This window comes from Crocuta crocuta, unplaced genomic scaffold, assembly GCF_008692635.1.
Source record: "Crocuta crocuta isolate KB4526 unplaced genomic scaffold, BGI_CrCroc_1.0 scaffold337, whole genome shotgun sequence".
NCBI classification, from domain to species: Eukaryota; Metazoa; Chordata; class Mammalia; order Carnivora; family Hyaenidae; genus Crocuta; species Crocuta crocuta.
In genome coordinates, this window is record NW_027528873.1 from 3,457,756 (window position 1) to 3,518,703 (window position 60,948).

Consider the following 60,948-nt stretch of genomic DNA (forward strand, 5'->3'; position numbering starts at 1 on the left):
GATATTTGCCAGTGACGTGCGGTCTGCACATTTCGTAGGAATGTAGGAACACATAAAGAGCATAGAGAGCTGAGGCAATCAAGGAAGACGTCATGAAGAAAGTGGCCATGGAAGGAAAGATGGGCCCTGGATAATCCCACATGACTGGGAAAGGTGAGGGCCCTGCAGGTAGAATGGAAATTTCCCAACAAAGCTGTGGAAAATATTATTTGTACCACGTGGGTGATGAGTACAGATTTTGCATTATTTTTCGTACCTTTGTGCACCTTAGAAATAATTAGTAATTAACAAAAATGAAAAATATTTAATTGCTGTGTTCTAGAGAAAGAACACATTTTCTTTCTCTAAGTCTTTGAGATGTACATGTTAGTGATAATTTTCTTTATTCTTTCTAAAATAAACCTTGGTTCTATTCTATTTGCCTGTTAAGCTACTACGCCTTGGAGTTTATTTTTTCCTAGGGATCTCTCTTACTCCTTGTTACAACTGCATATTCCACAGTAGGAATGTTTCATAATTTATTTCTCCCTTCCCTACAGATCCTAATTTCCTGTTACAAGCATTATTTGTAAACACTGTACCCCTGTAAAAGCCTTTCCTATGCACTGAGGTAGATACCAGGAAGAGAAAATGCCATAAATCCAACTCTCAAAAAGCGAATCAAACAAGGGGTGAATGGAAAATTTCTGTACTTCCCTCCCGATTGTGCTGTAAACCTAAAACTGCTATTTAAGAAAGAAATAGTCTTTAAAAAAAAAACAAACAAGTCAGAGACGGACACGGGGGCGAACCGGGAATCTAGGCAGTTTTTCGCGTGGTCGGGGCCGGAGTGGGGGTCCCATCAGCCCGCCTCCTGACGGGCCCAGGCGGCATCTGGTGGAGCCTCCGAGCCCCTGGATTACGTGCAAAAGCACGGTGACCTACTACCCTCGGTACACGCTCTCTGCCCCACCTCGAGGCCCTTNTGAAACCGGTGTGCCGGCCAGATGACGTCACGCGGCGCAGACCAATGGGAGCTTCTGTTTATGTCAGGGGGTCATCAGAATATCTGAGCCTCGGCGCGCAGCCTCGCCCCGCCGCCGCCGCCGCCGCGCCGCTCTCCGGCTCTGGTGGAGAGCGCCCAGCTGGAGCGGGAGGCGGTGCGGCTGTAGCGCCGCGGGGAGGGCCGCGCCGGTTGCCTTGTGCAGCCGCGTCTCCGCTAGCGGCCCCGTGCCGTCCCTGGGGCACTGTGCAGTGTTAGCCCGGGACTAAAGCTGCCGGCCTTCGCGGGTGGCTGGATCCGCGTCCCGCCTCAGCGCCCGGAGGACATGCGGGAGAGAGAATGAGCCAGAGGGACACGCTTGTGCATCTGTTTGCCGGGGGGTACGGTCCACTCTGGGAGTGCGGGCTGGGGCTGAGGGTGTTGGTCTGAAGGCCGTGGCCTGACACGCGGGCGAGAGGGGTGAGGGGGCTCCAGCCAGCGGGGCCAAGAGGGTGAGGCCCGGGCGGGGAGGGGTGAGGGCCTTGAGCCACGGTTGCTGAGGGGGCCGAGGCCGGGAGGGTTGGGGGTTGAAGGGGGGGCGGGGCTCGGNAAACGTTCCTAGGCCTGGGGGGGTACTGGGCGGAGGTGCGGAGGCCGAGGACAAAATGGGCGCCGGGGCCGCCTCCTCCCTCCCCCCGGTGCCGCGCGTGCTGCGAGGCCTCCTCACGTCGCTCACGCCGCACCTCGGACCTCGGGGAGCCGATTTCCCGGCCCGCTCGGCCGGGGTGGGCCCTTCGGGGGGCTTCCGGCACCCGCGGGGCGGCTTTGGTGTTCGCTTGCCCGCTGGAACTGTAGCTTTATCGCTCTCGGAAAATTTTCAGGTTTCGAGATGCGGTGCGAAGCGGCAGTGCCTTTGGGTCAGATTCTTTTCGTGAAAACCAACCCTCTTGCACGCCCGGTGCATTTCGTCGGCTTAAAGGAGAAAGTCGGGGGTAGGGAGAGGTCAGATGCTTTGGCCATAGTTACTGTGTATGAGATTAGGGCTAAGCCTAAAGTCTCAGTTCCCTGATCGCCACCCTAAAGCCTGTAGATATTTTGTTGAGCCAGTTTACTCTCTTTTTTAGGTTTATTCCTTCCAAATTACTTGGGAGCATCCTAGAATTTTTAAGTTTAAGAGTTTCTTATCCGTAGGATCATGTTAATAAAAAAAATGGCTTTGATGAATTCTGCTGAGGCTCTTTTCTGTCTACATGACTATATAAAGTCTCATCCTTTTAAAGCGTACAGTTTGCTTTAAAATCGACCACTTTAAGACTTTATTGCCAATGATGGTAATACTTTCCTTTGGTATGGGAAACATGGACCAGTCACTGTTCTCGCATAAAAAAATTTTTTTCTTTTAATCCATGAGGGCAAGTTTAGGTGATGTACTCTCCACCTTTCTGATAGATAATTTTACCAATGATCCATATTTCTAATATGTTAAACAATAATCTTGGCAAATGAAATCATTTTTCTTTTAAAAAGACATTAGCTATGTAGGTGTTCTTGTAAAGGTGTCTTGTTATGCAAATAATTGGGCTTCCTTTTGTAATTCTATCGCAAGGTAATATCTGAAAGTTAGGAGACCGGGCATCACTTCTGGCTGCTATTTTGAATGAAAAATGGACAAGACCTTTTGTTTTAATTGCTTCATTTGTAAAGTGAGGAAGGTATACTATATGATCTCTAAGGCCCTTCCTAGGTCCTATCATTTCTATTACTCTGCATTCAAGATTCATATATCAAGTTTTGTTAAAAGTGGGGCACGCTAACTTGAAGTGTTAGCTTGATTGCATTGACTTCCCAGTTTGAATTAAGGTCATCAGTCACTTTTTTGTCATTAATACGTGTAAAGGCTCTCCTTGTTAGATTTTTCCTTAACGGCAGGAATGGAGAGTGTTTGCAGCATCTAAAAACCAATAAGATTTAGGAGCCTCCCCTCCCCCAAAGAACCCGCATTTACAGGTTACTTGGAGAATTAGGAGGTGCTGGAATGTAGGGCCTGATACAACAACATAGGTGATCAGCCTTGTAAATTCCCTTTCTTTGCATCTCTTGATTTTACATTTATATGTGGTTGCATACTTTGTTGCAGTAAAACCTGGTTTATCTTCCTCCCCCCCCCCCATCACTTTGAGAAACAGCAGAACTAGGAAGGATGGTCGAGATTATTTGGCTCAGCCACTTAAAAATGTGGAAAAATACTGAGGTGTATTGATTTTCCCAAGGTCAGATAGTTTTCCATTCATGTAAAATGAGAGAAAAATAATCTCTAACAGATCCTTCCGTCTCTATATTATATAAAGTCAATTTTGAGGAATATCCTGGAAGTTGTATGCTAAGCATTGTGGAAGTGCACACTGGGTTGTGTTGGTCACATTGTTCTCATTTGGATTGGAGATGTTGAATTTTTTTTTGAATATTAAAGTTGCTTACTTAGGCATTGTTTTCAGGACATTCTTCATAGAAAACTAGAAACTAAATAATCTTTCACAATGGCATTTAACCTTAGGCAAAAATTGTCTGAGTATGGGACATTTGGATCATTTCCTGATAATTATAATTATATTCAAGTAAGAGTTTATCAGGATTTCAGAGAGATTTCTAATAGTCTAGTAGCTGTGTTATTAAATCAGAAACATTTGCAACAGACCAATGCTGGACCTTGGGTCTGAGTGACATACTCCTATATGTAACTTATGCTTTCTTTAGGGCACTCTTTGGTCTCAACTGTATTTGCCAGAGTTCATATTCAGAGTTTATAAGGTCATTGGTTACATCAGTGAAGTTATAGAAGCAACTCGTGGCAATCTACGAAAAGGATGTAGATAAGATTTATTTAAGCTGTACTTAAAAAATTTTTTTAATGTTTATTTTTGAGAGAGACAGACAGACATGAGTGGGGGAGGGTCAGAGACAGAGGAAGACATAGAATCTGAAGCAGTCTCCAATATCTGAGCCAGACGTGGTTCTCAAACTCACCAACCGTGAGATCATGACCTGAGCCCAAGTTGGATGCTTAACTGACTGCCCAAGCCCCCTAAGCTGTACTTTCAATAACACTGTATGTATGTGAAGATATAAGCAGTATGAAATTTATTTTTAAATTCTTTAATAGAACTATATATTGTCTGTTATAGTATCAGCACCAGAGGCAGTTTTCTTTTTTCTTTGAGAGATTGTCTCCAAAAGGAGGAATAAACCTTGGAAACTGTCATTTCTAGATTTTTTGATGTTGTAGAATAATGAACCTGTATGCTCTTCCAACTATCAAACTTGGCTATTCTTTCCTTGCTGATCAATGCAGTTAAAGCAAATGAGCAAGCGACTTTGAATTGTAACTTTTTCCTTTAACAGAAAAGCATCCAGTCTAGTAGTTTATTATTAGTAGTAGCAAATTACGTTGGTGATACCTTGCAAGTGATCTTAAGTCATTGGTCACATCACTGGATCAGAGGGACTCAGGACCAGTTGGAAGGCAAAAAGAAAGTGAAAGCCTGCTTTAAGGCACTTGGATTGGGGATAGTAAGGGGAAGTGTGAGAGGCAGTTTGGAATGTAGAACCAGAGAGACCTGAAGATGTCAGAAAGCCTCTGTATGACTTATCAACCCTTCCAACTGATGATTGTTAGCCATCAGTACCAAGGAGCTTCTTCACATGGTTTTTTTTTTTTTAAATAGTGTATATTTAAGGTGTATACAACATGATGATTTGATGTAAATATGCATAGTGAAATGATTATAACATAACATCTGATGTAGTTAACATTTTTTTTGTATGTGAGAGCATCTGAAATCTACTCTTTGCAAATTTCCAGTATTCAATACAGTAATATTAGTTTTAATCATTATGTTGTACATTAGAACTTTAGACTTCTTCATCCTACGTAACTATAGTTGTGTACTGTTTAACTAGTACCTTCCCATTTCTCACAGCGTCTTGCCTCTGTTAACCACCCTTCCATGGTTTTTGACTTCTATGTTGTTTGACTTTTTTAGATTTTACATATAAATGAGATCATGCAGTGTTTTTCTTTCTGTGCCTAGCTGATTTCGCCTAGTATGTCTTCCACATTCATCCATGTTGTTGGAGCTAGATGGCAGGATCTTATGCATTGCCTTCTTGATCTTGGATTTTTCCAGCCTTGCTATGTTATACATTTCTAGTTTGCAAACTTTTTCTTTACTTAATTTTTAAATGCTTATTTTGAGAGAAAGTGTATGTGTGTGAGCAGGTGAGGGATAGAGAGAAGAGAGAATCCCAAACAGACTTTGCACTGTCAGCACAGAGCCCGATGCGGGGGTGCAGGGCTCGAACTCAGGAACTGTAATCAGGACCTGAGCCAGAATCAAGAGTTGGATGCTTACTGACTGAGATACCCTGGTAACCCTATCTTGCTAAATTTTTTAAACATTATATTGGTTGTACAAATTAATGTTCATGAGGAGTTTGCTCACTATAAATAGTGAGCAAACTATTTAAATCAGTATTCATTGCTAAGAAACTTTCTTTGTGGGAGGCTAGAATAAAACAATTTTAAATGTTATGATTTTTATATAGAATATTTTTAAAATATTTTTTAATTTTTTTAGTCGTTTTTTAAACTGTTTTATAACTTGGTTGGCTTAATAAAATAATTGTGCTGTCCAAATCTTACAGATTAATAAATGAGAAAATAGTATATATTTAATATATCTTAGTTGTACTCACATCCATTTATTTATGAAGGTGAGTATGCATCATTCCTACTCTCCAGCTGTTAAGTTAGCATGCTGCTTTAATCTTGCACTAAATTGACCAGTGTGTAAAAAAATACATGTACCCCCAAGCTACTTAAGGTATGTAATAGTACCAATACAGAAGAACAAAATTCTTCTTATATCCTTCCTGGTTAAATCGCATGTAATTTAGTATAGACAGCATGCTTCAAATTGTATAGCAACCCATTAGTGGATTATTAAATCAATTTGGTTTATAACCAACATTTTAAAAATAATAAGATAAATATTCTGCAAAATTTTTGTGCCTGGGGATATGCTGCACCTTGATGTAAAATATTCCTTGTGGATTGAAGTCAAAGATTTGAAAGGAAAAGAGCTGGACTAAGAATCAGGAGATTTGGTTTGTTCTTTAATTGACTATGAATGTGAAGCAACTAATTTTCCCTTGCAGGATTTTTGTTTCCTCATCTGAAGAATAAGGAAGTTGGGCCAAATACATGGTCTCTTAACTCTTAAATCCGGAGTTATCAAACGCTACAGTGTCCACTTACTCAATCAACATGAGTGCTTGCTGTGTCACAGGCATTATCAGAGATGTTGGGGTTATAGTAGTGTATGTAAATTGCTGATATCCTGATGCTAACATTGTAGCATCAGGGAACACAGAAGATAAAGTAAAGTAAATAAAATATTTAGAGTATTTAGTATGTTAAGTGATAGAATGCATTGGCTGTAGAAAAGAGTATTGCAGGGGAGGTGGATAGAGTGAGTGTAGAGCTTTTTTTTTTTTTTTTAAGTGTTTATTTTTGAGAGATGGACAGAGAGTACAAGCAGAGAAGGAGCAGAGAGAGGTACAGAGAATCCCAAGCAGGTTCTGTACCGACCTCAAGAGAGCCCAGTACAGGGCTCGAACTCCTGAACCGAGCCATGAGATCATGACCTGAGCTGAAGTTGGATGCTCAACCGACTGAGACACCCAGTGTGAGGGATTTTTTCTATGGTGATCAGAGAGGTCATCACTGAGAAATGACAAGTAAGCAAAGGTAAGAGGTGAGGTAGTAACCCATTCTCATATTTGAGGCAAGAATATGAAGACGAAACAGCTAGAATGGATATCCTAAGACAGGAGCATGGTTCATGTATTAAACTCTAATTAGACTTAGACCAGAGGCCAGTTGCTTAGCCAGGATGGACATGATGAGAAGTGGTCAAGATTCCAGATTTATTTTAGGGTACTCAGTCCAAGACGCTTGCACACCATATACTCATTTGTCCAGTGAGTGGGTCCCAGAAACCTCAGCCACGTGCTGTAAAAAAAAAAAACGAAAACCCTGCTGTTCAAAAAAACAAATACTGTTGGAGTTTTGACTAAAATTACTTCAAAAATATATGCATATTTTTAAGCTGCCTTAATATTTTTATTAATCAGCATTCCCAATTTCTCCCCCCACCCCATACACACATTTCCTTCCTAGTGGGAACTTAGTATATGTCTTAGCTATGTGGAATTTTCTTCATACTTTCTGTTCTGATAGATGAGGATTTAGTTAAACCATTCCCTAATTCCTGTATCTTTCCATCCTCTCATTATATAGTTAGTTACATCACAATTTTTTGGGTAAATCAGTGATGAGTGCTTACTTTATTGTGACAGTATAAATATTATTGACAGTAGGGCTCAGTTGTTGACCTTTTCTTTCTTGAATAACTTTATTTTTCCTCCCTTGGAGTTAATAATTGGTGCACATTTAAAAATGCTTATTGGGGCACCTGGGTGGGGTTAAATGCCTGATTTTGACTTAGGTCATGATCTCATGGTTTGTGGGTTTGAGCCCTGCATTGGGCTCTGTGCTGACAGCTCAGAACCTGGAGCCTGCTTCGCATTCTGTGTCTCCCTCTCTCTGCCCCACCCCCGCTTGCATTCTGACTCTCTTTCTCAAAAATGAATAAATGTTAATTTTTTTTAAATAAAAGTGCTTAGTAATGTGAGTACTTGAATATTTAGTTTCATATCTTCAAATATATTCATCTGTCAGTCTTTTTCCTGAAGTTCTTCATTCCTCTGAACTTTTCTGTTACCCGAATCCTTTCTGGACTGGTTATTTTCTAATCCTGACATTTCTTGGGATTCCTTTCTCCCTCTCCTGTGTTATTCATTCTATTCCTAAATTCAATCCCCCTGCTCCCATTTTATTGAGATATCATTTGACATATAACATTGTATTAGTCTTAGGTATAATCCCTCCTTTTTAGATTAATCCCTTAACTCACAGAACACATTCTTTAGTAGCTGTATAAGAAAAGGTACAAGGTAGGAAATTTCTTAAATATTTCTTTGTATGCAAGTGTATTCTTTCTGCTTGACAGTTAGGTTTGGTACAGAATTTTAGAATAAGTAATCTGCAGTTGGGAATTCTGATGCTATTTTTTTTAATGTATGTGACCTTTTATTCTTTGTGGAAGTTGATGAGATCTTTGTTTTTGCACCTTATTTTTTTGTTCTTTTTAAGTTTATTTATTTGTTTTATTTTGAGAGACATAGAGAGCAAGTGAGGAAGGGGCAGAGAGAGAGACAGAATCCCAAGCAGTGTCCAAGCTGTCAGCACAGAGCCCAACGCAGGGCTCGAACTCATTAATTGTGAGATTTTGACCTGAACTGAAGTTAGACGCTTAACTTAACTGAGCTACCCAGGCGCCCTTTTGTTCCAATATTTTAAAAGATATAGTAGTGCAACTTGGTGTAGGGTTTTCTAGTATCTATTGATTCTACCTGTGAAACCTGACCTCAGAGATTCTTTTACACTTTTTTTTAAGTTTATTATTTATTTTGAGAGAGAGAGAGTGAGAGAGAGACAGAGACTGTCAGCAGGGAAGGGGCAGTGAGAGAGGGAAAGAGAGAATCTCTAACAGGATCCACACTGTCATCTCAAGCTGAACCTGGGACTCTCGTCCATGAACCTTGAGATCATGACTTGAGCCAAAACTAAGAGTTGGACTCTTAACTGACTGAGTCACTCAGCCACCCTGACCTCAGAGATTCCTAAATTCATGTTCTTTGGAGATTTAAGCTTCTACCCGGGAGCATAGTTTTACTCATTGTGTGTGGGGGTGGGGGTGGGGAGGGGTAGGTCCCACCCAGTATCCCACCTTCACTATATAGCCTATCAGCCAGCCCTTCTATTTCCAGTTCTTTGCTTTACTCCATCTTGACTACTTCATGCCCTTAATCTTTAGGTGTTTCAGATTCTGCAGGGCAAAACCGTTGCTTTCCTTTAGTGTTTCCGCCTGCAAGCCTTTTTTTCTCTTTGTTAAGTCAGTTACCCCTTCCTTTTTGCTTCATTGCTTGAAATCTTACATTTTGTTCATTTCCTTTTTTTTATTTTTACAAATAGTTTATTGTCAAATTAGTTTTCCACATAACACCCAGTGCTCATCCCCACAAGTGCCCTCNTTAATGGTTCTCTGTCCGTGTGGTATGTTTCTTTACACAGTTGAGATATTTGACATGGACTAGAAATAGTCTGTAGTTAATCCCTGTTTTCTTAAAGTAGAGATTTTAAATATTTATTGACTCCAGTACTTTTTTTCTCTGCATCAATTTTAATGATTTCAACTTGCATAATAATTTTAAATGACTTTAAGATAAAAGCAGCATGAGAGATACTGGAGTGTCACCCCTGTGCTTGCATACTTACTGCATTTTGTACCATAAAACTGCTTCAGAACAGCCTGAGTGCTTGTTTGAACACCTACTTACATCACCCCCCACCTGTGTACAATTTAGATCCTCATTACTTGTTGAATTATGTTTTTAGGAATCATAATATATATATCTTGTCTGTGGTATGGCCTTAAAGTAGTTGTAATAGTTATAGTATATTAGGTATTGCTATTGGTAATAGATGATGATAACTTCAGAAGGTAATAATTTTTAAGTATTTTCTGTGTGCTATGTCATAAAATACTGTACATGGGTTATATCATGTATCATCTTTACAAGAAGACTGTTTTCCCCCAGTAGGTTGTTTTCTTTGTATAATAGGTTTATTTTCTTGGAACTGGGAGTAGGGCAGGAATCGTGGCCTACGTGCTACCTTGGCTTTTTGTTTTTATTTATTTATTTTAATTTTTTAATATTCTATTTCTAAGTCATCTTTACACTCAATGTGGGGCTTGAACCCATAGCCTCAAGATCAAGAGTAGCACGCTCCACCGACTGAGCCAGCTAGGTGCACCTATATTTATTTATTTTAATTATAGAAGTAATTCATGTTCATTGGGAAACCCAACAATACATTTTTTTAATATTTTACAGAATATAAAACCAAAACAAATAGGCATGGTTATTAAAATTTTGGGCCTATTTGGTTTTTATGTTCAATAAATACACAAAGTAAATATACTAAGTAGTTAAAAAAGCCAGGTAACTTCACATTAAAAACAGCTATAATTTGCTGTAAGTAAACCACTATTGTAGTGTGAATACAATGTGTTTTTACCACATAGGCTGTCTTCAGTTCTGCAACATATACTACAGCCTGTACTGTGATAATTCACATTTCTTGCCACTTAGCCCTCAACAGTGAACAGAACCAAACTTGTGGCTTCTGTTTAAGATTTTGCTTCTGGTCTTTTATATAAAGTTGACCTTTGACCAACATGGATATGAACTGCATAGGGTCCACTTACAAGCAGATTTTTGGGGGGATGAATACAGTACAGTACTGCAAATGTATTTTTCTTATGATTTTCTTAATAACATTTTCTTTAGTTTTATTGTAAGAATACAGTATATAACACATATACAAAATATGTATTAACCAACTTTATGCTATTTAGGCTTCCAGTCAACAGTAGGTTATTTAGTAGTTAAGTTTTTGGGGAGTCAAAAGTTATGTGTGGATATTTGACTGCATGGGGTGGGGGGAATTGATGCCCCTAACCCACATGGTATTTTAAGAGTCAACTGTAATGAGGTTTTAAGCCTATTTCTAGCTTTTTAAAAATAATATCTGTTCCTTGTTTATTGAGAATAGTCTTCCTTGAGCTAGTTAATTTTGTTTCAGATCTCTTACAGCCCTATTATTTATCTAGTTGATATGTTGATTTCTGACAATATAATTATGGTTTTGATCTTTTCTTTTTTGGAGTTTAATTTTTTTAATTTCCTATTTAAAGCTATAAGTGGAATTTTTAGGAAACATTAAGTTCATTGTGATTAAGATTTTAACATAATGTAATTATATTCAATTTCAGGTAGTTCATATAACTATTAACATTTTTCATATAATAGTTCATTAACATTTTTTTACTAGTTTTCACATACTCAGTTTTTTCATCCGATTTACCAAGGTACATATAATACAACTCACCCTTTGTTAATTGTATAATTCAGTGAGTTTTAGCAATTATATAAGGTACTGTAACTACTACTATAATCAAGCTATAGAACATTTCTTTTATCCAAAGAGTTCTTCTGTGCCCTTTGCAGTCAGTTCCTCCCCACTCTACTACCTCTTGGTAATCACTAATCTATTTCTGTTCTTCTAGTTTTGCCTTTTTCAAAAAGTTATAAAAAAGAAATGTCATAAAATAAAAGCCTTTTTGTCCCTGACTTTTTAAAGTTAGCATAATGCTTTTGAGGTTGATCCAGGTCGGTGCTTTTTATTGCAGGATAGTAATAATTCATTATACTGATATACCATAACTTGTTTATCCTTCATGAGTTGATAGACATTTTGGTTGTTTCCAGTTTGGGGCTATTAAGAGTACAGGTGCTGTGGGACACCTGGATGGCTCAGTCAGGTAACCATCTGACTCTTGATTTCCGCTCAGGTCATGATCTCATGGTTCCGAGATTGAGCCCTATATCTGGCTGCAGCACACTGACAGCACAGGGCTGACTCCTAGTAATTTAGCCATTAATAGACCTACATCTATTAATGTAGATCTACATTACATGTAGATCTGTTGTATGTCAGTTGTATTTCATTGTGATTTTAATTTACATTTCCCTAATAAATGATTTTGAAAAACCTTTGTGTGTTTATTTGCATTCATCTAGTGAAGTGTCTGTTCCAGGCCTTTTTGAGTTGTGTTTATCATTGAGTTCTATTTCTGAATATAAGCACTTTATCAGATATGTGTTTTGCGAGTATTTTCTCTCAGACTGTGGCTTGTCTTTCCATTTTTTTAATGTTTATTTTTCAGAGAGAGCAAGAGCAAGTGGGGATGGGCAAAGAGAGAGAAGGAAACAGAATCCCAAGCAGGCTCTGCCCTGCCAGCACAGAGCCCAACTCAGAGCTCAAACTCAAACCCATGAACTCACAAACCGTGAGACATGACTTGAGTCAAAATCAAGAGTCAGATGTTTAACTGACGGAGCCAACCAGGCATCCCTTGGCTGTTCATTTTCTTAACAATTTCTTTCAAAGTGTGGAAGTTTTTAATTTTGGTCAAGTCCAGTTTATCAATTTTTTTCTTTTATGATTCATGCTTTTTTTGGTTGTTATCTAAGAAATATACCTAGCCCAAAGTGAAAAAGATTTTTCTCCAAATGTTTTCTTCTAGAAGCTTTACAGTTCCATGTTTTACATCTAGGTCTATGATTCATTCCGAGTTAATATTTTAAATATAGTACGAGGTAAGAGTCAAGTTTTATTTTACATATGGATGTTCTCTTTTTAAGTTGTACTTTTCACTTTATCTCATAAATTTTTTTTTTTAATTTTTAAATGTTTTATTTATTTCTGAGAGAGCGAGAGAGGGAGAGAGAGAGAGAGAGCGTGAGCAGGGGAGGGTCAGAGAGAGAGATACAGAACTGGAAGTAGGCTCCAGGCTCCGAGCTAGCTGTCAGCACAGAGCCTGACGCGGGGCTTGAACCCACGAACCATGAGATCATGACCTGAGCCGAAGTCGGATGATTAACCAACTGAGCCACCCAGGTGCCCCTGGTTTTATTTTCTTGATGGCATGTACTGTTACATCAATATAAAATACCTTATTTGAGAATTTGTCCTAAATTTTGTTTGGAGTGATATTGTGGCCATGCCTCCTTTTTTTTAATTATGTGTTTTTTATGTGTGTTATAGCTATCTATCTATATACATATATATGTATAAATTTTTTTTTTTTTTAATTCCAGCGGTAGAATTGTTTAGTGTATTTCTCTGGTGGGCTTCTTTTCTTTTTCTTCCTTTAATGGCCATCTTGGAGGCCCAGGTTACCTCTGATTTGGCCTGCTTTGACTGGGAAGAGCACTCCTCAGTGATTTTCCTGTGGTTAGAAAGCAGTTCTATTAATGCTTTAATTATGTCCTCTTCCATTTAAAACGAATAATTATTCAGCCTATCTCTTAAGTTGCTTTAAAAAGTTTAAATGATGTCATTTGTTAAGAGCATTATTTTATTGGTTATCCAGTTTTTTTATTTAAATGGGATTCTTCTAGCTAAGCCTGCCTATGTCATTTTTTTGTAGGTAAAACACTTCTGAGTATTTGAATACTTAAAATAGGAAATGTATGATTAACCATGAGTGGTTCATTTTTATTGCTCTGAAGACCATTTCTTGAGTTTTGAAAGATAGGATAGGAATTTGAGAGAGAGGATATAGCTCAAACAGTGGTCTAGGCTTCAAGAAAGCCACAGGTAATATCTGGGCAAGGAGCACCAAAGAAACACTTAGAACAGTATTTCAAACTATGTGACTGATAGTAAATTTTAGTAACAATACCCACCATTGGGAGTCTTCTTTAGTTATTCTTGCTAGGTAAAACCTAAGCTCAGTTCTTTTTCTTTTTCTTTTTTTTTTTTTTTTTAAGTTTATTTTTGAGAGAGAGCATGCACATGCTTGTGAGTAAGAGAAGGGCAAAGAGAGGGAGAAAGAAAATTGCAAGCAGGCTACATTCTGTCATTGCAGAGTCCCATGTGGGGACTCAGTCCATGAGAGGCTTGAACTTATAAACCATAAGATCATTGACCTGAGCCAAAATCAGAAGTTGAACACTTAACTCACTGAGCCTCAGACACACCTGGCTCTGTTCTTTTTAGCTACTAAGGGTGTTTGTATGCAGACAAATAAACATTAAAATTGTTTAGTCTTCTAAAATAAAAAAAAAATCTTACATTTTTGTGCCTTGGTGAAGCCCCCAGTTGCTCACTTATTTTACAGTCTAAATGTGTATACTAAGTAGACTTGTTCATTTTTTCCTAGATGTGGTGGTACAGTAGGCGCTATTCTGACATGTCCACTGGAAGTTGTAAAAACACGGCTGCAGTCATCTTCTGTGACACTTTATATCTCTGAAGTTCAGTTAAACACCATGGCTGGAGCCAGTGTCAACCGAGTAGTGTCTCCTGGACCTCTCCATTGCCTAAAGTGAGAGCACAGTATTCGTGAATTTGTTTTTGTTTTGTTTTGTTTTGTTTTTTTAGTCTGTTTACCTTAGTGATGCCTGTGTGTTTTGTTCATTTATATTCTGCCACGTTTAAAAAGGTTTTTTACAAACTTAATAATAGTTTTTACTCCATTATATTCATCAGAAACGATTATCCCTAATGGAGAAGAGTAGTAGTTGGATAATATAAAATGTAAGATTATTTCCAAATCATGTGTATTTGTAATATTTTTCTACGTTTAGCCAATGGATTTATTTTCTAACAGTATAATAAAGGTATTCTGTTTAGATTATTTATTTATCTTTGAAATGTGATATTGTTAAATGCTAACTCTTTTTGTGTGTGCTTTTAATTTTCAAGTACTGATGTACTGGCACAAGTAAGTACATCCAATTAGTGGCAGTTTGTGGTTTTAATATAACTGAAACATAACTGGGATTTAAAGCAGAGATCTACTGATTTTAAAAGACATTTCAGTGTTTGCTTGACATCTCTTGGTGGTTTGAAAAAGATTTGTTTTTATATTTTACCATACTTCATTATGTTGCAAATTGGATTTCAAATTTCAAAACTACTGAAATTAGGTTTTACATGTTCAAACTTAGGTATGTAACTTGTATTTGCCTTATCAGGTCACTCGGGACATGATCTGTTTGAACTTAGTTCAATAGTGTTTATTTTGTGGTAGTAAATAAACTCATACTGTGTGTTTACCATAGTTACCAAAAGATTTCATCAGTCTTTTATTTTTTTAAACTAAGCGTAGAGGTAGAGTAAAATTGTTACCAATTAATGAATGCTATAAATATCTGATGAATAAGAGTATAATCAATCCTGATTAGTAATAATATTTTGATTAAAAATACAATATTTTATCTATTAATAGGTTATTTAAATATTATTTTCCCTTGATTACCATTAATTATCTCTCATTAAACTTCTTCCTTTGACCTTTGTGACAATACTATATTTTTTATTCTGTTTTTCAATGATTTGCTTTCTCTGATTTTCCTCAGCAGTAGGAGGACCCTCTCTGCTTAGTTTTAATTTCTCAGTTTTTCAGGTCCTCTTATTATTTTTTTTTTTTTTAATATTTTTTATTTATTTCTAGGAGAGAGAGAGAGACAGCATGATCAGGGGAGGGTCAGAGAGAGAGGAGTCACAGACTGAAACAGGCTCCAGGCTCTGAGCTGGCAGTCAGCACAGAGCCCGACGCGGGGCTCGAACCCACGAACCGCGAGATCATGACCTAAGCGAAAGTCGGACGCTTAACCGACTAAGCCACCCAGGCGCCCCTCAGGTCCTCTTATAAGAGCTAATTTAACATGTTTCACCTATCTTCAGTATTAAGGTGACTTCCAAGTCTGCATTCTTTGCCTTAACGTCTCTTTACTCTCATTCTAATTGTTTCCCTATTCGGGCTCTGTCCCAGTCAGTCTGATTCATGGCATGTTTTTTAAATTTTTCTTAACATCTTTATTTGAGGTAGAATTCACATACCATAAAATTCACCAATGCAAAGTATACGATTTGTTGTTTTTAATATATTGACATAATTGTGCAACTATTATCACTTTCTAAATTTTGAAACATTTTCAGCAGCAGCAGCAAAAGAAAGCCTTATCTGTTAGCAGTCACTTCTCATTTTTCCCCGTTTCTCTCCCCCATCCTCCATTCCTAAGCACCTCCTGTCTACTTTCTGTCACTATAGATTTGCTTTTTCTGGACATTTTATGTAAATGGGATTATATACAATTCTTTTATGACTGGTTTTTCATTTGGCATAATATTTTCAAGGTTCATCAATGTTGTAACAAGTATCTTTATTGCCAAGTGTTCCATTTTATGGGTATATGCCACATTTTCTTTATCTCCTCATTAGTTGATAGACATTAGGAGTATTATGAATAGAGCTATTATAGAGATATGCATTTTCATTTTGGGGGGATATACTAGGAGTGGAATTGCTGAGTCGTATGATGACTTTATGTTTCACATTTTGAGGAACTGTCACACTGTTATTCAGAGTGGCTGTATCATTTTACATTCCCACCACCAGTGAATGAGATTTTCAGTTTCTGCACAACCTTACCAACCTTTGTTTTACTATGTCTGTCTTTTTTATTAAAACCATCCTAGTGAGTGACGTGTTTCATGGTTTCTTAACCAGCAACTTTAGGGAACCCCTGCTGAGCTCCCTTAGTTTCCTTAGGTAGCTCATGGATGAACTTCAGGAGCTCTCTCAGTTACATGAAAATATATGCAAAATTCTGAGTGTTGGCAAATGTGTATTCTTTAAAAAAACACTAACTCCCTCAATTTCTCAAAGGGATTTATGATACAGAAAAGACTAACTAGTACTGAATCTTCAAAACGTGTTCTGTAATTTGTTATTTTTAACTCTGCTTCTGTCTAGTTTTATCAAAAGTGGTTCCATATCACTTGTTTCAGTCATCTGGAAGCATGGTAAAAATGCAAATTGCTGAGCATTATCCAATACCTATTGATTCAGAATACTTAGAGAGTGAGATCAGAGAAATTTGTGTGTTTGGGGTCGGGGGACGGGGGAAGAGTTTTTTTTTTTTTTTTTTTTTTTAAATCCAAGTTAATTGACATATAATGTAATAATGATTTCAGGAATAGAGTTTAGTGATTCATCACTTACATATAACACCCATGCTGAAATTGCGTTTTAAAAAAATACTCCGCCAGTAATCAATATTAAGATTTGTCAAGTACTTACTGGAAGCCAGGTGCTCTTTTAAGCTCTTTATGTATTTATTTACTTATTCCTCACAGTAACCCAAAAAAAGAGTAGTGTTTTTCCCTGCTTATTACTGCTGTAAATAAAGATAAAAGTCATTACTGTATGTTCTTATAACTAGTCATTTACCAAAATTGGGCTTCATGTTAAGAAGTCTGGCCCCATAACTCAGGCCCTTATTGAACCATTATGCTCAACTGACTTTTAAGAAATTATTCTCAAGTGTATAGGTGGTTGAGAACCACTGCCCTAGCCTATTAACTCTAAGTTAAAAACAGCTAGTCTCTTTCAGTCTGTTTCTTCTCGCCTTCGAAACTTAGTAACTCACCCTCAGAAAGCCTTCTTCATGCTTTCCCTGCTGGGCATGTTTATCTATCTTATATAGTACTTGCTTATTAATAGAGTCTATTGAATCATTTGTTTCAATATAATTCCTTTTTCCACAACTGGTTATCAAATTTCTCAGTGGCAGGTGTCTTACCTTCTTTTTTATCTCCTTAGTCTGCTCAGTTTTTATATAGTAAATATTCAATATAGTAAATGTTAACTGAATAGAGAAATGGTAACAGACTAACCATTTTAGTAGCCTAAAGGAGGTTAGGGTGACAGATTTTGACAGTATTTCACAGGAATGGTTGAATGAGATAATTCTGCAGTACTGAGAATTATACCAAGAAAGGACCCCAAATACTACCCCTTAGTTTCCTCAGGTAGCTCATGGATGAACTAATTGGGAATTGAATTTGATGGCAAAGATTATAACATGGAGGATATTGAAGATAAGAGTAGCATGAACATATGAAAATAAATGTAGAAATTATATTGTAGTCCTTAAACGTTTTAGGAAAGAATCAGATTGGAGTTCTTTTTTTTATTATCATTTATCAGTCTATGTTGTGTCAAGAAAAAAAGATGTTCACAAGTAAGAAAAACGAGAAAAGCACATTATAGTAGAAACATACAGGTTTAAAACTCTAAGTTTGCTATACAGATAAAGTACTAGACTTTGAAAGACATTTCCTTTCTAAATAATATTTTTCTCTTTCAGGGTGATATTGGAAAAAGAAGGGCCTCGTTCCTTGTTCAGAGGCTTAGGCCCCAATTTAGTGGGGGTGGCCCCTTCCAGGTAAAAATAATTTTTTTAAGTTAAGCAAAATCGTGGCAGTCTTTTCTTGTTTCAAGCTTAATGACAGAAGATGCTGAAGAGAAGTTAAGGTGGTAGGTAAGGATAAAGCACTAGGGTGTAAAGAACAGACCTCTGTAACCATCTAAAAGGATGGGCAGTTTGCACCATGTGGAGGTCATTGTAAAGCAGTTTTTGTACCAAGTTTCAAAAGGCAGAGACCAAACTAAAGGAACCAGCAGTGAGAAAGAGGAATACCTAGAACTGTAGAACTAACCCTATTTTTTGGATTCTAGGACAAGCTAAATAGATAGAATGGTTTCATTGCCTATTAAAGAAGCCAAAAAGACCTTAATACATTAGTCATTTTTCTCTGAGATCCTTTCATCTTAGACTTCTTCCATGATCCAGTCCTATAGAGTTCACATTCAGAATGAAAATGGAGAAAATCTAGGTCTGTATCCCAGGTACTAAGTCTATGTCTTATTATTTATTGGGTTTCAGCTTTTTATGAGCTCTTTACTCTCTTAAAAAGCTATCTTAAAAATTTTTTCCTTACTGTAGAAATTTTTAAAAATGTATGGCATAAAGCTTGCTTGACATTCCATCTTAAACACATCACCTGTCATGCTATATGCCTTCCTGGAGATGTTTACACTTCTCTTTACAGATAACATTAAAACACTTTAGTATATAGTCTTCCATTAATTTTTCTGACTTACTGTGTATGTAAAATGTATAATATATATACCTAACATTATTTACATTAATTTTTTTATTTTATAAATTTACTTATTTAAATTCAAGTTGGTTAACATACAGTGTAGTATTGATTTCAGGAGTAGAACCCAGTGAGTGATTCATCACTTACATATACCACTCAGTGCTCACCCCAACAAATGCCCTTCTCCCGTCTAGCTCATCCCCTCCACACACCTCCCCTCTGGCTACCCTGTTTGTCCTCTGTATTTAAGAGTCTCTTATAGTTTGCCTCTCTCTCTGTTTTTATCTTATTATTCCTTCCCTTTGTCTGTGTTCTTCTATATTAATTTAATCATATTTAATATAGTTCACCAAATTTGTGTTGAAGGTTTTCCCATTGAAAATATGTAGGGTTTTTTTTTTTATTGCATAGTATGGCTACTCTGTCATTAATAAGCATTCCCTTACTGATAAACCTTTAGATTTATCTGATTTCCACATTTTTTCTGTTGAAAACAGTGGTTTTGTCAACATAGCTATACTTTTATCTTTGAGTACTTAAGCAAGTGTATTTCTTCATGATAGTTACTTAAAAGTAAAATTTCTGTAAAAAAGAACACATGCATATTTGAAATCAATGAATATTGTTCAATTGCCCTCTAAAAAGGCATCCCATATTTTTATTCTCAAGTAGTGAATTAGTTGCTTTTTATCCACGTATTACTCATGTTGGCTACTATTCATGTTTGGAGTTGTTTTTTGTTTTTAATTTTTTTATGTTTATTTATTACTGAGACAGAAAGAAACAGAGCATGAATGGGGGAGGGACAGAGAGAGAGGAAGACAGAATCTGAAGCAGGTTCCAGGCTCTGAGCTGTCAGCATAGAGCCCGACACAGGGCTTGAACTCACAAAACCATGAGATCATGACCCAGTCCGAAGTCAGACGGTTAACCGACTGAACCACCCAGGCACCCCATTCATGTTTTTTAATACTTGCCAAAGAGAATAAACATGATTTTCACTGTTTTAATATACATTTGTTTAATTTTTGGTTCAGTTACACCATCATTCCTGTAACTATTTGCCATACGTGTATGTCTTCCATGAATTACCTGTATATATTCTTTGCCTCTCTTCTCATTAAGAGGTCTTTTTTCTTATTCATTGCTAGGAATGCATTGTTTATACCTCTTCATACTTCATCATCTTTAAATATGTTTTTTTTTCTTGCTCATAAAGTAGAATGTTTTTGTTTTGTTTTTGAGAGAGAGCATGAGTGGAGGAGAGAGGGAATCTTAGACAAGCTCGATCCCATGACCCTGGGATCATGACCTGAGCAGAAATCAGGAGTCAGACTCTTAAATGACAGAGCCACCCAGGCACCTCAGAATGTTTCATTTTAAATTATATTAACTTCCATTTTTCTTCAGCACACTAAAAAAGGCACAACAGTGAGACTCTGGCTATTTGTATTTGTTTGCCTATTATGTGGACAGATAATTAGGATTATTGGGAAATAACAGGATATTTGATGCAGCAAGCAGGTAATTCAGAGCCTAGAAACCAAAAAAATGAGGAAGTAGTTGGGATGCTTAAAGTCATATTCAATAAATTAATGGGACGTGTTCACAGATTAATGAAATGTTTACAAACATTAGAAGATATCATATGATGGGGGTGATTTCTTTTGGAATTATTTTGTCTGTTTAAGGAGACTGTGAACTACTCTGTATAATGTAGATTAGAATATACCACCGTGTCTCAAATTTGTTTAATATATTTTTATTAATTGGGTCTTTTCTTTAACCCTCCCCTCACTTAAAAAATATCATATATATAAAATATGTTATATCTTATTNTTCACTCAAGTGTGTTTAGTTAAGCTTTACCGTTACATAAAGCCTTCCAGCCTTATATGTTCCCCGCATCAAAATCTTCTAAAAATACTTTTTATTTCAGTTGGCTATGAAAGTATTGGGGCAGGGGTGGTGGGTGTCTTTTTGTTAGAGGATGCTTTGCATTTGATGAACTTGACATCGAAGTTTGTCTTTTTCTTTCTTTTTTTAAAGTTTATTTTTATTCATTTTGAGAGAGAACATGCAAATTGGGGAGGGACAAAGAGTATCCCAAGCAGGCTCTGCACCACTGGTGCGGAGCCTGATGCGGGGCTCGAACCCACAGACTGTGAGATCATGACCTGAGCCGAAACCAAGAGTTGGACACTTAACCAGCTGAATCACCCAGGTGCCCCAGAAGTTTGTCTTTTTCTTAATAAGTCATTATAAGAAGTACTTCAGGATCTTTGTGGAAAAAATATAGAAACTAACCTGATGTTACATGAGAATGTGACTAAGACTTTATGTTTGTTTTTAGATTTCTCTAAAATTATAAAGATTAATTTACTTGTCATTCAAATCTTATGAATTAGGCAACATGCTTATTGATAAAATTTAAATCTTTATTTTAGAGCAATATACTTTGCTGCTTATTCAAACTGCAAGGAAAAGTTGAATGGTATATTTGATCCGGATTCTACCCAGGTACACATGATTTCTGCTGCAATGGCAGGTATGACTATATAATATTAAAAGGCAAAAAATCTTCTGAAGGCTAGAGACTTAATACTGAATGATGATGAATTTACATTGTACATTTAAGACAGTGAATGTGCTCTTCATCGATTAGCATCTGCAAACATAATTCTTATATTTATTAGTATGTAGTAAATTTCATCTGGAGGTATACGTAAAATCTGTTATCAGTTGACGTTTTTAAATTAGGTTTGTGATAGCATACAGGTGATATAATATTTACATTGTCTTCTGTATTCCGCTGAATATTTAGTTATCATTTTTAACAGTTTAAAGAATCCAACCATAATTACATATAAATAAGTTATGGAGCTGTAATTTACTCTTCTCTCCTCAATTTCTGTTAGTGCCTTTTCCCTTTTTGCTGCATGTTTTGGCTTCTGTCTGAAATGTGCCGGCAGTTCTTGGTAAAGTATTCATTTTGTCCTGTGCTCAAATGAAGTTTTTGTGATGTATTATTAATAACTAAGAGTTCCTATAATTTATGTATTTTGAATACTATGTTTAGCATTCCATATGAATCACACTAGATAGCACTTGAAATTTAGGCATTGGCTATATGTATATGCTTGCTATAGATATGTTTTCTAGGGACTCTTCTATCATTATTGTTGAATATATATGATTCTAAATCAAAGCAGCTAGTTCTGGGCCTCTGCACTGCCTTAAAGATAAACTAGGAGATTGATTTGACCAATCTGGTTCTGAAATCATTTGTTGCAATGCGTGTTAGACAAAGCCATGATCTTTGTTTGGTTCATTCTCTGCAGCTTTCTGAGATTCGTTGCATATTTAACCATACCTTATGTTTCCAAATTATGCTGTGACTTTATTAAGCAGATTATGACTACTTTCATCAATTGTTGAGCAGTAAATTGAGTGTCAATTACATGTTTAATAATGAGTGCTTTAAACTGTTAACCATTTTCTGTTTAGAAATAAATTGGATCAATTTGAACCACATACTTTAACAAACTAAGTGTAAGTTGGAAATAACTAATATCTGAAAGGTCAATAGCCATAATAATCTACCATATACCTTATAATTATTTTCAAGCCTTTTTCTATTTGGTAATTGTTGACTGACTTGTTGAAGTTTAAAAGCTGGAAGGAAAAACCTTAGAGGTCAAGGTAGTAAACTACTCTTATTTACCCAGGAGGAAAGATCTTGGGCAAGTTACACAATTTATATGAACCTCTCTTACCTTATCCTTGGATGTAGGTTGCTCTACAAAGACTTGGATTTTGACAATTAGTTTTTTAATACCATAGAGATCATCTAGTTACAACTAGAATTTTTTAAATAATACTTTTTATAGATGTTGAATATGAATAGAAATGATTTTACCTCTACAAATTTGAGTGGGTATAAGGTAAAAGTTAGTGGCTTAATTTCAAATTATATGACCACTGTATTAGGATCTTTAAGAATGTATTTCTGGATTACCAGTGTTTATGTTTTTGTTTTTTAAACTCAGGAAATTGTTAAAGAAATGTTAATCTTTCTTTTTTTGTTTTGGAAGACTTGAAGTCAAGAAAGTAGATGAGCGGTAATTTTTATTTGAGGATAGTTGTTATATATTCAGTGGTGTGAATTTAGGGTTTCAGAATACCTTAATTCCCAGCAGAACATCTTTTTTCATTAGGATATCTCATCAGAATTTATTACTATTTTTGTATCATGTTGCAAAGAATTTCAGTAGAATTGTCATTTTGTACTTTTTTCTCAAATGTGTACAAATGTCAACTCATAGTTTTATATCTATACATTGATACAATTCTCCAACTTGAATTCCTTGACTTTTTGTAAATTGATGGTCCTGTCGTTCAGAGATTATTATACTATATACTTACTTTGTAATTTGAAAATACTTCTTCCATTTGTTTGCAGTTACATTTTTCTGAGAATTGTGCTTTCAGAGCTTCCTTGCACTGTTCATGAGCATTAACACTTAGCTTTGCAGTTTTTATACATAACTACATGGTTGGTGAAACTGAATGGTCCCATGCAGACTCATTAAGGGAGCCTTTTGCCCCCTTTATTCTTGAAATAATCTAGACCAGATTGCTTTGGTTTTTCTTCAGAGTTACTTTTAGAAGTCTTCTAAATATGAATTGGGGGTACAAAGTGCTTAGAGGCAGTCATGTGAAAAATTGTGTTTTAACTGGCTATTAAAAAAATGCTAACCTTGTCATGTTAGTATCAAAAGGTGAACTAAAATAGACTGTAGTGATATTGCCTGCAAGATTTTGCCACATTAAACAGGATACACATTAAGGATTTAGTAGCAGACCTTATATGTAATTTTTATTCCAGATAGCCTGTTGATTTTGTATTTTATCCACATGAACTCAAGTGTTCAGATAGCAAACCTTTTTTCCTCAAAATTACAATTTATTTAAGATGGATCTTCTCATTTGTTTTAGTGTTTCAAGAGAAGACTATAGGAATTTATAAATTTAAATTTGGAGGTATAAATTAAAAAAATTATTTCCAATTGGAAGGCTATTTAATCAAATTAGGTAGTGTTGAGTCTTTATGTTTTACCTGTTTGTTTTTTCCTTCCCAACGTGTACCCTTTGTCAGACTGAGAGTATTTGTTTTCTTGAGGGTATTTGTATGTTTTTGTTTAAATGAACTTGCTTATCCCTCTGTATACCCCTGACACAAGTGTGCATACAAATAAGAGTATTGTTTCTTTATGGTAATTCCTAATTTTCAAAAGTTTTTATCTGGAATATATATGCTTTTCTATACAACATTACAGATTTAAATGAAAATTCTGATTTTTATTGGATTATATATTTAAGTAGTTATCACTTAATTTTTAAAATACCAGAAATGTAATCAGTTGACATTTACAGCATACCTTGTGGGTTTTATTTGCTCTTAGCATTCACTGTTATTTTTCAAGCTACATCTTTCTATTTGACCTAGTTTATTATTAAAGATTTTTTCCTCATTAAGAAGAAATTTTGTCTTTCCTAAATAAAATATATTTTTTAATATTTTATTTGTCCTTGGCAGTTTATTCAGCCAAATGGATGTTTGGACAGATGTTTTGTGTGTTTGTATATAAACATTCTTCCTGTTTTTTTGTTTTGTAGAACACAAGAACTTAAATATAAAATAATCCAAAATATTCCATAAAAATGGATGTGCAATATTATTGGCCATAGTGCAAAGGTTATAGGTATTATTGTAGCAACATATACTTTATTTAAAAAATTATAAATTATTACAAAGCGTTACTTGAATATTCTGGTTTTTTTTTAAGACTTAGTAAGAAAAATATATTTACTAAGTAAGCTGATTATTAAAGCATAGAAAATCATGATTTCACTTCTGATCATGGTAGATAACTATGATTAGAAAATGGGATATGACAATCCCTTCTAAATATTTTTTTAGATTCCCCATTGACAAGGTTAGCATTTTTTTCTTTAAGACAAAATTCGTCTTTTAGGTAAGTATTTGGACTCTGAAACTGCTGCAGATGGCAGAATTTTCAGTACTCGGTGCATTTTTTAAAAAAATTTATGGCCCATTCTGATATTCTTTTTTGTTTTTTAACTTAAAATTTTCAAAAGAGTTAGATCTCACAGTAAATATTTCTGAAATCCTTCCAATGGGATTCATTTTGTACACATGTTTCTGATGAGGTCACTGCTTGTTGTTATGATACAGAAAAGCCTGTGTCTATTTTAGGCATTTACTGTACATTTCTCCCGAGAAAAGAGTGAGATCGTGTCATCTCATGCTCCCCATCCGCAGGTCACTTCCTGTAGAAATATGGACTAACTTAAACCTCGTGAGTACTGATCTGAGCATCTCTTGCAGCCTCTAGTTATAAGAAACACACCCTGGGAATTTATAATAGCTATGGAATTAATAGAAGGCGGGAAGAACTTTTATTTCCTGAATTTGTGTGTGCGTTCTGAGTATTTTATAAAACTTTAATTCTGATCCCTTTATACTATTCCTTCTAGAAGGAAGAATGGGGTAATTTTTCAGTCATTGTGTAATAAAAGCCTGGGGTCTTCAGCTTGGCCATAATAGCCTTGACCTCCAAAGAATTTGATGACAATATTTAAGATGAATGTAGTTGTAAATGGTATCATACCATCCTACAACTTTTAGGAAAAATAGTAGTTCCCTTTGCTTAGCATAACATATTTTAAAAGTCTAATACGATGCCTTCTATTCTCTTGTCTGTTGATACTTAGCCTTCTACTTTCTTGCAAAAATATTGATCTTAATACCTACATTACTTTCCAATAAATACAGGTTAAGAATATGTGGGATCTAAGTTGTTTTAGTTTTAATTGGGTTTTTTTTTTGTAATTTTAATGTATTTTTCTTAGAAGATTAGGTGGGCTTAATTCTTACAGAACTTGACAAAATAAAAAGTGCAGAAAATGCAATACTACAGGTATCACTCACTTAATGAAATAGACATTTTCAGCAAGTTTCTTATAAGCAGGATTTCTCTTCATCTGGTTTCCATTATCAAATGGAGTCTTAGATGAAGGAAAACTTTAAAAGTTGCATTTTAAGAGTTTTAAACATTTTTCTAATAACATTCTAACTGTACTACTAACAGTATGGCCAGTACACTTCCATTTTGCTTTAACTGACTGGAGCAATATTAATTCTTTTTAACCTACAAATAGATCTTTCATACCTCTAAGTCAGTTTTAATGTTTAACAGGTACTCAGAATATTAACATGAACTAGCATATTACCAAAAATTCACAAAATTGAAATGCCACAATAAACAGTAATAGAAAATTTCTAAACTTCAGGGACACTATTCCCAGTATCCTTGTGTATGTTTGTCTTAGAAGTAGGAAGATCTGTTTAGCTTTGGCTGTTGGCCAACTTCAAATTGTCCTACTATGTAGAATTCTAAGTTGGTGAAAAGTTTTTGCTTCTTCCCACTTGTTTCATTTCTTGAATTAATAGACTTTGTTTTTATAGATTTAATTAGCCTAATAACGTCTAGTTAGTTTAATAAAGTGTGGTTAAGAGAATGTAATAGCATCAAAATCCAGGACTAGAGTTGTAACTGTGGTAAAGACCAGTAATGTTATGCCTAGATTCTGTCTAATGGTTTGCCAGCATTTAGGCTAGTGTCTTTATTAAGATCTGGCTTATTATTGGGGGATTTGAGCCAGAACAGCTCTAGTAAGCACTGATGAGGGATAAAATGACAGCAGTCTCTTACTTACCTTAATTTTAATGTGTCCTGTTCTATAGATTAATTTGTATCTGGAAATGAATTTTAGTTAAGTGAGAAATACCTGTTGTTTGCGTCCTATCATTGTTCATTAGTGTGTACAGAGAATAATTAAAAATTTTATTCATGGATATTTAAAAATTAATTTCTAGTAATATTTAAATATTTTTGCAATATTTTAAAGTTTACATATATGGAGCTTTTTTCAGCCTTTAATTGAGGAATTTTGTGAGTTGGGAGAGTATTAAGCTTGGGTACTAAGTTTATATCTTTAAAAATAGAACTTCTATTTAAAAAAAAACTTTGATGCTCATCTTTACAAATAAAGTATAATAGATTGAATGAGATATTTACTTAGGCCATTTTTTTTTAAGTTTGGCATAAGGATTCCCAGTGTTAGGCTTTCAAAATTTAATGAAAAGCAAGTATTTTTTCTTAATTTCTACAGGATAATTAATAAAAACTATTGTGAATATTGAAGAATATTTTGTTGCCTTATGCAGTTTTGTGACCTTTTACTAATAAACCCCTAATATTGCTCTACAGATACTCAGCTAATAGTAAATATTTAAGTTTAAAAACAAAGAATTATCAGATTAGAGGTATGGCCAGAATACTGATGTCTGGTGCAAATTTGCTTTAAAATGTAATTTGAATGTATTTAGTTTGAGTTTTTCACTTAGGAAAATGAGAATCCTTAAAGCTGGAACATGCAAGAAAAATCTTTCCAAAATATTTAAACTGATCTAACAGCTTCATATTTTTATTCTCTTTTCCTTTTCTAAGAATTTATATATGAAAAGAAACTTTATTTCTTAAAAAAAAAAAAAACTCTTATTTTTATTATTCCTGACACCTGGTCCAGTACTTTAAATTTTTATTATTTTAATACTGGCACATAGAAAATTGTTGCTCCCGTACTAGTTTTATACATATTTATGTAGTATTAAAAGCACTAAAGAGAAATGGAGACTATAGGCCTATTACAAAATTGTGAAAGGTGTTATCAAACCAAATTTCTATTCCACTTACCATGTTTTATAAATAGATTCAATTTAAGCATCGCTTTGTGAGATATCTGGCTATTTCTATGGTGTTAAAACAGTGGATTAAGGGAATAAATTTGAGTTAGCTAATTACCTGACATTATGGAAGGGAAAAGAACTTACGACACTAAATTCTACTTTGTAAACAATTTAGTAAAATTATTTTGCATTTTAGATATATCCATAGTAACTTCAAAAGCCAAGAAAGGATAATGATTGGTTGTGCACTATAGGTTAACTTAAAAGCCAAATTATTTTTACGTGCACCATAGCATTTTTCTTTCTGAATTAACTTTATTCATATTAAATGTGCTGGTTATATTTTACCTTTTTAAAAACAATGTACTTCACCTGCCTAGTATTTGATAGAAAGTATTAAAACAGTTAGGGCCTTAGACATTTCTGCCTGTAAGTTTCACTGAATTTAAAGTCCAGTTGAATAAATCTAGCTTGATAGGAGTAGTTCTGTGAAGTTTCTGTAGTGGTCTTCAGTGTTCACAAGCAATATATTAAAACTCTATTTTATATAGATGAAGCAATCTTCATAAATTCCTGTTATCAGGATGACATTTCATGTGCTATTTTTCAGTAACAGTAGGAAGACAGCAAGTAAAAGATACACACTAGTCTAGAGACCCTGGTCCAGAGATGTTAGTTTACTAACTAGAATGAGCCATCTTAGGTGACCACGCTCTGCACTGATAGTATATAGTACTTAACTTTTAAAGTAAGTTAGAACTACCTTCTACTCTGAGTTTCTCTCTTACATATCTATAAGTGAGAGGGAAGTTCCAGTTCCTAACTGTTTGAACTTTTGAGTTTTTGTATATGTTTAAGTGGATGAAAAATAGATCTTTCCTGTTAACCCTAACAGAAACCTTACTTCTGTGATACCATTATTTTAACAGTTTTAGTAAGTATATGTTTATATAAAGCATTTATAAGGGCAAACAACAGTCCTGTTATATAGTCACCTTAAGATCATATATAGTAAATGCTGGCCTTTAGGTAGAATCCACTTTGAAGAATAGGAATTGTGTAAGGACCTCAAGTAGCTGTGTAGAGTTTGCATGCTAAAAAGCCTTAGGATATACCAAATTTCTACAGATTTGCCTGTAAACATGAGGTTTTATATTTAGCTTTGAGTATAGAGGGTGCCCTAGAGAATAATCTGAATATAGTGGGAGAGGAATTTATATATAATCAGAATTTGCTCTTAAAGTACGGTCAGAATTTGAGAATGTAGATTGGAAGTAAACTACAAATGTTCATGATTGTATGGGTTTATAAAATAGAAGTGTAAAGTATATGTCACTTAATAGTTTCTTTAATATAGATTTATATAATATTTAAAACCTTTAAGTTAATAGTTCTTCATTTTTACCAGAGTTCATTTTAAACATATTTGTTTAGGTTTTACTGCAATCACAGCGACCAACCCCATTTGGCTTATAAAGACTCGGTTACAGCTTGATGCAAGGTATGTTACTTCATCAAAACAAAATTAAAGTTGGTTTTAAATAATTTTTTCCTGTGAATTTATCCCTGTGAAATATCAGTGCCATGTATCTAACCATGTTTTTCCCTTCTTTTGCTGCTGAATTTGTTTTTTTGTTTGGTTTTTGAAACTTGGGTCTACCATCAGAAGCAAAAGTGATGTATATAATAGTTGGCAATATGAGACTTTCCAGGGAGGAAAGTTAAGTGTTTTTATTTATTTATTTGCTTGCTTGCTTATTTCCTTACTTCTTCTTATTTTCCTGAGAGCACACATGAGAGTAGGAAAGAGGCAGAGGGAGAGAATCTTAAGCAGCTCCACACCCAGCTCAGAACCTGATGCGCAGTTTGATCTCATGACCTCAGCCAAAATCAAGAGTCAAACACTCAACTAACTGAGCCACCCCAGTGCCCCTATGTGTTGTGTTTTTAAATAAAAGAAAAAGAATATATATTAATCTAGGCCAAACAGTGGTACTTTCACTACATGAATGATTTAGTAACCTTATATACAGAGAGGCCTGGCATGGCTTCATTTAGCTTTCATATATTCATAGACTTGATCTGTTACCACTGACATCACGCTGTATGGTAGCACAATTCATTCATTTGAGAGATCTGTGTTGAACAGATACTGCTATGTGCTAGTGATATACCAAGAAACATTGGGGGCCAACTTTAAGTGGAATAGTCAGGGAATGTTTTTTTGAGCCCATTTTTAAGCAGAGGCAGTGGTCAGTACAAACATCATAGGTCTTAAGGTTAGGGCCTCTGGTGTGTTTTGGGAACTGAACAAAGGCCAGAAGCAGTGCAGTTTTGAATCTTGCCATCTCAGTTCCTATTGGCCTTTAGTATGGATGATGGGAAAAATAGTACTTTTATAGGGAGAGGATCCTATTGGTGTATTATAATATTAATAAAAAGACTTTTGAAACTTTTTTAGCCTTTCTTTCTAAAGTAGACTATAACAAATTTCCACTTTTTTTTTTTTTTTTTTACATTTTATGGCTTTGGGAAGTAGTGTTATATCTCATAGACTAAATAAAACTGATTTGAGAAATCATTAATAATTATGCATGCTTAAATATCTGTTTTTTACATTTTATCATGTTGGACTGTCAGCTAGTTGGAGACTTGAAATAGCTCTAATTTTTGTTTCATCCAGAATAATTTTTAATGAATCCTAAATGGTGAAGCAAAACTCAAAGTTTATTTCTTAAAGCCAAAGAGATCTGAAAAGTAGTGGCAGATAAAACAATCCAAAGGTTAAAGAAATGTGAGGTGCCAGTCTATATTATACTATTATAAGCTACCAGGAGTATACTCTAGTATAAGGGGGTCCTGAAAAAAAGTATGGCTTAAAACCCTTTGATCATTTTTTTCACTTCTAATTTTAACACAAAGTAGCACAAGTTCTTGGGCCTGGGGGTGGTGGGGAATGGAGTGAATTTGGGGTAATAGTGAAAGGCTGGTTTGAGGATGCTCATTTATAACTGTGAGATCAAGAACAGGGCTGGTGTGTTTGCATATTACCCTTTGGACTTGTAGCATTTTAACTTCTTGTGAGGAAGTCTCTGATGGCAGAAACTGATTACAGTTGGTTGCATGGATCACTCAACTGAGAAAGTATTCATACAGTGTTAGTAGTTGAGAACAGTCATTAGCTCAAAACAATAACTAGTTCATAAAACTGGAGTAATCTATATGTAGGTTATCAGGTGGGTGTCTTAATTGTGTTTTTATTTTATATCTGAAACAGGTTGTATGTAATTTATAAATAGGTAAATTTTCTATTTCTTTTCCTGTGAGTAGCATTTAAACCCATTTAATATGGCTCTGTTGGGAGAATCATAGTATAAAGTAATATTTTTACAAATTCAAAATTACATACTTGTGTCAGAGTAGTTGCTGTGACCTTAAGTAGCATTAAGGAAGTTTTGTTGGACACAGTCCTCGGTAACTACTTGAAACTATAAGGTCCTCATTTACTGTGCACCATGATACTGGCTGTTGCCTTAAAAGGATCATAGGAAATTTGTGTTTAATTCACACATTTTGGTGGAAGAACTGAGTGGGTTTCAAAGAATCCCTCAGATGTTCACATACTAGATTAATTGTACTTGCTTTGTGATACACGGTCATCACTGGTGTCTCATTCACTCTTTTATGTTAATAAGTTCAGAAGAAATCTCATTTGAACTAGATTTAATGTAATGTGACTGTTTTTATCTTGAGCTGTGGTCACAGTGTATTTGGACTAAAGGATTTTGTTGCTTATCCCTACAATACAAACTTCAGTGAGGACCTGAAACTGAGTGTATTTTGCATTAGTAGAAGAAAGTACTTACATGCTCCCCAGATATCTACTATGACAGACTTCGGGCAAATGAATAGGATATCTAAAATGAGTGTTTTAAAATTTTGGTTTCACTTCTTGATGAATTAGAGAGGATCATTCTGTACTAGAATGGCAGATTTCTACTATATTTTCTTTATTTAAAAATCTATATACTACTTTATTAATAAGATTTTTCCTTTTTGCTCTTCAGGAACCGTGGGGAAAAGCGAATGGGTGCTTTTGAATGTATTCGTAAAGTGTATCAGACAGATGGACTTAAAGGATTTTATAGGGGCATGTCTGCTTCATATGCTGGCATATCAGAGACTGTTATCCATTTTGTTATTTATGAAAGTATTAAGCAAAAACTACTGGAATATAAGATTGCTTCTACAATGGAAAATGATGAAGAGTCTGTAAAAGAAGCATCAGATTTTGTGGGAATGATGCTAGCTGCTGCCACCTCAAAAACTTGTGCCACAACTATAGCATATCCACATGGTAAGAGGAGTTTGAGTTTATGGGAGTAAAAGTCTATTAATTTAGAAATATTTTCACATGTCAGCCAATAGCCCACTTACTAGCACATTTGTAATTATATTGAATTCCAGTAAAACAATATATAGTTTCTTGGGAGTTCATCATAATGGGATTAAATCTGTGTTAAAAGTGTTTTAATAGGTCAGTATATATTATAGTAACATGGTGATTTAGCGTGGACTTTGGGCAAGTCACATTTCAGCCCAGAGCCAATCATATTACAGCCAGGTGACTTTGGGGCAAGTTTCTTTAAATTAAAAAGTATGGATATAGGTGGTATACTAGATACTTTATATACATTATTGCTAATCTACAAAAAATTCTGCGAAGTACTTACCTTCTCTATTGAAGTCTAAGTATGCTAGTACATAACCAGAATTTGTCTTTATTTTCAAATGAGAAATAAGAAATGTTAAGATTAAGTTGCCCAAAGTCACACAGCTTATTTAGATCACATAATTTTTTAGTGGAGGAGCTCAAATTTGAAATAGAGTCTGTAATCTCAAAGGGCCAGCCTATTTTACATTATTTCATGTTGGCAAATAAGTACATATGAATGATTTATTTCTCTCTGAAGTTTTACTTTATTAGCCTATTTCATTAGCAGGAAACAAAATTACTGAAGAATTTGCAGCGTGCTGAGGGTTTTTTGGGTAATTTTTATTGTTTTGTTTTAAATGTAGCCTTTGATTTTGTTGTGTTTGGGGTTTGTTTTGCTTTGGGATTTTTTTTGTCTGTTTATTTTTGAGAGAGAAAGAGAAAGAGACCAAGCTTGAGCAGGGAAGGGCAGAGAGAAAGGGAGACATAGAATCTGAAGCAGGCTCTAGGTTCTGAGCTTTCAGCGCACGAGCCATGGGATCATGACCTGAGCTGAAGTAGGATGTTTAACCAACTGAGCCACCCAGGTGCCCTTTTAAGATGTTATTTTTTAAGTAATCTCTACACCCAGTATGGGGCTCAAACTCACAACCCCAAGATAAAAAATTGTATGCCCCACTGACTGACCAGCCTGGCACCCCTGCTTTGGGATTTTACTCTAGATGCTTCACTCTTGTTATACTGATGAGCATTTATATTCATCCTCGTGATACGAAAGCTCTGTGGTTTTAAAGCTATATGAAGACAAATGAATCAGGGCTCCGAGTAAAATGAGAATTTTACTTGTAAAATGTAATTTATGAGTAAAACCCTCGAACCAATATGCACTGTGAACTTCTCTTAGTTTCCAGAGGGAAGTTCCTAACTTCTTTCTTTAAGAGAAGTCAAAAGAAGACAGTATCAACATTGCTTAGGTTCTGGCTCCTATGGAATGCCTAGAACTGTGGTGAGAGACAGAATTTTAGAGTTGTAAGCACCCCTTCTTTTCAAGTAAACTGATGTCATTACAAGAAGAGGTAGTTCATAAACAATATTTTGGAGTGGAATATATAAACGGCATTAATTTTTAGAAGCAGACACAAGAGATTTCAGATACTAACATTTGTAGTGAAAATGGCTCTAGGCCATCTCCCTCAGGCCCATCAGGAGTAGTGTGTTGGAAAAAGTCTTTAGTAGAGAGCTCTGAATTCTTATCCCAGCCTCTATCCCCAACTGACAAAAACCTCTCAGCAGTCCTGTTTCCTCGCCTTTCAAAACTAAGAACAATGGACTAACTATCCATGGACAGATCTATAGATAGAGATCCATAGATCTCTTAGAGCTCTAAAACTTTATGAGTTTTGCTTAGTTGCTTCCCAGATGGCACCTTTCAGCTGATTGGCTAGTATTTTGAACATTTCCAGCCTCATGAACATGAAATTTCATGTTGGCACTTGTGGATCATGGTGAATAGATTAGTAGCACTATTTTTTCGTTGTAGGGTCCACTTAAAATCTTTTCTGTTTGTCACTGTGTCTTGTGTATTCGTCTTTGATTCCACCTGCATTCCTTTTTCTGTTTCTTCACTTTTTTCTTACCACATCAATTCTCCCCTTTATCTATATTTAGTATGCAACTGATACTTTTGTTTTATTCTTTTACCATTCAGGAACCTTTGGAGTTTTGTAATTACTATTTATTATTAGTGATGTTAGCCAGTTGTCTTAAAAGTCTGGTGTTACTATAATATGACCAGTTTCAGTAAGTTATACATTAAAAATCACTCCTTACTTATCCTAAATGTACACTTAAAAGACTGGTAAATGGCATATACTCAGCACTAGGAGGGTATAAAGATACCACTAATTTTTTAAAATGACTTTTTTCCCCCTAAACAGAAGTCGTAAGAACAAGACTACGTGAAGAGGGAACAAAATACAGATCTTTTTTTCAGACACTGTCTTTGGTTGTTCAAGAAGAAGGTTATGGGTCTCTTTACCGTGGTCTAACAACTCATCTGGTGAGACAGATTCCGAACACAGCCATTATGATGGCCACCTATGAATTAGTGGTCTACCTTCTCAATGGATAGCAACTTGGGGCTGCTGTACTATGAAGAGGGAAGACCAAAAGATGACAGTGGACCATGCAGTATCGAAGCCAGCATGGTGGACAGAAGAAAATAGCTTGGGAACATGTAACTATGCCTAAGGGAAAGTTTGGTTGTAGGAATTAAAGTAATTACAACTGCATTACTTGGTCTTTTAAGTAATGTGAAAAAAACCTAGGCTGCCTCTAAGAAAAAGCCTTTAGAAGCACTACTTCTTTCCAAATTGCCATTTTCTCTACCGTGTCCCCAGGACATAGTTGGATTTTATTGATTTATGGCAGAATATAGTGTTTATTCCATGAGCACTTTTCCAGTCTCCTAATAAAGCCATCTCTAATCGTATAAATATTACAACTATCCAAAGATAGTGTTGACAGTCATAAATGTCTTACCTCTGGCTTCTGTGTAATTCCTGTAAAATTGTAAAATAACAGTAATAAGTGAGATCCTTAGTATTGTTTTCACATTTCCTTGAGAGGATCTGGAATATTTTAAAGTTAATTATTTGGCATTAGTCATTACTAGTTTTGACAGCCAATGAAATAGTATCTAAATATCTTGCATATTTTAGCTTTAAAATATTTGGTTTCCACTACTAACAGGAGTTTGATGTTCAGCGTAAAAAGGACACTTAAATTGTTGGTTAACATATCAAATTCAGTGGCAATAGTTTGGTTCAGAAGAAACCGGTAAGATGTTGACTCTTGGCCATTTCAGTCACTTGAGCATTTTCTCCTGTCTTTTCTGACTCTCTGATGTGTGAATGACTGCAGTTGTCTTTTCAGTGGTTTATTAGTTATGAACTTAAATTATCATCCATCATACCTTGGTGTTCCTTTCTTAAAGTGAAAAAAAGTACCACTTCTGAATCTTTTCTCTGTTTGCTTTCACATTAGGAATTTGAACCTTTGAGTTAATTCCAGATGATCAATATAAATTGCATTTATTTTGTAGAGAAAATGGTAATTTTCAGCTTTGCCATAATAGGTTTTTTTTTTAAGGTGGCATTATAAATATCTGGGGCAGTATAAACATAAAAAGGGGTCCCTCTGCCATCTGACCGAACAGGCAGTGATCCTAATTGACTTACAGTTTTGTAAATGAACAAATGAACTGCTATTGACAAGAAATGTATGCTATCCTAATTTCTTGAATGGTAAATCATAGAAAGATTCAAGTTAATTCAGATTAAGTGTGCTAACAGGATATAGCTTTTACATTTTGCTATTGAGTTCACCTCTACCTTTTAATACTTAAATGTATTATATGTATGGCCTTTATGAAGATGTTTGCTGTAATTCTGTTAAAAGACTTTGCATATGGATGTTGCTATACTGGTGTATAAAACATCTACAATTAAACTCCAACGTGGTACTCATTTCAGTATAGATGAACTGTACATTTTGTGCAATGGCTTTATCTTAAGAATGACTCTTCATGAATGCACTTTGTGGCCTTTTTTGGGAGGTGGGGTAAGAGTAAGAGAGAATTCCACTTTAGGAATTTTGTTTTTAAACATTGGTCGTGTATTAGGCAGAAACAGTGTTCAACAAAATGTTTTTCTGGGTTTTAGATACGGTGTTTTGGAGATCTTTAATACCATAAATGTTTTACATATTCTATGTATGCTCTAGTACCCCAACCATAAATTGTAGCACGTCATTGCAAGCTTACTCTGCTGTCACCAATGAAACAGTACCCTCTTAAATTCCTCACCTTCTTAACTCCTTATAATCAACAGTAACTGGATGTTTTTGAGGTGCTTTGATTGGAATTTAAAAACATTCCAATCTCTTTGGAGACCAAAGGCAATTTCCATTTCATTACCTTTGGGATTATTCATACCTTTATGGTGACTTTTAGCTTTGACATTTATTGTGAGAAACATGCCAAAAAAACAAAAAAACAAAAAACAACCAACCCAATAATAAGGGTTTCTAACTTAAATCTGGAGAGAAGGTCTCAATCTATAGTGTTTGCCTTTTCAGGTGCCACTTATACTGCCTAATACAGTGCCATTTGCCTTGTGAAGATGCATAAACATTAGTTGTGTTGAATGTAGGACAGAGATTCTCCATAACTGTAATGATCTCAGTACATCACAGCTGATTAAGAATGACATGAAAACCAGCAGCTAAGGAACATCTTATTATTTAGCTGTAGCAAATTCATACAAGTGTCCTTCAAGGATGAACATGTATTCTATTCCGGTTTGTATTTAGCAAGTGAGACTTGATGTGTTGACCTTTAGTGCATTATATTCAGCCTTTAAAAAGTGAGTGTTCTCTATGTACTGGAAGAAAAGATCTTAGAGTCTTAGACTTTGTTTCTTTATGCAACAACTGGAAAGGAGCAATGAGGCTTATTTTAATTTTTTTCCCCAAAGCACAATTTGCCGTAGTTTACTTTATGTATGACAGAGATAATTTAAAAAAGAAAACTATGTAAAAGTTGTGTATAAAGTTTGTCTCTGAAACATTTCTTTGGAGATTGTTTTAGTTGATGCAAATGTTTAAAAAAAAAACATGCTTAAAGGATTGCATTTTTTTTTTAACTGTTTTGTTTTCATCTATTTTCTATCAGATGACTTTTTATTTCTAGCTTAGAGATAGGCAGCACTCTTCAAACTGGTCTGCACTTTTATTATGCAGTCTTCTCAGAAAATTGAATTGAACTTAAACAAGTTAAAGCAGTAGATACTGAAAGATACGCTCATAGAGCCCCAGGTACAACTTTTGGTACCTGTAGCACATAGACCGTTTCCTAAATCTCAAAGTCCAAATCTGAGAATTACCAACCCTGTGACTGGGTACAGTACAATGCTTTTAAATCCAGGAAAAAACAAAAAAACTATCACCAAAGCTTTTTCTTAATTTTCATTATGTATGTAACTTTGTGGAACCAACCTTCCTAGATGGGGCCCACAAGTAATTTATAACTTTGAAACTAGGATAGAATATTGTTAGATTAATCAGCCTTTTGTCTCCTAAAACCTAATGCCCAATGTGGCGTAGCATTATTGTATTAGGACCAGGTTGTTAAAAATGATGAGTGTTTACTCTTTTACTGGAGTATAAACATGTCAGCTTTTTTAGATTATTTGAAATCACTGAAAATACCAATTTGAACTTGAAGGATTTAAGTGCTCGAAATCAGTCTGTCCTTTACTCTTCTAGCATTGTTCCTGCCTATCTTTTGCTGTTTACATGCTCTTCCGCCCAGACTTTAGTACTGTCTGCTGATCATGACTTTAACATTCCTAAGAATAAAGGTATTTCTGAATGATCTAAATTAGAAGGAATTTTAATTATATGAAGGTGTTTAATATAATGTACTTTCTGCCCATTCATGTCTCATCATGCCCTACACTTCTTGTTAATCTAAACACTGCTTTTTAGGATACCCCTTTTAGAAACAAAATTCTGGTTTCAGTTTTTATGTTAAAAAACATTTGAATGTGTACCCCTCATATGTGAACAATTAAATTATGATCTATTAGTCATAGCTAAATCAACTTCAGAGGAGTTGGTATCTTTTGACCATTTATGTAAGGTTTGCTATTCTTGCATTTTGTGTACATGGCTGTAAATTATGTGCATTTATTCTATTTATGTTAACTAGCTGCATTTTATTTGAATTGTTAAATTAAAAAATTAAAATATCCTTATGAAAATATGGGTTTTTTTTCCTATAATGTATTCTAATATTATGGTGAGAATGTTATCACGCTTTCTTAGGATTATGTGAAGAACAAAAGTGCATTGCCATTTTCAACTGAAGTGTTAGGCCCCTGTCTGCTATACATAGTGATATCTCTAGAGGAAACAAAAGGTCAAATAATCTACTTCCTTTGTAGTTCAGTAAGATATTTCTGTTCTGCCTTATGTTCCACAGGTTTATTGATCTTTAGGTACCACACTTTTTCATGTATCAAAATATCCAGTTTGCAAAATATCTGAGAAGTTGGAGACAGACTGTTATTTGATAACTCCTTGGGTTCTAATGATTTTTTTTTTTAACATGAATTTTTGTTAATTTTGGTTTCAGCCTTTCAGAAAGCTAAGAATATTACAAGTTAAAGAGCTGGACACTTGTTAGAATAACCAAATGAATCCACATATGACAAGTTGCAACAAGTGACACAGTTATGAGTTAATAGTACCTACCCATTTTATATTTTGTCCATTTGTTTTAAGTTTTCACAAATTGTAGCAACTATCAAACATCATGTAGTTTTATAAGTGAGGAAATCAGGACAAATTTGTTGTATCCCTTTTCTCAAACATAAAACTGAAATCTTTTGGCCTGCTTTCCACTGAAGACTGAAATAATGAATGAGGTGAAGACCTTGGCAAAATAATAGTTGAGGTTGGTATGACCAGCACAGTTTAATAGTGTCCCAAGTTTAAATTGTGTGTTTATTACTGAATATCAGGAGTTGTAGAGGAAGGAATTTGTGAGTGTGTGATTTCTTGAGGTTCAGATATGACCTTCATACAACCAATAAACTCAGGCAAGAAGGCAAAATGTAGTTAAATGGTTTCCTTTATTTTCCTCATTTTTTTTTTTTTGCATTGCACAAACTAGCTGACTATCTTAATATATGTGGTATCAATTCAGTAATTTCAGTTCATAGAGTGCTCTCTTTATATAGTGATTTCATGTGGTTTTCCAACAGCCTAGAGGTTGGGTGAATAGACAAGTGGTATTTAAGGGGAAATTAATCACAGTGTGCTATTTTTTGGACTTGGGTATTATTCTGAGTCTTAGTTCTGTGTTTGTTACACTGGAATATTCAGTAATATTGGGGATGACACTGAGCCGATTAACAAAACAAAACTCATTTAGAGAGAAGACCTATGGGGATTGGCTCAGAATGAAACCTACTGGGGGATGATAAGAAGTAGAGCTACTATTTACAGTTTACTGTCCTTGAAGTTGATCTATATAGAACTTAGATTACATTTGAGGCTACTAGGAACCACTGGATTTTTTTCCCCCAAAGCATTTGTGTAACAACTTGGCAACTCAAGTACTAGGTTCAGGGGGTATTAGAGGAGATGTTCTGTGTTCTCTGGAAATGTTATGGTATTTTATTTTTAGAAAGATCTGGAAAGATTGGAGAAAATAGTATTGAAAACAAACTTTGAAACGGTAGATATTTGACAGGCTGATTTAGGAGGGGCATTCCTTGTTGAAACAGAGATCAAAGTGTTCTAGTAGCCTATCAGGAGAAATAACCTACTTTCTCTTATTCTCTCCTGGGAACTGATAACAAAAATAACGGTCTTCAGATTTTGAAACTAGTGGTGGACCTAGGATTCTAAACCTAGACTCACTCAGAGGATCTCATCACATCCAGCTCAGTGAAATTTAGTGCTCAACTCCTGTTTTCTGTGTCCCAGTCCCCCACACTTCCAAAGGACCTCAGTTCCTCCTTGAGTCTTCATCAAGGATAAAAAAAACTTTCCAAGGTAGGCCATTTTCAATTGCTATTTATGAATCTTTCAAGATTATCCAGTAAGATTGATCTCTGTTGTATGAACTTAACTCTGAGGTGATTTAGTGGCTTAGGTTATTTGATCTAAATTTTCCTAAGTTACATGTGTATATATTTTGTTGTCTCTCCCTCCTCTGCCCCTATAAGTGTGTTAGAGCAACTGGTTATCAGTATGAAAAGTAAACCATTACCTCACCATATGTAAAAGGTGGCTATGGGTCAAAAGGTAAAAATTAAAATTGCAAACCTTGAAAAAATGGGATTATCTTGGCAACCTTGGAGTAGGCAGGGTTTAGAGTCCACAAAACACCATTAAAACTCCTCAAACTTAAAAAAAAAATTGAAGGTAAAAATGCAACCCCAGACTACAAGAAAGTATTTACAATATATCTGACAGGTTATACACACACCAACCTAAACACTTTTAAAAAAATATAAACCTATGTAAAGATGTTTAATATGGTTAGTAAGACAAATTAGGACCACAAAGGAGATAACACTACAATAGAAGGACAAATAGAAACAATACCAAGGATGGAGAAACAAGTGGGATTGCTATATTGCTGGGGTTTTTTTTTAATGTTTTTTGTTTTTCTTTTTTGAGAGTGTGCAAGCAGGGAAGTGACGGTCAGAGGGGGACAAAGGATCCGAAGTAGGCTGTGTACTGACAGCAGAGAGCCCAATGTGAGGCTCAAACCATGAGATCATGACCTGAGCACTGAGCCACCCAGGCACCCTGGAAAGATGCAGTTTTTGAGAAACTTTAAAACGATTGCTACGCTATAATCTAGAATTATTACTGGTGGGGATGGGAGAGGTAAGTTTCCAAGAGAAACGAAAGTCTCTACAAGTGTTCCTAGCTGTTTTATTTCTCAAAGTGGACATCATGGGAAAGTCAATTGTGAATTCATGCAGTGGAATAATACATTGTGAAACAAAAACCAAAATAGGAATTATTGCTACATGCAGTAAAGTGAATGCGTATCAAAACCATGTTAGATGAAGTCTGGCACAGAGTATACATACTGTATTCCATTTATATGAAGGTTAACAGGCAAGAGTAGTCTGCTTGATAGAAGCCAAATTAGTGTGCCTGGCGGTGGAGAATTGTTGACTTAACAAGGGCCTGGTGGAGTTTATTGGAGAAATGGAAAAATCCTACCTGTTCATCTGGTTAGGGTTAAACAGGTATGTACATACTGTGAAGATACATTAGCTGTTACTTTAAGATTTGTTCACTTTAAACATGTTTTAAAAGAATCTAATCAATGTAAAAAAAATGCTTAAGGAAAAGTCCATTTGAGTGAACGCTACAGAATGAAACCCATGAGGTACTGGAATTACCATAGTACAGTTCATAAAATAGAGATGGTGAATGTTTCAAGAAGTAAAATGGAGGTATTGAAAGTAAGTTTCTGATTTTGATACCAAGTAAGCAGGACCTCTGAGCTATGCAGCTCCATGACAGATCTCAACATGCTTTTTGAGGCGTTGCTCACAAAAAGTAGAAGCGTTCCCCAGGACTTTTCCCTTTTCCTCCCCCATCCCAAGCCCCAAGCTAAACAATTAGAATGACATGTGGATTCATCAGAGTAGGGGCTGGTGCTGGGGCTTTGATCTCCAGGAGGAATGAAGTCTGGGGTCTGGGCCCAAAGAAGGGGAGTCAGCAGTCTGTTGTGCTTCCAGGATGGGGGATACTCTCCCTGGATACCAGTAGAAGCAGAATCAAATCTTTGGAGGAAAGCTTTCCAAGTTAGGCCTAGAGATTCACATAGCGTTGCTTATGTGTTACTAAACACGTAAGACCTGCCACCGGGAGTGATTACAGAAACTACAGATTCACACCCTCAAGGACTTAGAGACAAAATGCAGAGTAGGTAGTAGCTATAATTACAAAGATAAGCATACAGTATGAAATAAGGAATAAACACACTTTAGTACTTAGCCATACAAATGAAAACTACAGGCACTGAAATCAAGAACTCAATGGGTGAGCAAAAAATAGACTAGATGTAACTGAAGTGACAAACTCGAAGATCCATCTGAGTTGTGCAGAAGACCAGAAACAGATAAAGAGGACAATGAAAGATCTGTTAGGAGATAATGCATGGAATGAGAATGTCTAAAATACTTCATTATATTCAGTAAATGAGAAAGAGAAAAGGGAATACTTTTAAAATAATTGGAACATTCCCAGAGTTGATAAATGTGAATCCATAGCTCCATGAATCCCAATGCATCCAAATTTGGATTAAAACCTGCCTCTAAATGTAGTGATAGGAAGAACATCAAAGCAAAGTGAAGATTTTTATTTCTGCTACCTGCAGTGGGCTAGGTTTTAGGGCCAGTGCTCCCAATGACTACAATTAAAATGCTGGAAAAATATTCTTAAAATCTTAACATCTGAGAGTAAATATAATAATGAGGAATGAGCGGGCCCAAATCCAGGACATGCTAAGAACCTGGAAAGTTAAGAGAGCACTCCAAGCCACGTAGGACCTAGAAGTGAGTAAGACAGGTGGAGGTGGCCAGCCCCCATTTAAGTTGAGGAGTCAGATAGAATCCTTCCTGTTAAGTTGGGGCCCCAGTAGTAAATTTGGATTCTTTCTTCCCTTTCCATGGGACTAGACAAAGTTTTCTCGGTGCCAAGCAGAACACAGAAGTAAAAAAGAGAGCGGATCCCTGAGGCCAAATACCCCTGAGCAGAATTAAACCCCAACTTTGCATTTCTAGAGTGGAGAGGGGGCCCTAAGATCATGAACTAAAGTGGTTCCAGGCACACAGGATCCCAAGTACATGGTAGAAGCAAAGATCATTCTTTTCTGGAAAAAAAGCACTCCTTGTCCCTGGTCATGATGAAAGCATATCCATAATTTCAAGGACTATGAGCAGCACCCAGTCGATAATAAGCACACGAGGAAGCCACACCACTGGTGACAACCCTTAAAAGCAAAAACAGTCCGCTCCCAAAAAGAAAGATTCTGGAGTTACCAAACATAGATTGTAAAATGCAAATGAGCACTTTTTAAAAATAAAAGGCATGCTTGAAAATAGGATAGTGGGACACTAAAAACTGGTTGAGCAGATTTGAAAACCAAATATAACTTCTAGAAGTGAAAACTAAAGTTGAAAGCACAGTTGGACAGGGCTGATGAAAGTTGTTTAACTGAAAGATGGAGCAGAATGCCACAAAGAGGAACCAGAAGATAACAGAGGACACGGTGAGATGTCGGCGGGACACACAGGAAGCCTAGCACAGGTGGGACTGCTGTCCCAGGGAAGCAGAGAGAATGGATGTCAGCTCAAGTGATGGAGGCTGAGGATTTTCTACAACTGATGAAGATCTCAACTCTGTGGATTGCAAGTCCCAAGTATTCCCAAACAGAATACATAAAAAGGAACCCCTATCTACAGACAGTACCGTGAAACTAGATAACCAAAGGCACAGAAGGTTTGGGGATAAAAACATCCAGACTTTTACCCCTGACAGATCCTTCAAAGCAATGTCAGCCAGTCTGACAACTCACTTAACATGCATGAAAGAAGAGAGTGGAGCAATTTCTTACAGTGTGCTGCCAAACTAGAATTTTATAACTAGTAAAGATCCTTCAGGCATGAGAATGGAATAAAGAAATTTCAGAAAAATTAAAACTGGGAGTGTGTCATCAGCAGGTCAGCAAAGGAAATCCTAAAAGATGCATTTCAGGCAGAAGTACAGATGGAAGGCCCGCAAGGCAAGAAAAAAATGCTACATGAAAAAGTAAGTTAGGCGAGCAGTAATAATAATGGGATTTTTTTAATGTGACAAAAATATAGCACATTACGATTTTATGAAAGAAGGGAAGGAGATAAATGGAGTTAAAGTGTTCTGTGAGTTTTACATTATCCAGGTGGACGAAGAAGATTTTAATTCATTTTAAGTCTTCACTATGGAGGTACCTGGGTGGTTTAGTCGGTTAAGTGTCCGACTTCAGCTCAGGTCATGATCTCGCAGTTTGTGGGTTCGAGTCCTGTACTGGGCTCTGTGCTGACAGCTCAGAGCCTGGAGCCTGCTTCAGATTCTGTGCCACCACCACCACTCTCTGCCCCTCCCATGCTCATGTTCTGTCTCTCTCAAAAATAAACATTAAAGAAAATAAAAATGTTAAGTATGTGTTGTAAAATGGAGGATAACCAATGAAAGAACAGAAGTAGTATCACTTCCATACCAGTTGAAGGGGAACATATGAAATTATTCTTTTCAAAACTCAGTTTAAAAGGAGTGCCAGAGGGGTACCTGGGTGGCTCAGTCAGTTAAGCATCCCACTTCAGCTCAGGTCATGATCTCTTACTTCATGGGTTCAAGCCCCACTTTGGGCTCTGTGCTAACAACTCAGAGCCTGGAGCCTACTTCAGATTCTGTGTCTCCCTCTCTCTGTCCCCACCCCACTTATGCATGCACTCTCTCCCCGTCCCCCATAATAAACATTTAAAAAATAAAATAAATAAAAGGAGTGCCAGAAAGGAGAGACAAACGACATGAAATTATATCGTTGGGTTTTTTTTAGGTAAACTCTGTGCCCAATGTGAGGTTCAAACTCCCAATGCCGAGATCAAGAGTTGCATTTTGAAACAGCCAGGCACCCCAGAAATAATATGGCTTTAAATCCAAATAACCCAGTGGTTAATTAATATTAGTGAAAATGGACCAAATGCTCCAGTTTAAAGATTGTCAGACTGGAATTCAACAACAAAACGCTATTCGTTAGAGACATGGTTAAACCATAAGGACATGTGAAGGTTGGAAGTAAAAGAATGAATAAGGATAAGACTTGAAAATACTACCCAAAGGAAACAGATGTAAAGCAAGAAACAGATTTTACTGTTTTTTATATTACTACCAGAGAAAACAGATTTTAAAGCATTACCAGGATTCAGGAAAGTTGGTCACCGTGTGGTAAGAAAAGGTTTGTTTCACCAAATATACAACTACTTAAAATATTCATATGCCTGATAAAACTTCCTCATATAGTTCCAAAGCTGAAAGAACCACAAAAAGAAACAGACAGATCCACAATAGTGGGAGTCTTTAACAAACTTCTCTCAAAAATTGATAAAAGAAAGTAGTAAGTGTAGAGATTTCAAGGGTATGGTTAACAACCTTGACCCAATGGAAATGCATACAAAATTGCACTTAACATCTTCAGAATATGCATGCTATTTATAGAAACTGACCCAAGCAACCTCATCAAATTTCAAAGTATTGAAATCATACAGAGGATGTTCTCTAACCACAATGCAATCAAACTAGAAATCAACAAATAAATAATTAAAGAACTTCATAAATTTGGAAATTTAGACACATGCTTCCAAAGAACCCACGGATCTGCTCAACCACATGGGCAAAATATTTTGAAGTGAATGATAATAAAAATTCTAACTGTCAAAACTGATGAATGCAACTGAAACAGTCCCTAGGGAAAATCTAAATTTTAAAGCCCATGTATTATAAAAGAGAAAAAGGCTGAAAATTAATGAAGTAAGCATTTGTATTAGTTAGGGTTGGCTAGGGCACAGTAGTTAGAGACTCAGATGCATAATGGCTCAACCTAATAGACATTTTATGGCTTGCTCATTTAATGATCTTAGAGGAACAGGTTGGTTCCGCTCTAACACTTCTTCAGGGACTCGGCTGATGTAGGCTTTACCATTCTCAACATTTGTCTTCCAAGGTGGACTAGGGCTGTGGTTGTTAGACTTCGGCCTGTATCCAAATCCCATGGAAGGCTTGTATTTTGGGTTTTTTTTTTTTTTTTTTTGGTGTTGTTTAAAGCAAAAAATAAATGTTATCTATCTTAGGTAAACTGTAAGCAGGGGTGAAAAATTCCATCATTTGGGGAAACAATTCAGACAACAGAACTACTAGATATATTTTTCCCATATCATTACCATAGTATTTTCTTCTACCTACCCCGCCTCAACTTTATTGAGATACAATATTGTGTAAGTCTGAAGTGTACCACATGATGATTCTATACACTTATACATTGCAAAATGATGACCACAAGAAGGTTAACATTTTCATCCCCTCACATAGTTACCATTTTTGGGTGTATGTGGTTAAAGCATTTAAGATGTACAAGATTGTTAACTATAGTCACCATGTTGTACTTTAGGTCCCCAGAAACTGCTCATCTTATAACTGGAAGTTTGTATCCTTTGACTAACATTTCTCCACTGCCTCCACCTCCCTGCACCCCCTGGTAACTACCGCTCTGTTCTCTATTTCTGTAAGTTCTACTTTTTAATTTTTTATTTGTTTTAAGTTTATTTATTTTGAGAAAGAGAGAGAGAGTGCTGGGGAGGGACAGAGAGAGAGGGAAAGAGAAAGAATGAATCCCAAGCAGGCTCCATGCCCTCAGCACAGAGCCCAACACGGGGCTTGAACTAGCAAACCGTGAGATCATGACCTGAGCCAAATTCAAGAGTCAGATGCTTAACCGACTGAGCCACCCAGGGGCCCCATAGTTCAGCTTTTTTAGATTCCACATATAAATGAGATCATGCAGTATTTGTCTTTGTCTATGTGACTTATTTACTTAGCATGTTGTCACAAAAGGCAAAATTTCTTTCTTCTCTATGGCTGAATAATATTCCATTGTGTATATATACCAAATTTCTTTATCTGTTCATTGTTTTCATGTCTTGGCTATTGTGAATACTGCTACAGTGAACATCAGGGCACACAGGTCTCTTTGAGACTGATTTCCTTTCCTTTTATGTATACCTCATAGTGGGATTGCTGTATCATATGCTACGTCTATTTGTAATTAAAAAAAATTTTTTTTTTAATTTTGAGAGACAGAGACAAAGTATGAGCAGAGGAGAGGCAGAGAGAGGAAGACACAGAATTCAAAGCAGACTCCAGGTTCTTAGCTGTCAGCACAGAGCCTGATATGAGGCTCGAACTCACAAACCATGAGAACATGACCTGAGCTGAAGTCAAATGCTCACCTGACTGAGTCACACAGGCACCCTATTTGTAATTTTTTGAGGAACCACCGTACTGTTTCGATAGTGGCTCCACCAATTTCCTTTCACACCAACAGTGCACAAAGATTCCCTTGTCTCTATATCCTCATCAATACTTCTTATCTCTTATCTCTTTGATACTAGCCATTCTAACTAGCGTGAGGTGACATCTCATTGTGGTCTTGATTCACATTTCCCTGGTGATTAGTGATACTGAGCATCTTTTCATGTGCCTGTTGGTATTTGTATGCCTCCTTTGGAAAAATGTCTATCTACTCAGTTCATTTGCCCATTTTAATCAAATTATTTGTTTTTGTCGTTGTTCATGCTGGGTTCTGTGAGTTCCTTATATATTTTGGATATTACCTCCTTACTAGATAGATGGTTTGCAAATATTTTCTCCTATTCCACAGGTTACTTTTCCATTTTGCTTTATTGTTTCTTTTGTTGTGAAGGTTTTTAGTTTGATGTAGCCCCTCCTGTTAATTTTTGCTCTTGGTGTTACAACCAAAAAATTATTGCCAAGATCAGTGTGAAGGAGCTTTATTCCCCTACCTTTTCTTTTAGGGGTTTTACAGTTTTAGGTCTTACATTTAAGTTTTTAATCCATTTTGACTTAGTTTTTGTGAGTGGTGGAAAATAGGAGTCCAATTTCATTCTTTTACATGTGAATATCCAGTTTTCTCAACAGCATTTATTAAAAAGACAAACTTTTTAAGAATACCATTACGTATTCTTGGCTCCCTTGTCAAATATGAGTTGACCACGTATACATGAGTTTGTTTCTGGGCTCTGGATTCTATTCCACTGGTCTATGTGTTTGTTTTATGCCAGCATCATATTATTTTAATTACTACAGCTTTGAAATACAGTAGTTTGAAAAGAGAAAGTGTGGTATCTTTAGCTCTGTTCCTCTTTCTCATGATTGGTTTGGCTCTTGGGGTTTTTTGTGGTTCCATGAGAATTCTAAGATTGTTTTTCTTATTTCTATAAAAATGGCATTGGAATTTTAATAGAGATTGCATTGAATCTATAAATGGGTATATGGACATTCTAACAATATTCTTGTGATCCATGAACACAGGATATTTTTCTACTTGTGTCATCTCAATTTCCTTCATAATTTTCTTTCATAGTTTTCAGCATACAGATCTTTCACCTCCTCAGTTAGGCTTATTCCTAAGTATTTTCTTGTTTTTGATGGTACTATAGGATTGTTTCCTTCTTCTTCAGATATTTCATTTTATGTTTAAGGTAATTACTGATAGGTAGGGACTATTAATGTCTTCTGATTAATTGTTTTCTGGCTGTTTGTTGTCCTCTCTTTTCTTTCTTCCTTTTTCTGCTTTCCTCCATGGATTGATGATTTCATTCCTGGAAAGCTTTGATTTCCTGCTCTTTACCTTCTGTGAATCTACCATGGGGTTTTGCTTTGTGGTTACCATGAGGCTTACATAAAACATCTTATAGGGGCAGCTGAGTGGCTCAGTAGGTTAAGCATCGGACTTCAGCTCCAGTCATGATCTCACGTTCGCGGATTCAAGCCCCGCATCAAGCTCTGTGCTGACAGCTCAGAACCTGGAGCCTGCTTTGGATTCTGCCTCTCCTTCTCTCTCTGGCTTTCTCCCATTCGCACTCTGTCCCTCTTTCTCTCAAAAGTAAATAAACATTAAAAGAAAATTTTAAAAAATCTTATAGGTAGAAGTCTATTTTACACTGTTAATGATTAACTTTAACTGCATACAAAAACTTTGCCCTTTGACTCCCCCACGTTTTATGTTTTTGAGGTCACAATCACCTCTTTTTATATTGTGTATTCATTAACAAGTTATTGTAGCTATTGTTATTTTTAATATTTTTGTCTTTTAACTTTTATACTAGAATTAGGTGGTTAATGCTATCATATTACAATATTAGATTATGCCAAATTTAACTATATACTTACTCTTGTCAGTATTGTATATTTTCATGTTACTAATTATGCCCTTTCATTTCAACTTGAAATTCTAGAGAGCTTGTTAAAATACTGATTGTTCAGTATCACTCCCCAGAATTTGATTCAGTAGATCTAACCTAAGTCTGTGGTCCAAGAATTTGCATTTCTAACAGCTTCCCAAGAATTTGCATTCCTAACATGATGCTGTTGTTGGTTCAAAGACCATACTATGAATCCCACTGAATTTTGGGTTATCTATATCCAAGTCAACAGGAAAGAACAGTGAGCACGGAAGGGTATATAACTTCTGTCCACATTTCACTGGCTAGAACCCAGTCATGTGATCACACCTGACAGGAAGGCTGGGAAATAAAAAGTTGATGTTGGCCCAGAGAGAAACAGAAACATTTGTGTGAAGAATTCTGTGACCACATCCCTCTCAATGAATTAGAAAAAGAAAGTAGAATGAACCCAAATAACCTAAAAAGAATAAAATAATTAAGAACAGGACTTGATGAACTAAAATCTTAAAATACAATAGAAAATCATCAAAGCCCAAAACTGGTTCTTTAAGAAGACTAAGAGTGATTTTTAAAAAAAATTTTTTAAAATAGTTTATTGTCAAGTTGGTTTCCATATAACACCCAGTGCTCATCCCCACAAGTGCCCTCCTCCATGCCCATTACCCCCCTTTCCTTCTCTCCCCCCCACCCATCAGTCCTCAGTTTGTTCTAGCGTTCAAGAGTCTCTCATGGTTTGCCTCTCTCCCTTTCCCCCACCATTTCCCNTTGACTCCCTCTCTCTCTGACCCTCCCCTGCTCATGCTGTCTCTCTCTCTCTCCTAGAAATAAATAAAACATTAAAAAAAAAAGAGTGATATTTTAGAATACTGTAGATCCTCAAATAGCTAAAAATAAGAAGATACGGTTAATGAGCCACTAGTGGAGACAAATGGAATACTAAAAAAAAGAAGCTAGGAGAAGAAGGGTTTTGGAAGAACATAGAACAAATGAGATAAATGGAAAGCAAATAGCAAGATGGTAGATATGAACCTTACTATATTGATAAGTACATTAAATATAAGTGTTCTGAACAATTGATTGAATGTCAGAAATTGTCAGACTGGATAGCAATGCAAAACTCAACTATGTGCTGCTTCATTAAAAAATTTTTTTCTTAATGTTTATTCATTTTTGAGAGAGAGACAGAGCTTGAGCAGGGGAGGGGCAGAGAGAGATTTAGACACAGAACTCAAAGCAGGCTCCAGGCTCTGAGCTGTCAGCACCAAGCCCAATGCAAGGCTCAAACCCACAAACTGAGATCATGACCTGAGCCAAAACCTTTTTTAAAAAACCTTTTGATTTTGAAATATTATACTTACAAAAATGTTGCAGAAAGAGGACAAAGAGTTCCCATATACTTTCATCTAGCTTTCCCACAAGGTAATATATTATACAATGATCACAACTGGGAAGTTAACATTGAAATGACATTATTTATAAATGTATACACCCTACTCCAATTTCAGCAATTGTTTCACCAATGTTATTTTTCTGGCCTAGAATGTAATCTAGGATGCCACACTGCATTTTGTTATCATGTCTCCTTTGTTGTCTCTAGACTTGCATGGTTCTTTAGTATTTCTTTGTTATTCATGACCTTGACACTGTTGAAAAGCCCTGGTCTGTTATTTTGTAAACTGTCAGTTTGAGCTTATCTGTTGTTTCTTCACATTTAATCAGGTTGTGCAGTTTGGGCAAGGTTATAAAAAATGATGGTGGAAAATGGAAAATAACCATGACACTAAAGGGTGGTTTTTATTTTTTTTAATTCAAAAATATTTATTTATTTATTTTGAGAAAGGAGAGAGAGCATGAGCAGGAGAGGGGCAGAGAGGGGGAGGAGAGAATCCCAGGCAAGCTCCAAGTTGTCAGCACAGAGCTCTATGCAGGGCTTGATTTCACGAACCGTGAGATCATGATCTGAGCCGAAATCAAGAGCTGAACACTCAACCGAGTGAGCCACCCAGGTGCCCCCAAAAGCTGTTTAAAAAAAAAATCAGTAAGATTCACAAATTCTAGCTAGACTATAAGTAATAAGACACAAATGAGTGATACTAGAAATAAAGCAGAGTTATCCTATAATACTATAGTATTGAAAGGATAAGAACATATTGAAAACATTATGCCAATAAATGTAACAACTGAGATGACATAAATAAATTCCTTGAAATGAGAACCTGTGTGGTGCATCTCTCTGTCTACTACAGTTTACGCAGTCAGGGCCACTTCTTCCCCGTGTTCCAAAAGCAGCTATCGAGGGCCAGACTGCTCCTCCTGAGGAAGAGGAAGGCTAGTGAGATGAATTACCAACACCCCCCACCCCCAGCACCGCAGCACCGCAGCTGGTCTTGGAGCTGCAACTAATACTCATTGTTTCTCTGTTCCACTCTCCATTCTAGACTTTCCTCCCTTTCAAGTCAAACTTACATTAGTCTCAGTGGCTTATATGGTGGCATGAACCCGACTCTTATCCCTGAAAGGTCTTTCCCGAGCACAGCCCACCCTGGCTGTAGCAGACCTGCCTTGTTGGGAATTCAATCTTCTTGGGAGCTGGACTGCTCTGATGATTAAGTCCTGTGCCTGGGTCTCAGCTCTCTCTGCCCCCTACCCCGCACTGCAGAGATGAGTCTTCTCAGTGTCCTGCCAAGGAAGCCCTCTGGCTTTCACAATTGGCTTTCAATTGCATGTGAATCACTCTTAGCCTTTCATTGTCTTTTCTAGAGCTGCAATAGAATTTAGCAATAGCCGCCTAATTCCATGTCCTTGCGTTACTAGTTCCTCCATGTTTTTCAAAGGCATGAGGTATTACACCACGTAGGGCATTCACTCGCACAGTTTTTACAGTGCAATGGAAACCTTGGGCCTGGGGTCTGTCTCCAAGTAGACCATGTCTTGTTCCCTAACCTTTTCACTTTATCCTGCCTAGAATGTAGTCCCCATGCTTGAGGACAACCAACTAGTGATACGCCAGTTACAAGCATACGGTATGTAACTAAGCAGAAAGACAAAGGAATCTAAGTCCCAGACGACATTGTGGAATCATGTAACCACTTAGGATAAACAGCCTTTGATCTTATCATTATGCGAGGAAACAAAACCTGCTGAAGCCACTAGATTTTTGCATTTCTGTTACAAACATGTAATTCTTAACTGTATGGTTATGAAAATGTTATGTGGACGAAGCTGCAAATTAAATAAAATGAACAAATTTTTAATAAAAACCACTTACCAAAGTTATCAAAGCTGACTTACGGGGGCACCTGGGTGGCTTAATTGGTTGAACATCCAACTCCTGATTTCGGCTTGGGTCATGACCCCAGGGTTGTGGGATCGAGCCCCGTGTCAGGCTACATGCTGAGCATGGAGACTGCTTAAGATTCTCTCTCTGTCATTCTGTCTCTGCCTTTCTGTCTCTTTTTCTTTCCATCTGCCCCTCCACAGCTCATGCCCTCTCTCTCTCAAATTAAAAATTAAAAAAAATTTAGGGGCACCCGGGTGGCTCAGTCAGCTAAGAATCCTGGAGCCTGGAGCCTTCTTCAGACTCTGTGTCTTCCTCTCTCTCTGCCCCTCCCCCGCATACACTCTGTCTCTCTCAAAAATAAATAAACATTAAAAAAGTTATTTTAAACTGACTTATGAAAAGAAATTTAATCTATAGTTAAAAGTTAAAAAATTTTTTTCAGGGGCACCTGGGTGGCTCAGTCAGTTGAGCATCCAATCCCGGCTCAGGTCATGATCTCACAGTTCATGGTTTTGAGCCCCACGTCAGGCTCTGTGCTGAGAACCTGCTTTGGATTCTGTGCCTCCCTCCCTTTCTTCCCCTTCCCTGCTCATGCTCTGTCTCTCTCTCTCTCAAAAATAAATAAATGTTAATAATAAAAAATTAAAAAAATTTTTTACCGTATTCGCAAATCCTAAAAGGTTTTAATTATCAAATTTTATCAATCACTTATAGAATAGATAACTTCAAGTTTACACTATTTTTCCAGAGAAAAGAAAACAAGTATTAACTCTTTGATTAATTTTTGAGTTACTATATCTTGATTGCAAAAGCAGGAACAGAGTACAATAAGAAAAAATGGAGTCAATCTCACTCATAGATTTCATAAGCTTACTGAGCCTGCATTAGTCAATACCATTGTTTTCTTGTTTAAAAGATGGTAGGTTGTGACCCAGCTGGATTAATCTCAACAACACAAGGTTGGTTTAACATTAAGTAATTTATTAATGTAATTTCACCACATTTTCTTTAGTGAAGAAAAACCATATGATCATCACAGGTATGAAAAAGCATCAGTGAAATCTAATACTCATTCGTGATAAAACTCTTCATAAGCTAGGAAAAGGAGAGGTTTTGTTTGTTTGTTTGTTTTGTTTTGTTTTAAATAATCTCTACACCCAATGTAGGGCCTGAACGCACAACCTGGAGATTAAGAGTCACATGCTCTGCCGACTGAGCCAACCAGGCACCCCAGAAAGAGAGTTTTTTTGATCTGATGAAAAATATCTTCAATAAACCTATAATGAATATCACGTTTATAAGTGTTATGGTAGTTCTCTCAAAAATAAGTTAAGAATGCCTGCTATTACCACTTTTATATAACATTATACTTAAGATCCTATTCAGAAATGATTAGAAAAAAACAGAAAATGAGCTATTATGATTGTTTGCATGGAAAACTTTAAAAAATCTATAGGTAAATTATTAGAGCGATTGTATGTTTAGTAATGTTCCTGGATATATAGCAATAATTCTGTTTTATGGGGGCAACAAGAAATACAAATTTTAAGTAATACTATTTACAATAGCAAGAGCAAAAAATAATGTACTGTACCTAGAACTCAAAAAATATGGAGAAAATGATAAAGCTCTTTTGGAAAACCATTAAAGAAGTTCCAAATAACAGGAGAAATAGAACACAGTGTGGGTAGGAAAACTTAGTAGTAGAATAACACCAACTGGCTCCACAAGACTATGGGTTCCGTACAATTTTAATCTCAACAGTATTTTTCTTAGAATTTAATTAAAATAATTTCAAAATGTGTATGGTAAAACAAAGGACCAGGGCAAGCTTGATGCTTCTAAAGAAGGATATACTGACATTATTGTCAAGTTCGAGTAATTAAGACATGTATTCTTGATACAGGAATATATAATCAGAATAATGGAACGTGAGATGGAGCCCACAGACACACACCTACACAGAAAGTTGGTTGTTTCAGAGAGAGTATTACAGAGTGGTGGATGGACCGCTCAGCATGGTACTTGTTCAAGGTTATCCATTAGAAAAATTATGAAACTGGATATGTTTATCCAATTAATGGATACCTTATACCATATTAAAAGAATCCATTTCAGAGGGAGTAGACATGTATGTGAGAGGCCAAACTTTTAAAGCATTAAGAGAAAATGCAAGATAAAGTCATTACAAGCTAGTGGGTGTAAAATGCTTTTTTAAAAATTTTTTAATGTTTATTTATTTTTGAAAGAGAGAGAGAGAGACAGAGCATGAGCAGGGGAGGGGCAAAGAGAGAAGGAGACAGAATCTGAAGCAGGCTCCAGTCTCTGAGCTGTCAGCACAGAGCCCGATGGTAGGGCTTACACTCACAAAACATGAGATCATGACCTGAGCCACCCAGGCACCCCGAGTAAAATGTTTTCTTAAGCAAGACACTTAAAGTGCACATCATACAGGACATGATTGATAAATTAGACTACCTTAAGCTTTTTAACTTCTTTTCCTCAAAATACTTCAAAAAGAATGAAAAGATCATCCAAAAATTCAAAGAATAAAGTTGTAACACATATAACTGACAAGGTATAGTACTAGAATATATAAAGAACTCTTGTGTATTGATTAATTAAAGACCACCCAATAAAAACCGGGACAAAAGCCATAAATAAACAATTCACAGGAGGATAAAACTTAACATGCAATAAAGTATGTGAAAAAAACATTCATTTTAGTAGTTATTAGGAAACTGCAAATTAAAATTACAAGATGTCGTGTGATAACCATCTAAAAGGCAAAAATGAGTACATCAGACAATCTCAAATAGATGTAAAACGAAGGAATTCGTAGGCACTCCAGCTGGAGCTGTAACATGGTATCATCACTTTGGGGGAAAAGATTGCATTCTATTATATAGTTGAAGATGTTTATTCCATATAAGCCGGAATGTCCGTTCCTAGGTGTATACCCCAGAGAAACCCTGGCTCACATGTTCCAAGAATCACGCACAAGAATGTTCACAGAGTCTGGTTGCAATAGCAAAACACTGAAAACATTCTAAGTATCCAAGGACAGGGGAACAGAGAAATGCACATCAGTGAAAATGAATGAACCATATGATCAACATGGCTCAATCTCAGGAACTTAATTTTCTTTGTTTCTTTTTTTTTAATTTTTAAATGTTTTATTTATTTCTGAGAGACAGAGAGAGAGACAGAGTGATCAGGGGAGGGTCAGAGAGAGAGGGAGATACAGAATCTGAAGCAGGCTCCAGGCTCTGAGCTGTTAGCACAGAGCCCGACACGGGGCTCGAACTCACGCGACATCATGACCTGAGCTGAAGTCGGACTCTTAACCGACTGAGCCACCCAGGCGCCCTAGGAACTTAATTTTCTTTAAAAAAAATATTTTAATGTTTATTTATTTTTGACAGAGAAAGATTGAAACAGATACAGAGAGAGAGCAAGGGAAGGGCACAGAGAGGGAGACCCAGAATCTGCAGCAGGCTCTGGACTCTGAGCTTTCAGCACAGAGCCCGACGATGGGCCCGAGCTCACAGACTACAAGATTGACCTGAGCTGAAGTCCGGGGCTTAATCAACTGAGCCACCCAGGTGCCCCAGGAACTTAATTTTCAATCAGAGAAGCAAATCACAGAAGCATTCATATAGTGCAATTCTGTTTACACGAAGTTCGCAAACCTGCAAAGTAACAAAATCTGCTTAGGCAAACATACATATGTTAAAATGATTTTTTTTTAAAAGCAGTGTAATGATAACAATTCTGGCTAGTGGTTACCTCTGGCAGGAGAAAGGGGTAAGATGGGGTGGGAAGAAGGCACACAGGAGGCTTTGAAGGAACCAATGCTTCTTCAAGCAGCTGGTGGGCCAGATAATTAAAAAAAAATTTTTTTTAATCTATCACTGCATAACAAATGACCGCAAAGCTTAACAACGTGAAGCGACAAACACCATTTCTGTGCATCCGAGCCCTCCATCTCAGGGACTCTCAGAGGCTGCAAGTTCTCAGCTGGGACTGCAATCAACTCAAGGCTCCACAGGAAAGCATCTGCTTCCAGTCTCACTCACGTGATTGTCGGCAAGATTTGGTTTCTCACCGGTTGTTGGACGGAGTGCCTCAGATCCTTGACAGCTCTTGGCCAAAGTCCACCCTTGGTTCCTCGACATGTAGGTCTCTCCCTAGGGCAGCTCACGGAGTGGCAGCTGGCTTCATCAGAGTGAGCCGAAGCAAAAGAGGTAAGTGAGAAGGAAGCCAGTCTGTATGACCTAAGCTGAGCAGTGACAGCCCGTTATTTCTGCTGTGTTCTCTTCATTGCTGTAGTCTATACCTGGGAAGCCAGTCACACGCCAGCCACGCTGGGAGGGGGATTACATCAGACTGAACCTCAAGAGGCAAGAGTCACTGACAGCCACTTAAAAAGCTGCTAACAACATATTTGAAAGTGTATTTGTTCTCTATTAAATATTCTGTAATAAAAATCCCTCTGGGGGCTCCTCAGGAACTTCAGGGTAAAAATCGTTTCCTATTTTTTTAATGTTTATTTATTTTTGAGAGAGAGACAGACAGACAGAGCATGAGTGGGAGCGGGGCAGAGAGAAAGAGAGAGAGAGGGAGATAGAGAGAGACAGAATCCGAAGCAGGCTACAGGCTCTGAGCTGTCAGCACAGAACCTGACACAGGGCTCATACTCACGAACCACAAGATCATGACCTGATCCAAAGTCAATGCTTAAGCAACTGAGCCGCTCAGGCGCCCCTAAAATCCCTTCCTTTCTATGGTCATTTGGTGCTTGGAAGCCCCCTTCACGGACTGGCCTTGTCTGCCTCTGACCTCCACCATTCTTCCCATCAGATTGACTGACTTGGGTTTCTTGAACCCGCCATGCTCTCTGGTCTCCAGATATTCCCCACACTTCTTACACCTTGGGTGTCTTCTCCTCATGGACCTTCTCTACTCCTTTACCTCATGCCAAAACCCATCTCTGTTCTGGCTGTTGTCTCCTAGCCCTTGGGCCCAGCTTGGGTTCTGCTGATCTCAAAGCAGCTCGGGCACTGGCCCCACTGTCTCTGGGCCCTCAGAGGGCAGCGCCCCGTCCCCATGGTTTGCCTCCCAGAACTTGGTCAGCCCAGAGCTCAGCCCATGAGCCCCCCCGTCAGGAGAAACAGTGAAGGGATGCTGGGGAGCAGTCACAGCAAGGAGTAAATAGACACTGTGAAGAGCTTTGTGACAGTTCAGGTAGGGCTTTGAAGCCACAGAGTTATGAAAAAAACTGTTTTCAGAGCTTTTGTGTTTCAGATAAGAGATTGTGCATTTGTGTTTGCTTGAAATTTCTAGCACTATTATAAGATGATTTTTCGATTAAACTTTTCATTTTGAAGAAATTTCAAGCTCACCAAAAGTTGCAAGAATATTGCAATTAGCTTCCATATACTCTTTTTCTTTAAGATTTTACTTTTTAAGTTATCTCTACACTCAACGGGGGGCTTGAACTCACAACCCCAAGGCCAAGAGTCACATGTTCCACAGACTGAGCTAGCCAAGCGCCCCCATGTACTCTTCATTTATTGTTTTCTTCTTCTTTTTTTAAAATGTTTTTAAATGTGTTTATTTCTGAGAAAGAGAGAGAGAGAGTGAGAGAGAGAGACAGAGAGAGAGAGAGAGATGTGAGCACGGGAGAGTCAGAGAGAGAGGGATGTACAGAATCTGAAGCAGCCTCCAGGCTCTGAGCTAGCTGTCAGCACAGAGTGTGACGCGGGGCTCAAACCCACAAACTATGAGATCATGACCTGAGCCAAAGTCGGACGCTCAACCAACTGAGCCACCCAGGCGTCCCTCTTCTTTTTTTTTTTTTAATTTACATCTAAGTTAGTTGGCATATAGTGAAATAATGATTTCAGGAGTAGAACCAAGTGATTCATCCCCTACATATAACACCCAGTGCTCATCCCAACCAGTGTCCTCCTCAATGCCCCTTGTCCATTTAGCCCATCCCCTCCACCCCAAACCCCTCCAGCAACCCTCCGTTTGTTCTTTATATTTAAGAGTCTCTTATGTTTTGTCCCACACTCTGTTTTTATATCATTTTTGCCTCCCTTCCCTTATGTTCATCCATCCACACAGTTGCAAATGGCAAGATTTCGTTCTTTCTGATTGCCGAGTAATACTCCATTGTGTGTATATATATGTGTGTACATACATATATATACACACAATGTATCTGTATATATATATGCACAATGTATCTGTATATATATACTGTATGTATATATATATACACAATGTATTCTGTATCCATTCATTTGTTGATGAACATTTGGGTTCTTTCCATAATTTGGCTATAGTTGATAGCACTGCTATAGATATTGGGATGGATTTGCCCCTTTGAAACAGCACACCTGCATCCTTTGGATAAGTACCTAGGAGTGCAGTTGCTGGGTGATAAAGTAGTTTTATTTAAAAATTTTTGAGGACTCTCCATACTGTTTTCCAGAGTGGCTGCACCAGTTTGCATTCCCACCAGCAGTGCAAAAGGGTTCTTCTTTCTCATATCCTGGCCCACATCTGTTGTTTCCTGTGTTGTTAATTTTAGCCATTCTGAGTCGTGTGAGGTGATATCTCATTGTGGTTTTGATTTGTATTTCCCTGATGATGAGTGATGTTGAACATCTTTTCATGTGTCTGTTAGCCATCTGGATGTCTTCTTTGGAAAAGTGTCTATTCATGTCTTTTGCCCAATTCTTCATTGAATTATTTGTTTTTTGGGTGTTGAGTTTGAGAAGTTTTTTCTTTTTTTTTATAGATTTTTGGATACTAACCCTTTACCTGATATGTCATTTGCAAATATCTTCTGCTGATTGTTTCTTTTGTTGTGCAGAAGCTTTTTATCTTGACAAGGTCCCAATATAACTTGTTAACATCTTAACCCATTTGCTTTCTCTCTTTCTCAGTGTGTGTGTGTGTGTGTGTGCGCGCGCGCGTGTGTAAGGCAGAATAATGGCCCCAAAGATGTCTACATCCTAATTCCTGGAACCTATGAATATATACCAAGAGCAAGGGGGAACTAAGCTTGAAGACAAAATTAAAATTGCAAATCAGCTGAGTTTACACTAAAAAGATTATCCTGAGTTGCCCAGGTGGGACCAGTGTGATCACAGCAGTTCTTATAAATGGAGAGAAGGAAGGCAGAAGAGTCAGGACTGAAAAGATGGCATGGGGATAAAGACTCAGCCATCCATCCATCCAGAAGGAAGCATGCCATGATGAGCCAAGGACTGCAGACAACTTTTTTCCAGAAGCTGGAAAAGGCAAGAAAACACATTCTCCCCTATATCCTCCAGAAAATAATACAGCCCTTCAGACACCTTGATGTTAGCCCAGTAAGACCCATTTCATAATTCCAACTTCCAGAACTGTAAGATAACGAATTTGTGTTATTTAAAGCTACTAAGTTTGTGGTAATTTGTTAAAGCAGCAACAGGAAACTAATACAATGTACATATCACGTATGTATATGTTTTCACCCCATTTTTTTAAGTTAAAATTTTTTCAGTTAAGAGTAAGTTTCAGAGTAAGTTCACAAGGGCATGCTCATACAGTGGAGTACAATTATCAAATTTGGGAAAAGTAACATTTACACAACACTATTTTCTTTTCTTTATAGACACAGAGAGCAGGGGAGAGAGGCAGAGGGAGAGAGATAGAAAGAGAATCTTAAGCAGGCACTATGCTCAGCACAGAGCCCAACACGGGCTCGATCTCACAACCCTGGCTGGGATCATGACTTGAGCTGAAATCAAGAGTTGGTCGATTAGCCAACTGAGCCACCCAGGTGCCCCTATGTGACACTATTCTCTAGCGTACAGGTACATGCCCAGATATTGCTGGTTGCCTCAATAGTGCCCTTTACAGCAAAAACCTCCAGCCCCAGAGTCACACACTGCACATAGCTGTCGTGTCTCTTCGGACTCCTTCATTCTGGAGCGATTCTCAGCTTTTCACTTTTAAGACACTAATATTTCTCATCAGAGTAAAGACCACTTCTTTTGTGGGATGACTCACAATTTGAATTTGTCTTGGTCTATCCTTATGATTACATTCAGTTTATGCACTTTGGGAAGGAAGACGGAAGGCATTTAAAGATCTGATAATTCTATTACTGACACAACTATAAAGTATTTACAAATGCAATCTAACTTTTGATTTACATGAAAAATAGTTTAGGGAAATAATCCACTCTAATGTTTCTCTCAATCCAAACATTTTCCTAGTTGAAAAGGCCTTAGGAACAAAATTAGATTAAGGTGTATACGGAAATAAGGTGTTTTACCCCTTTGGAAGCCCTAGGGGGCGCCCGGCAGCTGCTATGTGGCTTGCTACCTGTCTGTCTCCAAGGCCTGCTGCTGCTGGCTCTTCCCTTCTAGAGATCAAGAGCTGGCACCCAAAACCCTCAGAACTTGGAAACAGCATCCATCCACAGAGAAGTACCCCTGAAAGTTCGTTACATTAATAATTTAGGAAAATCTGGGAGATGCCTAAGGGCCTGATAAATTACAAACATTAAAACATGGAGAGAAATAAAGAACGGTTTTATAGTTTTCTGTGATGATAGAAGGCAAATTAAATGTAATCTGAATAAATATATCCACCATTAGATACTTGTCCTCTAAAATACTATTTCGTATGGTTGTATATGTGCAAATGTGAGGTGCATATTAATAATTCCATGGTTTAATGAGATAATTTAGCCAGAATGAGAT

At 36.6% G+C, this 60,948-nt stretch overlaps 1 protein-coding gene across 1 annotated transcript; it reads left to right on the plus strand.

Annotated features, from left to right (window-relative positions):
* Positions 1 to 1,084: 1,084 nt before the first annotated feature.
* On the plus strand, positions 1,085 to 38,093 carry SLC25A36 (solute carrier family 25 member 36). Its single transcript, XM_077756694.1, has 7 exons — positions 1,085 to 1,362; positions 13,936 to 14,100; positions 17,933 to 18,010; positions 21,179 to 21,279; positions 29,002 to 29,068; positions 31,635 to 31,924; positions 34,219 to 38,093. The coding sequence occupies exons 1-7, from the start codon at positions 1,322 to 1,324 to the stop codon at positions 34,410 to 34,412; spliced, it is 936 nt and encodes a 311-aa protein (XP_077612820.1). The 5' UTR covers positions 1,085 to 1,321; the 3' UTR covers positions 34,413 to 38,093.
* The last annotated feature ends 22,855 nt before the right edge of the window (positions 38,094 to 60,948 follow it).

What these genes read in the sequence shown, in the direction of transcription:
- SLC25A36 (XM_077756694.1), top strand. Translation starts at nt 1,322, where the DNA reads ATGAGCCAGAGGGACACGCTTGTGCATCTGTTTGCCGGGGG. An exon ending in GTGCATCTGTTTGCCGGGGG is followed by an intron (nt 1,363 to 13,935) that starts GTACGGTCCACT and finishes ATTTTTTCCTAG; the next exon opens with ATGTGGTGGTACAGTAGGCG. An exon ending in CGGTTACAGCTTGATGCAAG is followed by an intron (nt 29,069 to 31,634) that starts GTATGTTACTTC and finishes TTTGCTCTTCAG; the next exon opens with GAACCGTGGGGAAAAGCGAA.